The sequence below is a fragment of the Periplaneta americana genome, chromosome 11, assembly GCF_040183065.1.
Source record: "Periplaneta americana isolate PAMFEO1 chromosome 11, P.americana_PAMFEO1_priV1, whole genome shotgun sequence".
In the NCBI taxonomy this organism is placed as follows: domain Eukaryota; kingdom Metazoa; phylum Arthropoda; class Insecta; order Blattodea; family Blattidae; genus Periplaneta; species Periplaneta americana.
The window spans coordinates 57,504,461-57,576,549 of record NC_091127.1 but is presented as its reverse complement, the minus strand read 5'-3'; the positions used below and the strand labels follow the sequence as shown (position 1 = coordinate 57,576,549).

Sequence of the window (72,089 nt, the reverse complement as noted above, 5' to 3'; positions counted from 1 at the left end):
AAGGTGATAGTGCATCTACCTGCTTTAGCCCGCAGTGAATTGGAAAAGCATCAGATAGAAAATCTGATAGCGAGAAAAAAATTCAGTTAGTGACAATCGAAAGTGATCAGCTTGGCGGATATTTGTTAGACTAACCTTTATACGACATTCTCTGTCTGCGTGCGTAGAACTGGGCTGCATAGAGAGTAAAAGGTATGGGCTGTAGACATCTCACTCCGTTTTTTTCTAACATAATGTTTCTATTTAACGGAAGCCTACCTTAAACTGAAATTTATTCGAATGCTGTACCCAAGAAAAAAAAATGGAATCGTTTTACCGACAATTATTTAGCTAGAATTAAAGGGTTATGTATAGCGGAACGGTGAAGTTGTATTAATTTTAACCGGAACGGTAAAGTCCATCTAAAATTCTAAACGGAACTGAGTTCCGGTCCGTTCCGCCCAACTACAGCACTGCTTAAGCCTTGGTTTTTTTGAAGCGACGCATGCAACTGGATGACTACGCGAGAAATAGTGAGTGGTTTCTATAACTACGAAATGCGAGGTCTGCGCACCTCGCAGCTATAGAAACCACTCACTATCTCTCGTGTAGTCCAGATTTGTACGAGGCGGGCCTCGCACCTCGCACGTCGCATGCTTGGGTTCAGAAAAATCAAGGCTTTACGTGTATACAATAACGAAGTTGCGTCATGTAAATAGAGTTTAAGTACACCTCTTCAAAAGTGATGTTTCACTCCTGTCTTATACTTAGGTGAAACCTCTGATGTTTATACAAGGGCCAAATGCCTGTGAAGAATGAAGTTTTTTTTACTGCAATCCCAATTTCTCTACCTTCCAAACTGTGGATTATATAATTATTTTGTTATGAAAACTTATTAAAATGTAACATTTTTTGTAGGAAAAAACTAATTAGACCTACTCCACAATGGTTTATTTTAGTGTTGTGGGATTTAATCGATATCGATTAATCGATCAATTTATGTTGTAAGATTAATCGATTAAAAATATTTAATCGAATAATGGAGTCGATTAAAATTAATCGATTGTAGTTGATATTAATTATTATTTTGTCAATACAAATTCATACTAAAAATTCCGACAATATTTCTCTCTCGGAAATTGCTTACTTAAAAGCACAATAGTACTGTTATTTTCTAACTGTAAACCAGGTAGCGTAGGGAAAATCTTTGTACAAACACTTCAGAAACAGATGGAGATATGAGGACAGTGACCTAGTCTACCTCTATTGAAAGTTGAAACACAATGCGAAACCCTTATTAAGTTTTATGGTTTTCCAAGAAAACTTCCACCTTTAAGTCAGCTCATCTTACTAGCACATGAAATACATACTTTTCTGGAATTCGTCCCACTCATCGCTTATAAAACAGCCATGTCAACACTGTGTGCAAGTGACAGCGTAACTACCTTCTTCTCTTTCTGAAATCTGGTAATTCGATTGCAATAGGAGCCAGTCTTCTGTTTCGACCGCTGTACTTTTGCAGTTGCAATTTCTGTACTGAGTTTATATATGAAGGTTGTGCGTTTAGTTTGATAAAGAAAAAATCAGTTTTATGTGGTTTGTGAAAGATGTAAACTCCATTATGTCATATGAGAATTTGAGAGGTAAACTCGGTGAAATGTTTGGGTTTAAATTGAACGATCGTGGAGAAGTGCTTGACAGAAAAAAAGTTTTTTCGTGTTTAGTGATGCAGGAAACATTGTTACTAAACGTAGAGCGCCACTTAATTCGGAGCATGTGAATGCACTCACATGTTTAAAATCATGGATGAAGCAGTATTAACTAAGTGAGTCTTCATACTTTTTGTTATTTACGTTTGTCTCAAAAGTTCCCGGAGAAATTGACACAATAAATTACAAGCTTAATAATAAATATGTTAGTAAGTAATTAAAAATAGTTGTTTTGTAATATATCCATACAATATATACAGATATACAACATTTAATACTTATGCTTATCCCCGAACACAAGTTAAATTTAACAATAATTGTGTATTACAGTATATTAAAACATTTTTTCAACTCGATAAAAACTCGATTAATCTATCAATTAATCGATTAAATTCAAATAGTTTATCGATTAAATATTTTGATCGATCAACAGCACTAGTTTATTTAGATCAGTGAATTCTGAGATAAAGTTAGATATTACCTCTGATCATTCTTCCACATCTCAATAATCTGTCACTTCACATCCACACTCACTAAATTTCGATTCATTTTCAGCTTTTCAAGGAAGGAATCTATGTAAAAGCTGTAGCGTGTTGTGTGTAAAGATTAAGTGAAACTTTTTTGCAGTAGTGTAATTTTTTAAGTAGTGCAACAAAAAGTTGCAAATTCCTTGTCATTATAGAACCATTGTTGTTTAGTCAACTGTCCGAAGATAGCTCTGGACCTCACAAGTGATATCAAGAAGGCACCACTTATGAGGCTACTAGGAAAGGAGATAATGGGGTAGGATAGTCAGTTCCTTTCCCCCTCCATTGCCTACATCCCCGACTAGCTGCATAATATACTAGTCAAACTTCAGATGCATACATAAAATTGAGTCGTTCATAGCAGAAGTGGTGTAAGTCAAAAATGGGTAATGAGTGTTAAAGTAAACATTCTGTAAAATACAGCGCAATGTAGCAATTGATATTCAATTTATTTGAACTATTAGTAGTCAGCGGATAGCAATAAGGACATATTAATTGCTATCTTGAGCTGTATTTTACAGAATTTTTACTTTAAACCTCATCACCCAATTTTGACTTACAGCACTTTTGCTCTGAACGGCTCAATTGTTCTCCCTCTGACACGTCATATCATCAAGTGAGTTGTACTACCTGATAATAGATGTACATATCAGATAGAACTTCAATCAGAGGACTATAGACTTATGTGTAAAGAAATTGTGCAACTAAAAATTGCACTCAATTTAAGTTACATTGTGAACGAGTACCTTCCATATGAATGAAGGACTGTATTTATAAAAATAGTCAATAACGTTATTAAAACAAATTTAACAAGCAGTGTATTAGTCAATTTCACATGAAACGCTCTATTTCCACCCAAATGCTTCAGTTTCAAACTCAAGCGAGTTGATTATGTAGTCGTAAAAGGACATTGGACGGTCAACTTCGATACCTCTAGCGACGAAAGGTAACATTTCCGAAAATGGATTTATTATTAAAAATTGCTTGCCTTGATCTCATCTATTATCTTACGAAACTTGTCGATCGAAATTTTATGCACCTTACTGCTATAGAACTGAAGTTTCTACGCTCAGTATAGTCATTTAGGATAACTTTGTACTACTTTTATCACATTTTTATACTAGCCTAAAATTGTGTGCATTTAAATTGATGTTTAAAAATAAGTTATTTAAGAAAACTAGCCTACTTATTCTATGGGTTGAGACATAATAAACATAAAAAATCGTATTTTAAATACGTAAAATTTCATATTTAATGGTGGTACAAAGTTACACAGTTATAATCTTTTCGCTGTTAGAATAATTCTACAGTAAACAATAGCACGTGACTGAAATGAGGTTTGATTGGCCGCAGCTTGGCGCCACCTATTCTCAATGCATGTTCCCGCCCACTGCTGTACAACATGTTTCATGTTAAATATTTCCCGTTACTCGTCAAAGCTGGCCTAACCTCATTACTACGCATTCGTATGGTAGTCGTGCCGGACTAACGTTAGTAGAGATTCATTGGTGATGTACAACACACTTGAATTGAAGCGGTGAGATCAATAACCATTCAACTCCACTTCAGGCCATTCATTTTTTGCAAATTTGAAATTAAATTTAGGATATTTCCACAAGTGTTACGACTTTAAAAGTTGGTATACTACTTTGTCCTGATATCTAAAACAACCAGAAATATTACGTGCAAAAAATAATAATTAGTTAAGAAATAAAAAAGTTTTTTGCATTTTTCTCGAAACTTGTGTAAATGGACTTGAATGACTATTGATATGACCGCTTCAATTCTTTCGTGGAACAAAAAAGATACAACCCCATAAATTACAACATCTTTCATCAGTAATTTGTAGTGTACAACACCATACCTTTGTGGAAGAGGCCCCAGCTGTGTTTTCTTGCAGCTCAGCATCTGTGCTGATAACGAATAGAAACTGCATCTCTATTCCTTCTTTCAGTTAAGTAGCACACCAAATTTAGTGGTTCAAGCAAATTGAATACTTTTACTTGCAGATCAGCGTCGGTGTTCATAAACAATGGAACCTGAATATTGATTCTCTCACTCTTTTCCTTTTTTCTTTGTTTATTCCATATCGATGATGATGATGATGATGATGATGATGATGATAGTGAAACAAAGCATCCCTATGAGTAGGAATACAGCATCATCTCTTAACACAAACACTCTCAACATTCTCATCACAACCACGATTGGCATGCATTGAAACAGTACTTACCGTCAATGGAAGAAAACCATCTGGAACAACTGGATAATGCGGACGGTACAACAGCGACGCTCATTATGCTTGCCACTAGTGTCCAGAACGTAACGAGCTATGTGGAACAAAAGAGAATCGAAATATTGCTATTAAAATTCGAGAGTATATCCTTTAAGAATTCACTACAGTAGTCAAATGCAAGGTTTACGGAGTGTAACACAGGTTTTCTGAATGCACTAAGATAAAATGCACGTTTTAGAACATATAACATGTTATCGCAGCGCAATGAAGGAGAAATATGATATGGTCCAGGGAATATCTTTGAAATCGACGAAGGTAAATTTGAGGAACGAAAGTATTATATAAAAGGGTTAATGGACCTGACATTCATAATTGACAGTGGTGCTGCTTGTCACTAATGCATCCCTTTTCATTCATTCATTCATTCATTCATTCATTCATTCATTCATTCATTCATTCATTCATTCATTCATTCATTCATTCATTTTATTCCATAGATCTTACATGAGCAATGCAGCTTTAAGATGTGGAACAAGTCAAAATTTTACAATATTACAATAACAATTTTTACAAATTTTTACAGTTTTACAATTTAGTAATTTTCTACAATTTTTTTAATTTTGTGCAATTTTTTACAATATTTTGGCGAGATGTAGTGAGATGAGGTGATGTCCGAGGATTCGCCAAAATATTACACGGCATTTGCCTTTTGGTTGGGGAAAACCTCGGAAAAACCCAATCATCAAACCCTATCTAATCTTATTACTAACAGTACCTACGTCAAATTGACACTAACATAATCTCCTCACCAAACCCCACTTAACCTTTTACTGTCAGTGCGTCTAATTTTCACCAATATATCTCATCAAACCCTACCTAACCATGTTGCTTAGAGAGGTGTTACTTCTCAGTAATGTTGAGAACGAGGGAGGGGGAAGAAACCAAATTTCTCTTGGTGATTACATAATGCTATATGTTGGCGACATTGTGTACTTGGTTACCATCGTAACGGCGCAGCTAAAAGCTGCCGTACCTATTTCTCCAGTTTTGCGAATCATTTTAATTGTTCTGTCTATTCTTCACTCTATAATCTAGGCGAATACCTGAATAATGATAACAGTCCACGTTTCTTCTCACTCTGTTCATATTTAACCTTACACTCTTCAACATATTCCAGGAAGATATTTACATAGCTATACGAGTATATTTTGTTAATCATGGAATCTATCATTAAGTCAGTTATAATATAGCGGTACTTACTTTTTCCCATTTTGTAGAACGATACACATTTTCCTCCTCCATGAGAACTTCATTACAGAAATTTCTATTCCATCAGATAATTACTGTTGTCACGTAGACATGTAATAAGTTGGTAATAATGTTTTGGGAACCCTGGAACAGAAAAAGAAAATAAACATGTTTGGTATACATACAAAGGAACACTAAACACTCTCTAACATTACTCCCTTGTGACGTTCGTTTTTTGGGAAAGTGTATGGGTTAAGAAGTAAGATGTCATTGTCGTAAGTAGGGACCGTACTTCGTTCCAGGAGGCTACAAGGTTAAGTGTTACTGGAGTTTTTTTACTATAGCCCAGACGTCTCAATAGGGCCTTCTCGGAGCACTTCCTCCTCTCTCTCTCTCTTTTTTAATGTAAGAGTGGAACAAGATGCGGGACCAGTTTGTGTATCTCCGGATGACGTCATTGATCGCGACGTTTGAATAGACATCTGCAACCGCTACGATGTTGTGTCCATCTCCGAGGAAAGAATGTCCTTATTACGGCAAATGTATGAAGAAATAAAAACTTTCATAGAGAAAGTGAAATTGTGGGAGTCACTTTACCACTTCATTAATCTAATTGTTACCTAATTTGAATCAAGACCAGTAACAAATATAATGAAGTACTGAAGGACACGAGAAAAGAATTTGAGACCAGATTTAAGATTTGAATAGTTCTAAATTAAAATAATTGTGAATTTCTAAGATGTTTTGGTTATTGTTAATTATTGAAAACATTACGAAACATATTATTTAACTATTATTGTAATTATTATATTAATATTGATGTATCGTAAGAATACGTACCTTAACAACCAACATGTTTAATTATAATTTTATTATTACCATTTAATTGAATTTTATTTTATTAAATATAGTATAAACTTAAAAAAAGACATACCAAAAACAATTTACTAGAAATGAAGTATTGTTGTTGTTTAGTCAACTGTCCGAAGCAAGGTCTGCACCTCACAAGTGATACCAACAAGACACTACTTATGAGGCAACTAGGCCAGGAGATAATGGGATAGGGTTGCCAGTTCCTTGTGTTTAAATAATTACGTAACATGTATGGTTGTTAATGCTTCAGATTTCGTTTTACTCATTAATATGTAATTAGAAAATAAAATTATTATTAGTATTATTATTATCATTATTATTATTATTACTACAAACTACTTAAGAAAATTTATTCCTTCCGAAAACAACCGTCTATTGTGACAGTACAACTCAAAAGTGCAGTTTTGTGGAATTTCTCCCGCGACAGTTACAACTTAGCTCGCTCATGCGTGTAACATGAATCAACGATCGGCTATCTTCGGGTATTGCGCTTATCTCTTCAGCTGACTACACTATCTACACTTGCTCTCTGTAACAATTTTTATGCGATGGCCTTGAGACGCCTGCTGTAGCCGATGATGTGCGTCTAGCAAGAAACTTCTGCCTACTAACACAACTCCTGTTTGGTCAAGTTGGGCAGAACAGAACATAGACCACTTTAACATTACACAAATATTTACAATTTATATTATTTACACCATATACACTAGAATACGCTATTCTTACTATTTACACTGTGATAAAGAATGTAGGCCTACATTGATCAAGCATTGTATACACTATTACGTACAGTGTTGTGTATTGTAATGCAAGGTAGTATTATTTCATAATACTAGCTTGCTTCTTTTGTAAATAGTGTGTATAAAGGGGCTTCACACATTGACTACTTTCAAAAGCCGATTGTCAAAAAGACTGCTTTTCACCTCTAGAACATAGCTTTTCTTTAAATATAACGTTTGTAGAATATAACCGAGCGAGTTGCCTCATGCATATCCTTGAATTCGGGAGGTCTGTGGTTCGATTCCCGGACCGACCAACCCATCTGTGGTTTTTCCGTGGTTTTGCACAGTTTCTTAGGCAAAAACGGGTTGGAATTTTCATTGCCACTCTCCATATTCCCTTTCCCTCCCGTGTAGAAAAATAATTTAGATTTTCATATCATATCATTCATCTTTCTCATCTCATTCAATAGCCATATTCAGATCAAGGCGCATGTCTTCATCCGTTTACGAGAGGGGGCGTTCTCTCTGCAACCGTTCCTGGGTTCCCAGCCTTCCGCAATATCTCTGCCAGCATTCATTCCTTAAGAGCACTTCCAAGGGCGCTTCGACACCTTGGAAAGGCCGTTGGAATGGATCCTGTGCTGCTTGGTCACCTTGGCGGTATGAATTTAGGGTACGAACACGTGGACGCCTAAGCTAGCAGACTCCGCTATCTGCGATATGAAAGACAAGGAAGCTTGGTGTGCATACAGTGGAGCTTGTTTACAGATCTCACAGCTGATTAGGTCACCTCCTTGGAATCTCTGTGTACTGTTCTCCAACCAGGAGATCAACCGTGAAAGGAATGTGCTTACTATTGCGACATGTATTGGAGCGAAGTAGATATATAATATTATCGTTATAACGTCTGTTTAAAAACCATGCTCTCTTCTGCATTTGTTATTTCCTGTATGGAGAGGTTAAAAGACCAGGACATTAACAATGATCTAATTTTGTAACTAGGGTAGTATAAATATGTGTATCAATGTTATTGTTTGTGCTGTGAGAGCGAGCCAATAGAGATATGAGTACCCACGTGTGTGACCTTATGACATCTTATGACATCAACATTCATTCACAGCATTACTCCCTTTCGTCTCATCCGGCAGAGACTTTCTCGTGATTGAAGCACAGTACTTAGACTTGATATCTCAATGGATTCAAATAGTGAGGACGAGTTTGAGTTATTAGACAGTGCAGGATCAAAGTGGTTAATATTACAAGAATCCTTTTCTCGAGAGAGTTCCGTTCACCCTATAAATAATGAAAGGGTTGCGTTTGGTGAATACCTCTTCTTAAAAATCTGTGGAACTTCCCAGAAAAATTCATTAGCTGCCTGAGAATGGAAATCGAAACTTTCGATTATCTTCTCTATTTAACTAAAGATTCCATACAGAAGACTTGGAAAATTGCCACGGGAATCCTATTTTGCAGGAAGAACGTCTTATACTCACACTGAGGTAAATACTGTACAATTCTTACAAAATATTGCCTAGTGAACATTCTCAATAATTTGATTGATATTAGTTATTATTTATTTGTTTTTTTTTTTTTCGTGGTATTAAGGTACATACAGAAGAAAGCGATTAAACTCTTGAAATGGGATCGAAGACTCCCATTACATCAATTATGCCTATTGGTGAACACGTTACACGTGTTTGACGATGTCCACTTGTCCGAATTCACTACCAGTTTGTAATTTAAAAATTAATTAGATTCCACCTCCAGTTTTGAATCTATACGAAATGTTAATGTCATGGCAGGCAGCAATCATTTTTTCCACATCCATTGTGTACAGTGTTTAAAACTTTACAACCACAGACACAGGATTCTCGCCACGCGTGAAGCAAGAGGTATACTCAAGGCGGAGCTTGATAGGCCGCTAGCTGATAGTCGGAGTAGCCAAGAATGATATTTCGCGCTCAGTTTAACATTATCACGTCGTAGCATCTATGATATTCAAACAATCGCGCTGCAATTTTTTCATTGATAGGTCAATGCCCAAGGGAAGCACAGAAAAAAATTCGAAACCAAAATATTGTTTTTAAAAATGAGAAAAAAAATACTAACTTTGAGGTGATCTGCTCTAACCAAAAAATTTACGGTAAGCGGCAAACCTTTTTGTTTTTCACCTTAGATGGGTGGGGGGGGGGTCAAAGCGAGAAAAATATTGAGTAAGAATGTAAATTCGTTTAAAAAGTTACCGCTGCTCAAAATCTTTACTGGTTACCGAGTTACGGCCAATTAACGTCAAAACTAAATCATACGCGCGTAGTTTAAAATAGAATACAAATGTGTGTAAATTAAAAAGCACGAATTACACAAATAATTGATAAAAGTCGTCTCTACTAATTACACAAGTCACCATTGACATCTGGTCCACAGAACACCTCTCCAATATCTCTGTAACTCCACGCCGAGACTTGCGCTGCAAGCTTGAAAGAATGACTGAAACCATTCTTGGAGCTTACAGCGTGCTGGAAAGCTAGCAGTAAAGCGACCATCCATGAGTCAACGTGTGCGGTGTCATATGATTCTAGCGATTCATTTCCCCCACTACCGCTATCAGCTACTCCATCGTCAACGTGTTCGTACTCTTAGAGCGGGGGAGGGTAGGAGGTCCCCATTGGGTGAGCGGATGAGGATCACATGCGGCCAGTGGGCTGGTACACCCTTATCCTCATTCATCCCACACACTTCGGAGTGCACAATAGGCCTCAGTATGGCCGACGTGCAAAGTGTCGTCCTAACCCGCCCGTAGCCACCGTGACCTGACATAACCCAACCTAACTTTTGTGGAATATGATTTTTATTTTCAATTGTCCTCCATTATCAAATATCATTTCTTTGTCTTATTTAACACTAAATTGTATTTGTTTAACTATTGGAATTACATGTAACTAAACACATCTAATTTTTTTTAGAGTTTGCTATTATTATTATTATTATCATTATTATTATTATTATTATTATTATTATTATTATTATTATTATTGAGTTTTTTACGAGCTGTATCAACATCTAGGTTATTTAGCGCCTGAATAATATGAAGGTGATAATGCCGATGAAATGAGTCCGGGGTCCAGCACCGAAAGTTACCCAGCATTTGCTCGTATTGGGTTGAGGGAAAACCCAGGAAAAAACCTCAACCAGGTAACTTGCCCCGACCGAGATTCGAACCCGGGCCACCTGGTTTCGCGGCCAGATGCGCTGACCGTTACTCCACAGGTGTGGACATTATTATTATTATTATTATTATTATTATTATTATTATCATTATTATCAGTATGATTACATTTTTCTGTAGTGCTGTTATTTATATTTGCTATGCATTTTCATACTGGTTGAGTGGAAGTGAAGGCCTTATGGTGTTAACTCTGCTAGTAAAAATAAATGAATTAAATAAATGAACAAATAATTTAAATTGTTAGAATGATGATCGTAGTATCAGTCTTTATCACTATAATGCATTGTAAACTAGTCTATGAGGTGTAGTTTTGAATCATGAATAGAACGTCAACTACAGCACAAACAAGATGCAAGTGTTTCATGATACTAGCTGTGGCACGTGTCAAATATGACGTCACGTCAATATATTCTATGAATAGCTAACGTTATCTCCATACTTTTGGAACAGAATACGGTCCATAGTGGTAAGTTCTGACGTGAAACAATGGCAGTGTAATCAGAAGATAGTGATAATGGTCCTAGTAGGCCCACTTCCTAAAAACTACATCTACTTAAATATAAAAGACGGAAAAAATATATACAGAAAATTATGGTAAACTACCCTTAAATTTACGTAAAGATTGGTTGTGCGGTGATGAAACGAACTGTGAAAGGACTAGATGTAGGTTCTGGTCCTTCTGTTGCTGTTCCTCCTGAGTAAGAAGATTATGTCTTCCAGACATGTTAACCGTTACTCCACAGCGATGGACGGTACGAAGTTACGTAGTGATAGTTAAAACCGTAAAGAAATAGTGTGGTGCAAGGATTTAAAGCGAATAATCAGGTACTTAGGAGTAATTATATTTTGTGAATATAGTTTGAGCAAAGGGCCGCTCCCGAGTTCGATTTAATTAATTAAGTAGGTTATTTTACGACGCTTTATCAACATCTTTGGTTATTTAGCGACTGAATGATATGAAGGTGATAATGCCGATGAAATGAGTCCGGGGTCCAGCACCGAAAGTTACCCAGCATTTGCTCACATTTGGTTGAGGGAAAATCCCGGAAAAAACCTCAACCAGGTAACTTGTCCCGACCGGGAATCGAACCCGGGCCACCTGGTTTCGCGGCTAGACGCGCTAGCCGTTACTCTACAGGTGTGGACCCGGGTTCGATCCTTGGCGTGGTAGTGATGGAATTTGTGGTGGACAAAGATCAAGATGCTTCAGTTTGCTTCTTTCGTTCCACCAACAGTCTTCACCTCTTGCTCAGTTCATTTATCACCTCCAATAGTTAAAGAAAAAAGGCTGGGCTGAAGTCTTGAGAGTGCTACGGATTTCCGATGAAGATGAAGGTTCTACAGGGTCGGGAGCTCCAGATCCTGGAGTTTTATGAGGTCTTGTCCTGACTATCAGGCCTGAGGTAGGATAATCCGCCTGTAAGCATCGGATTCAAGAATTCCACCATCGCACTTGCAAAATTTTCGCACAGAAAGAGCGCAAAACAAGCCACTGTAAACCTAGTTGTCCACCGTTGTGGCTGAGGGGTTAGCGAGTCTAAGTCCGAACCCAGCGGACCCGGATGAGGTTTCTTCGGGGTTTATCCCTCACTCCTATGAATGAATATGAGGTAACTTTATCAGGCGATTGGAACCCCACTCATCTTCGTCACTTCCTTTGCTCCCCTATCATCCTTTCATTCATCATCCCATTACTTCTGGTTTTCAGATCGCTCTACAGGCGGCCCTCCGAAGCTGCTGGCTCCCTCGACCGGCCTCCGTGGATTGTATTCAAGTGATGATGGATAGATTCTGCAACGGAACACGGGGCAGACCTTCTCGGGGGAGGACTTCCTCCACGGACCGTTAAAGGAGCTTCGGGGTGGGGGAGTTGCTGAAGCAGGAGTGGTGGAGTGGTACATGGACTCTGTTGGCTGAAGGGACCGGTCGTTAAGGGAGTCAAGTGGTTAGGTCAGTGCGCGTAGAGGATCAGTGGGCACCCAACTCATCACATATGGAAGGGGGTGTACAATAGACCTCAAGTCGTAGTGCGTGGGATGTTCCCTCCCTCGTAACAAGAAAAAAAGAACCTAAGTTCATTGATACGAGACGGATCCAGCCTTCGGAAGCCAAGCCCAGCTGTCTGTCAGATTTATTATACTGTAGCTGTCAAACCCATTCCAAACTCAATCCCACTTCTTAGCGAAAATACTTCCTAATAACATAGCTTAAAGATTAGCTGATTTCAATTTATTTTCTCTTTAATTTCAATTCTCTTTACTTGATCAGTGCAGAAACTAGGAAATATTGTAACGTCTGTAATTAAGTTTTCTAAACGATATAGCAAACACTTATTTCTAAGATCTGAGTGGAAAGGCACTAAATATATAATCGTTCCTTCTAAATACCGTCTCCTACGACCATTTAAACTAAATTAAAGTAAAACACACAATACCGTTTTAGTTCACACTAAGATCAACGGTCTTGTTCGTGATTTTTGTATTCCTTAAAATAAAGTCATAACAAATTAAGAGGTATTGTTTGCATGTAAGGAAAAATGATTTTTTCAGAGAAACTAATTACAATAATAGTGCACTGAATTATTTTTTCTTATAATTTTATATGTTCTTTCTTTTTTATTCGCTTCAGACACAGAAGAATCATAACGAAAGACTACATAGTACACAGGAACGGGTCTCTATTTCTTAATAGATTAGCGGTCACTAGTTCAAAACTATTATTACTATAACTACTATTACTATTATTATTATTATTATTATTATTATTATTATTATTATTATTATGAGAGAACTTAGCCACCGGCGTAGCTCGGTCGGCTAAGGCGCTTACCTGCCGATTCCGAGTTTGGGCTCGGGCGTAGGTTCGATTCCTACTTGTGCTCATTACCTGATTGGGATTTTTTAGCGAAATTTTCCGCAACAATAATGCAAATGTCAGGTAATCTATGGCGAATCCTCAGCCATCTCACTATCACTAATCTCATCTACGTTAAATAACAAAGTAGTTGATGCGGCGTCGTTAAATAACTACTAAAAATTGAATGACCTAATGTTCATAGAAACAATAGCTTCACAATTTCCTCTTTAATGCACAGTGTGAAAAAACGCAAATCTAGCTTGACAGAATTAATAACTCCTGTGAATTCTAACGGACTGTTATGAAACTTTGTACAGACCTTATAGGTAGCCCATATTTTTGTATGCAAACTCTGATTACGTTTTTCAGTAAAGGAACTACCCCTTTATATACGTGAATTAAGGCAAAATTAATAACTTCTCTCCTATCTAACAAATTTTTATGAAACATTACTTACTTACAAATGGCTTTTATGGGCGATTCTAAAGGAAAACCTTATATAAACATATGACGTCTTAATGTCAACTCTTTTGAAGAAAACCAGTCGAAAACATGATGAACAGGAACAGTGCAGTTGATAATAAATTAAGAGATCGTTACCTGCATGTTGTGTTGAGTTGTCCCTTTGTCTGTACATAACACATTAAAAAATTCCACCGTCAACCTCGATACACTTTGCAGCTCATAGCCAGATGCGTCTTGCTAATTTGATCTCATTCGAATATTCCTTAATGTGATCACAAACATTTAAAACGCGACCAAGCAATTTACTTCCTTGTTTCCACTTTTCGCTGTAGACTTCGCTCTTTAGCCAACAATCTAATGGTGTGAGGTCGGGTGATTCCGGTGGCCAAGAAGTGACACTATCGCGACTGATCCGTAGATTTCTTTGAGATAATGAATTACTCGCCGGCTGGCATGTGTAGAAGATTCATCCTGTTCAAAGTACAAACTAGTCTCTGTTGCCGAGAAACATCCTCCAAGTATTTTGGTAACATATGCGCACATTTGTGTTAAAGTAACAAGACTTCTTTACTAAATTGAATTGAATTCTCTAACGCGTTCAATCAATGATGTCTTGTGAATTGTGTACAATAATCTGAGTAACTGATAGATATTGCAGAAACCAAGGAACATGGTGATGTTTATATCGTATGGACAATAGGTATCTTATTAAAAAAAATTATCTTTATTTCAGTTAAAATTTTCCAGTCTTACAAACTGAGAAGGTACGAACAGAGATGATGATAAATGTAAAATATGATAATAAACCAAATAATAATATGATAATGATTATGAATATAATAAACATAATAATAGTTTCTTTATTATATGTTCGGAACTTATTTTTCAATTTTTTGAATCGGACAGTTGTCTTAAGAAAGTAGAAACTCGTATTATATCTTCGAACTCATAGCATTACGGAGAGAGGACGTGTCAGTTCTTCTGGAACATTCTCTTGATTACATTTCCTGTAACAATTTTAAGCTATGTTATTTAAGAGCTTCGTGCTAAAATTAAAATAATTTTGTAATTTGATGTGTAGCAATTAAGAAATAATGAACACATTAACACAGCAACGAAGAGCATTTGTGTTTTGTTATTGCTTTACTATGCTCTTTCCTCTTTGTCACAAAGATAAATTAATATTGGTATATACACTCTGATAATCGGATTCCGTTAAACTCTGAATTACACGAATTTTGTAAGGTTTTTAATTTTAATTGTTTCGTACCTCTTATCACTGAAGACTGTGACACCCCTACCTGCTGAGCTACACGGCGGGATGATGTCGTAGGACTTGTCTCTAGTCGGTGGCCAATTTCATCTAACATCTCCTCAGTAAGAACATGCTTCACACATGTTCGTTTCTTATCCAATACTGATCAAGTTGTACGAAATTTCTTCACAAAATTGTAAATCATTGTTTTAGAAGGCTCTGGCGAATCAGGAAATAATTGACGGAAGTTTGTTACAACTGTTCTCCAAGATTCATATTTCACAAAGTTGTAAATAAACTCTCTTGTTCAAGGCTTTATTTCATAATGGACACACTACTACATCTAAATGTACGGTTTACAGCTGCACCCTCACTGTGTGAACGTGTTTCCGTAAACTAAACACGAAACGTACGCGAGCAAGAGGTCTGATCACTGCGATGGCGCATACGACTTTCCGCTGACGCCGGTCTAGCCCTGGCTGACTCGCTCTGTATATAGTAAGTCATATTGTAGAGAGATATGAGAAAATAGGGTGTAATATGTCTCTCAAAATGCACTGTTACATTGCCATTTGAATTTCTTTCCTCCTAATCTTGGAGCGGTAAGCGACGAGCATGGGGAAAGATTTAATAAAAAAAACATCTGAAATGGTAAGCTGATATAAAGGAAGATCATTATCCAGCATGCTTGCAGACTATTGTTGGTTCCTTGTAAAAGACAGTCCCGGATCTAGTTATAAACGGAATTCCGATATTTTTCTCATCATACGCATGAAATATTTTTATTGTTGTCGTATTTTAAACTATGTAACATCATTTTTGTATTCAGTATGAAGCATTTTGAATCTCTAGTGAGTTGTAATTTTATCAGTAGCAGTGGAAAATAAATAAATAAATAAATAAATAAATAAATAAATAAATAAATAAATAAATACATAAATAAATACATAAGTAAATAAATACATAAATTAATAAGTACATAAATAAATACATAAATAAATAAATAAATAAATAAGTAAATAAATAAATAATTACATAACTAAATACATAACTAAATAAATAATACATAAATAAATAGATAAATAAGTAAATAAGTAAGTAAGCAGATAAGTAAATAAATAAATAAATAAATAAATAAATAAATAAATAAATAAATAAATAAATAAATAAATAAATAAATAAATAAATAAATTTTTCATTAAAAAATTCAATTCACTTTCCCAGGAAAATGGTATATGATGGTGCAATTTAGATTTTAAATTCAGATTTAGGGCACACATATTAATAATATTCACCTATTTTTATTTCGGAGCAAAACAAAAAGTAAACATTTTTTGTTCAGTGCAATTATAAACAAAAATGACTGCAATTTAATGTGAATGACACAAGAAAAGGTGAAATTACTTAATTCTCTATTTTTTTTTGTAAAAAAGGTAAAGGTAAAGGTATCCCCGTAACATACCATGAAGGCACTTGGGGGGCATGGAGATAGAGGCCCATGCTTTCCATGACCTCGGCACCAGAATGAGATGGTGTGGTCGGCACCACGCTCTGACCGCCTTTTACCCCCGGGAAAGACCCGGTACTCAATTTTATGGGAGGCTGAGTGAACCTCGGGGCCGTTCTGAAAGTTTGGCAACGAGAAAAAATCCTGTCACCACCTGGGATCGAACCCACCTAAAAAGTGTGTTGCCATATTTAGTGTAATTTAGTGTAGGATTTTAGTAATGCCTGATTTCACTGAATTACAGCCTAATTTATTACATATTGAGACTATTTTAGGCGCTCAAAATTGGAGTTTTTGTGCCTAAAATCCCATGTCTTGTCATACCAATGTCATCATCGTGACCGTGTTACTATTATCGTGGCCCTCTCATCACCATCGTCATCTTCGTTGTTGTCATTTACGTCGTCGTCATCATCATCATCATCATCATCATCATCATCATCATAAATTAATTATCGTCCTTATCGTCGTGGCAAGAGAATTTCCGTCGCCATCGCCTAGTTCATTGTTACCTGTTCTTTCTCTTCCTGCAAGAAGCTAGGCGTTTCGTAAGTTGTGACCATACTGACAGCAGGATCAGGAGGAGGCCCAGCGCTATGAGTCCGATGGATAGGAAGATGCACACGACGGGGAAACTCAACAGAATTCCTAGATAAACGGCGTACTTGTGAGGCAGCCGTCCTCTGGAATCCACCCAAATAATTGGGAACACGATTGTAGGGACATTTCGATACAAGCTGGAATGAAAAACAATACATTGCTGAACTAACCACTTATTATTGCAATTAAAGTCCACAGCGAGACTGACTGCGAAACTAGAAGCCCAGGATCAAATCTAATTGTAAAATACCTACTTAACTGTGGTATCAATTTCAAAATGAATCCCACTCTCTGTAACTGAAAACTGACAAAGAAAACCATAATGCTGAAACATCCTTCAGTAAATATTTATCTAAGAGAATGCAAAACAAAATTCAGAGAAATGGGAAAAGGAAAAATTAAAAATGTGTGTTTAAACACTAGTACACCAGCACACAAATTAGTTTAAATTTTAGTAAAGAAATAAGTTCAGGATGATTAGAATTAAAAGTAAGTACGTAGTTTGTTTCAGTCAAACGAATGCTTACAGAAGGATTTAATTTTGATTAACTCACAACTAAAAAATAAGGAAAACGTTCACTTTCACATAGTTATTGTTTGGAGCTTAACATAAAATATTGCTGAAAGGTATACCTCAGTGTCTTCACCCACATTCATTCATTCATTCATTCATTCATTCATTCATAGTGTTCTGCCCAAGGGCAGGTCTTTCACTGCAAACCCAACCTTCTCCAGTCTTTCCTATTTTCTGCCTTTCTCTTAGTCTCCGCATATGATCCATATATCTTAATGTCTTCTATTATCTGATATCTTCTTCTACCCCGAACTCTTCTCCCGTTCATCATTCCTTCCAGAGCATCTTTCAGTAGGCAGTTTCTTCTCAGCCAGTCACCCACCAACTCCTTAACCTCTTCCTGATCAGTTTCAGCATCATTCTTTCTTCATCCACTATTTCCAACACAGATTCATTTATTATTCTGTCTGTCCACTTCACACGTTCCATTCTTCTCCATATGCATATTTCAAATGCTTCTATTCGCTTCTCTTCACTTCGTCGTAATGTTCATGTTTCTCCCTCATACAATGCCACACTCCATACAAAGCACTTCACTAGTCTCTTCCTAGTTTTTTTTTTTTTCCAGAGGCCCGCAGAAGATTCTCCTTTTTCTATTAAAAGCTTCCTTTGCCGTTGCTATCCTCCTTTTGACTTCCTGGCAGCAGCTCATGTTACTGCTTATAGCAGACCCCAAGTATTTGAAGCTGTCCACTTGCTCTACTGCCTCATTTAGAATTCGCAATTTCATATTCTGCATTTTTTTTCCTATGACCGTGCTCTTCGTCTTATGTGCATTTATCTTCATCCCATACCGCTCACAGCTGTCATTTATTCTTCTGCTGACAACGCCATGTCATCAGCAAATCATATGCACTTTATTCTTCTTCCTCCTACTATCACTCCTAAGTAGAGTCAATAAAGTTTGTAATCGAGGCTTTGGAAGCGGCAAACAAAAATATTTCTAAATTTAAACATTAGTTTTTGTACATAAATATATAACATATCATATCATATCATATCATATCATATCATATCATATCATATCATATCATATCATATCATATCATATCATATCACATCATATCATATCACCTCATATATCATAATATCATATGTCATATTTCATGTCATGTCATATCATATCATATCATATCATATCATATCATATCATATCATATCATATCATATCATATCATATCATATCATATCATATCATATCATATCATATCATATCATATATCATATCATATCATATCATATATCATATCATATCATATCATATCATATCATATCATATCATATCATATCATATCATAGTTACTGATTACTCTAAAAATTATATTACATAGAATTATTGCAGTCAATAAAATATTTACACAGCAGGTTTCATAAAGTCTTGTTTTGATTCATTTTTGGCTATCGGTTGCTGGCTTGCTTTTTGGTTTCTTACGTAGCTCTTACATTTCTCATGTGTATTATAGCCCTGCCTGCCGCATCTGTGACTTGTTTCACACATCTCTCTACTGCACCACCAACAGGAATTAAAATTTTCGGTTGATTAGCCACTGTATATGGATCCCAATATAATAATTGTTTTAATTAGTAATACAAGTCCTACTGCTAATGGATTATTTATTTGTGTCTGGCAAGCCAAGGCCATTGTGGAACGTGTATGGGCTTATACACCCCCTCAGACCAGTCTATAAACTCCAACAGTGAAGAAGCACTAGGGTTGAAAGAACACTTGTACTTAAAAAAAATGTAAGTAATCACTTTATACACTGCTATTCATTTTACGCACTGCCGAAGAAAATGTAATATTCAATGTACAAACTTCATTCAGTAAGAAATTACTACATTACCTCGAATTACTTAAATATTATGAGTAACACAAATAAGTAACAAACTTAACATTCATATCTAGATTTTAGCCCTTACATATAACCACAGTCTAGTATATACAGTCACGAAGCTCAATATGTAATAAATATGCATCCATAGACAGTTGCTAACCACTAGGATCGCTACTATCGTCTTATTACATACAATGCGAAATAATACCTGCACAGTGTACTGTTTCTAGCAACCTTATCAACTCAAGCTTCGTGACTGTATATATACTAGACTGTGATATAACATTCATTGCAACAAGTAGCAGCATTCAACATTTTTCTAATCGCTTTGTTGGTTACAGACGGCCATGAAATCGTGATCATGAATAAAACAGGCTGTCATTCCATGGATACTTATTTCTTAAGGGTTCTGAATTTAAACGGCCATGAATCGTGATCTTATAACCTCTCCAACTTGAAATATTTGTTTAATGTAAATTTATATTATCACAGAAAAAACAATGTATGAAACACATTCGAAAAGTTATCTTTCTGGCCTCGTGTGTTTGTGAAAAAGGAGACCTTCACGAAATTGTCTCATAAATATTATATTCCTCTAATTGACTCCAGACACAAACGGTTTCTCCTTTTGGTCCATTGAGAATTGAGGGAAGAGAGTAAAGCAGGACATTTTCTGACTTTCTAAACTACCTGGCCGGATTCAGGATACATACGTAAAAAGCAGTACATGTCTGACGAAGTCTGGATGTCTGGTAGGCCCCTAACCCTTTCCGCCGCACTATAGCCCTGAGGTTCACTCAGCCTCTTGCGGAAATAATAGTAATGATTATTTCCTTAGGGGTGAAGCGGCAAGTATGTAAGACTGACATCCCTACTGCTACTAATAGGCCTACCGATTGTTCACGAAAATGGTGGCCCTAACTTCCCGCTATCCTGTGGGCCTTCATGGCTTGTAATATTGATAACTTCACTTTTACTTCTCGATTATGTTAATCAGCGTATTTTCGCATAGTTAACTATAGCAGCTTAGTAAAATCTTGAATATTTGCCAACATTAATATACTTGCATTTTCATGTCAAAAATACGCTAGTACCAATAATTTAAATCTACTAATACTACTTACGAAACTCTTGGATTCCTATGCAGTAACATGTTAATTTGCAATCTTACAGTGATTTCTAGTGGAATCCCTGTTCTCTGAAAATATACAAGCACATAAACATTACCACAATCATACTCATAATCATAGTAAATCATTATTTTCATCAAGACATCATTATCAACAATAATATTACTTCTACCACTATCACCAGCATCTATTTCAAGATTGGACCTATCACCTTCATGATTTTCAGTTTTTACTTTATCATCATGTAAGCTTTAATAAGACAGCATTGTGATGCTTCAAAAAAGGCGCTTTCGAGATTTTCACAGAAATATACGTTTCCAGCATTGCTTATATCGAAAAAGTGGTTTTAGGTGTGCCATCTGTCCGTCCATATATGTAGGTACAGCGATTTCTCTTAAACTACTGGGGATAAATTTGGTTCGTATGTAATAAGTAAAGTCGAACTATCCAGGAAGTATACTAGTGGAATATAATAATTTAGGTAAAATTATAGAAATATTTAGGTAAATTCCTAGGAGACGGGCATCTGGTTGGATCTTGTAACTATTGCCAAATTTATCTTTAGAGTTTATTTTTGTTAGTGAGTCTTATGTTAGTTCTAGGTTTTCATATAAGGTACGTCAGGATTTTTGTTCATTTTGAATGGATAATACCGTTATCATTTATTGCAGTTGGTTTGATATGTGCTGTCGAACATTTTCACTGATGGCTGAAGTGGTTGAAACTTTGTCGTTTTATGATATTTGTAAAATATGTGTAAATATAAAAAAGCATTAAGTTTTATGTCGATTTCAGTTCAATTTCTTCGCTGGAGAATAAGAATTATGTCGATTGTGGAGGAGAAAACTCTGTTTCTGTGATTTCAAGAAATGATTTGCTAAATTTTCCTTATAGGTTAAGGTGTCGTAAGTGTTCGAAGGGGACTTCATTTTGTATAAATGCATGGTTTAATCACAGTGTAGTATATACAGTCACGAATCTTGAGTTGTGAGGGTACTAGGAACAATAGACTGTGCAGGTACTATTTCGCATTGTCTGTAATGATGCGATAGTAGCGATCCTAGTGGTTAGGAACTATCTATGGATGCATATTTACTACGTATTGAGCTTCGTGACTGTGGTTTAATTATGCGAAGCTGACTGTACGCCAGAGTATTGGTTCTTTAACTTTAGAAGCGGCTGCTTCGGAAATCGGTACTAATATCAACTCTGTGATGGATTATTATGGTTTTCATCTGGTTAGTTGAGCAATTACAATGTTTCGTATTGTGTTTTACTGATTTTTGGGAGTAAAAAAATCAGTATGAAATATGAAAAGCCTGAAATCCTATAAGGGCAATGGCCTCCTACAGAAGGGTGGGGTGAGTTGAAGGTCTACTACACTTGGAGATTCAGTCCAAGAGAGCTTACACTATACACTTAGGGCCATATTCATAGACATTCTTAGCGCAGGCTTCCGGTGGATGATCAGCGAACTAACGTTTTTCGTATTCATAAACCAGTGTTAGCGATATGAAATGATATGAATCCTGTACAAGTAATCAATCGATAGCCGGGCTAGTTTAGCACGTTCGTAGCGCGGGCTAGCGAAATGTCTATGAATAGCACCCTTATAAACTAAACACATAAAAAAACTATAAAAACCAAACACGAAAAACTATACAGACTAAACACACAAATTATACAAACTAAACATACACAAAAAACTATACAAATTGAACATATAAATTATACAGTCTAAACACACACACAAACTATATGAACTGAAAACATAAATTATACAGTCTAAACACACAAAAAACTATGCAAACTAAAAATACAAAAAACTATACTAACTAAACACACAAATTGTGCCAACTAAACACACAAACTATCCTAACTAAAACACAAACAAACTATCCGGACTAAACACACAAAAAGTATACAATTAAACACATAAATTATACCAAATAAATACATAAATTATACCAACTAAACATGGACACAAACTATCCAAACTAGCACATACAAAAAGAACTATATAAACAATACACAACTATACACAGTTTACATAGTGTTCGTAATTTCCACATAAATGCTGACATATAGTAACCCTAAATTATGTAAAATTAAATTTGTAAAAAAAAAAAAAAATGCAAACCCTTTGTGCCTCTTACGTAATGGTACTTAGTTTCAAGAATATAAACGAAGAAAGAAGTTGTCCAATCGTTAGCTAACAAATGAAGCGTTCGGCTGAATAACGGTCTATGTTACAATCTGCTAACTGTGCAGAAGGAACAAAAATGTTACATCGTAATTCCGCTCATAAATTTACTATCGGACGGACAACATAGACCGTTATTCCATCAATATGTTTTGTACACTAAGCGAAGAATATGATTATATGTTATTGAAAGCCATATTACACATCATAGAAGTTTGTAACATTTTTAACTCCACAGAAATGCTACTGGGAAATACAGGCAACAAACAGTTTTATACAATCAAAAAGCCACCGGCGTGGCTCAGTCGGTTAAGGCGCTTGCCTGCCGGTCTGAAGTTGCGTTCGGGAGCGGGTTCGATCCCCGCTTGGGCTGATTACCTGGTTGGGTTTTTTCCGAGGTTTTCCTCAACCGTAATGTGAATACAAGGTAATCTCTGGCGAATCCTCGGCCTCATCTCGCCAAATATCATCTCGCTATCACCAATCTCATCGACGCTAAATAACCTAGTAGTTGATACAGCGTCGTTAAAGAACCAACTAAAATAAAAAAAATATATACAATCAGAATATTTATAAATTACACAAAATCAATAAAAAGATCAAATTATGAAAAAAATGATGACATTTATTTTTAAATGAATATGTTAATATGAATTAACGCCATGTAATTTATTACAGTTACATTCAATGTTATATTACGAATAAACATACAATATTGATCAAATAATAACACTACGCTTCAAATCTATGTGCCCATGAATTACATACAAATGCTTAAGCGACATCTACCGGACTTCAGTTATTGCTTCATTAGTCCTTAACTCTGTAATCCGAGCGAGAAAACGACGCCGGTTAGTATCTAGATATAACTCCACCAAAGATGGCACTGCTGTATACATCAATGACTATGTCGACGTAACAAATTAATATTTACATGTTTTTCAGTCACATTAAATTTGTAACGAAATTTGTGTGATCTCGACATATTTCCTAAAATGTTTGAGATAACATCTTCACGCATCGACATGTCTGCACTGTATATTACGTAGATATTATATCATTTTTGGCAAACATGTTACTATACAGGTACACGTGTCCGATAACGTTAACATACAGCAATTCAAGTTGATTTTTAACTTGGAACATTTAAGTGCGCACCTATTCGGGAAAAATGTTCGTTACTATTTCAATAATATTCTACGCAGCGATTCTCAATCTTTGGTCCGCGAGTGATACGAAAGGAGCCCGTGAAAACAAGGTATATTTTCAAATGATATTTTAATTTAACTTAATTTTGTCACGTTCTCTGATTTTTCTCAACTTATTGGAATATTTCTTAAAGTGTTAGACATTTTTAGACACAGAGTTTAATGGGAATGAAATCGGCTAAGGGACTTTTTATGGTTTACAAATCTTGTCTACGTATCTGATAGGCCCTCATTTTTTGTTTAAATTCTCTAAATTCAATTTTCAAAGACCATTTTTAACATTGTTCAGGATAAGACTGAACCAACGATAAACAAATGAGACTTGTTGTCTCGCTGAGTCATCAATCGAGATTTTGATTAATTTCCCACTCTAAGTGACTTTCTAGCAACAATTTATGATGAACGCTTGTCTAATATCGTTGGAAATATAAATAACATCTTGATTCCTGAGATTAAAATTAAAGGAATATTTTACTTACTGCAACTGGAGAAATAATTGGATGAAAACCCTTCTTAGGACAAAGAACTCTTTGTACGTCAATGAAGAAGAGAAGTTGTTAGAATTATTTTTTGAATCGACCTTAAAAATCGTTTTTCCTACAATGGCACTATTACTATTTCGACCATGTTTTTCGAGATGCAACACGATAATTCAAATATAATTTGCATGAATATACTTGTGTCCAGTGTTTATTTTCTGCTTTGGTCTTCTTGAAGAACAAAATATATAGTAGTGAGTTAAATGTTGAGCTAAACTTGCGATTTTAGAGTATCTGCAACTGAACCAGAGTTTTTAGGGTGAAAGGATAGTGAAATATCGCAAAACGTTTAATTAAAAAAATGCCTCAAATTGTTCTTTGATATGTTCTACACATATTATTTTATTGGCCATCTTGCACTATTGGAGGTCACTAGGCCATTTGTGTAGCCATTTTTAATTGGTCTGCGCGCTGGAATTTTCAATGACACGTTGTTTGTTGAATTTCTCGCAAGTTTAATTTTCTGACACGGTACTACAAAAATGGATATAACTCAGGAAACACTAAAGAGAAGTTCAAGAAATTTTGAACACATCTTTAGAAGACTATAAGTTAACTTTTGTCTAGATTATAATTTTGATATTAATTATATATGTGAAAATAATATCCAATATGCAAATCACTGACCGTAAAATAATAATTAATCACAAACTTTTAGGCTATTATTGTACCCAAGTTAAATATTAGAAATATAATCTAAACAATTTCTACATTGTTTTTTTGTAAGTAAAATAGTGAAAGAAAATTGTGAATATCTTAAAAGCTGACTGAGATATAAATATCTATTTTACTAAATTTGGGCTCTCCTTTAATTTTCAAACACTTTTGGAAATGTATTTAATATTTAACTTACTTAACTGGGACGTCCAAAAATTTTTAAAGTACTAAACTATTAAAAAAGAAATTAGAAATTTCACCATCCTCTCCTCTTAACACTAATAACTGCAAGGAAATATCAACCATCCCGTTAGATTACCCAATGATAAGTTTAAAATACTAATCTCGTATTTTTTCAGACAAACTTAAGAGAGCGTAAAATAGTTATATTTGTTTTTATGTAGGTTTGTTTTATATTTTAAGAGCTAAAACTATCGTTACTAATTTATTACAGATGTTTAATTCACTACTTTATGCGTATAACAAGTTTGTATGTTTAGTCAGCAGTTCGAAGACAGATTGGGATCTCATAAGTGACACCACTATGTCACCACTCATGAGGTAACTAAGCCAGGAAATAATGGATTAGGGTTTATTTACTTACACATAGTTTTTAAAGAACCCTAAGTTTTATTGCGCCCGCCAAAGATTCCTATCCTGAACAAGATTAATTCAGTCCCTACCATCATATCCCACCTTCCTCAAATCAATTTAATATTATCCTTCCATCTACGTCTCGGCCTCCCCAAAGACCTTTTTCCTTCAGATCTTCCAACTAACATAGCCTACACTCCTGGATTCGCCCATACGTGCTACAAAACTCGCGCATCTAAAACGTCTGGATTTGATGTTCCTAGTTAATGAAGAATACAATGCTTGCAGTTCTGCGTTGTGTAACTCTGCGACTTCATCCCTCTTAGCACCAAATATTTTCCTAAGCACTTCATTCTCAAACGTCCTTAACCTCTCAAAGTGAGAGTCCAAGTTTCACAACCATACAGAACAGCCGGTAACATAACTGTTTTATAAATTCTAAATTTCAGCTTTTTTGAAAGCAGCCTTGATGACAAAAGCTTCTTAACCGAATAATAGCACGCATTTCCCAAATTTAGTCTGCGTTTAATTTCCTCTCATTGTCATTTATATTTGTTACTGTTGCGCCAGGATATTTGAATTTTCCCGCCTTTTCAAAGGATAAATTTCCAATTTTTGTATTTCCATTTTATACTATGTTCTGGTCACGAGACATATTAATATAGCCACTTTGTTTTTTCGGGATTTACTTCCAAACCTATTCCATTACTTGCTTCAAATAAAATTTCCGTGCTTTCCCTAACAGTTTGTGAATTTTCTCCTAGCATATTCACGTTATTCGCAATAACAAGCAGCTGATGTAACCCGTTGAATTTCAAATCCTCTCTGATTTCCTGGATTTTCCTAATGACATATTCTAGAACAAAGTTAAAAACTAAAGGTGATAGTGCATCTCCTTGCTTTAGCCCGCAGTGAATTGGAAAAGCATAAAACAGAAGCTGGTATATACGGATTCTGTTGTACGTTTCACTGACAGTGAGACACATTTTAATTAATCGAAGTAGTTTTTTGGAAACACCAAATTCAATAAGAATATTGTATAAAACGTCTCTCTTAACCGAGTCATATGCCTTTTTAAATATATGAAATATACTGTGTCTTGTATTTCCGTTTTTTCTCCAATATCTGTCGAATACAAATAATCTGATCCATAGTCGATTTATTACGCCTAAAACCACATTGATGATCCCTAATAATTTCATCTACATATGGAATTAATTTTCTCAAAAGAATATTGGACAAAATTTTGTACGACGTCAACAATAGTAATATGCGTTACAAGAGCGGTATGTTGAAGTTTTCATGTTCGAGGAAAAGTTTGAAAAAGCGAAACATAGTTGAGCTTTTTTAATTTCCGAGAATTGAAAGAAAACATACCGCTCGTGTATCGTACATTATTTTGTGCGAAGATCGTTTATTACATATCTGAAAGAGGAATTTCTAATTAGTTGCAATGAAATCTCCATCTTGGTTTCTGTTAAATGACGGCAATTTTGGAAAACAAAAATATCTATCTTCAACATTGCTTTCTGTGTTTACTATACTCCAGCAGGCCGTGATATACGTCTGTTTCCCCCCCCCCCCAGTCTATAAATGCGAACTTAAAACAAACGGCTTCCTTAATGTTACATGCATCACGAATGCAGTAACTTTAGTGGAGTTGTAGAATTTACTTAATTTTTGCAAATATATAAAAACAATAATTAACAGTGCAATTTAGGTGAAATTGCAGTGGTAAGTTTCCAATTTATAATTATTACTATATTGAACGTCTCTAAAAATCATATGTTAAAAGCCTAAAGCAGTAAAATGAATATGTCACTTAAGCGGTAAGAAGAGGGAAATTGTTATGTGTGTTAGGTTGGGAATACTGAATGTGGAATTTTAGACTTACCGCGGATTGGTTTTGTGCGGAAACCAAGCAAATACGCACGATCTCGCACAAAAGTAATAGGCCTATTCCTCGAAAGTTGCTACAGTTAGACTTTTCCCCTTTTTAAAGATAGATACAATTATGGACTCCTTCCATTGTTCTGACACAATTTCCTTTTACAAAATAGCATGTACAAGAGTATAAATTTCACTAGATAATGCGTTTCCACCCTTTTGTATGAATTCTGTTGGAATTTGATCGATATAGGCCTAAATTATGCACATTATTTTATGGGGACTGCCAAAATAAAGTTTGAACTTTGTGGGTTCGTTTTTCTATATCTACAACATAGGACGCTTGATTACCCACCGGTTCCAAGGTTATGTGCATGCCATGAAGATCAAGATTTGGATGTAGTCCCTTGACTTGCTGTAAAAGATAAGGGTCTCCGTGTAGGAAGTGTGGGAAGGATAAAAAGACTGGACCATCGTAGACGCATTTAGAGATGTTCTGGATCCCGGGAAGCGGACACTTATCTTCACAGTAGCACCAATTATCAGTGTCCGTGTGGCCATTGTCGAACATGGTGTGGATCGCATTGTAACGGAAGCAGGGAATCCCATGCACCTCGGTGTCCTCCGCATAGCTGTACTTCAACGTCCTGTAACCAGACGTGATAAAATTATTTATTACAGAAGTTTATTTCCAGTAGTAACATTACGAAACCTAATTTTTATACCAGTATTTTGTACTATGAAAATCTTTATTTATTTGGTTTGATTTAGCATACTATAAGTTAGGTACCTGTATATTCACCGCACATTCAATATTGGTTAATTATACACCAATTGCTCTGCAGTTTCCTAATTACGAGAGACAATCAATAAGTTTCCGGACTGCCCTGGATATAGGCGATACACAGAACATAGGAAACGGAGAAGTTATCTAGAACCAGGGAAACGTCTGGATCTATATAGTAGTACAGACGTGGACAAATTATTAGCAAAATTGGAGAGTTTTATTATATATTTTTACAAACTATGATTCTTCAATTTAGACTACAGTTGACATCTTTGGGTATTTCCAAATTATTAGAAAAATCGAAGATCTTTATTTTATATTTTCACAAAATTTCACTCTTCAATTTAGAATATAATTGTTATTTTCGCATATTTACAAATTATTAGCAAAAGTGAAGATTTTTTTATATATATTCTTTACAAAATTCGACTCTTCAATTTGGACTACAGGTGACATTTTGGATATTTCCAAATTATTAGCAAAACTGAAGATTTTTATTATACATTTTTACAAAATTTTACTCTTCACTTTAGACTGCAGTTGACACTTTTGCACAATATTGACAAATTATTAGCAAAATTGAAGATTTTATTATATATATATATATATATATATATATATATATATTCTTTTAATTTAACTCTTCAATTTAGAATAGCCTACATTGAAAATTTTGCATATTTCTATCTACTGTAATGATAGAAATGTGCAAAATTGTCAACTGTATTCTAAATTGAAAAGTCAAATTTTGTAAATAGAATTACTCATAAAAATCGTCAATTTTGTTAATAATTTGTCCACGTCTGTATGCATCACTTGAAAGGAAGAGAAGAAGACTAGCTATAAGGCGTATATGGAGCGACTCCAGGAAAAATCACATTAGGTCCTTGACATGTTTACACTAAATGAGAAGCCAGTTCTTAAAGACAATTTGACGTTGTTTGATAGATTGAACCAACTGGCATGGAAGCAATGATCTTCAGTGGTACGCACATAAATACAAATGCAGTTCGGAAATATATTGATTGTACCTTATATATTAGTTCGTAGGTACCATAAGTGATGTCCTTTTTAGAAGTTTTGTGTATCTTTTAAGACTTTATTAACGATTTTCTTTAGTTGGGCAATGCAATATACAGGACACTATAGTCATTACCAGGGAGCGAATTTTGATGACATGTGTGTCTTTTTTTTTTACATCCTTTGCAGCGCCCATAAGTTTATAAATCTTGGTTACGTGCTGCTGGTTACAGAAATGTAGAGTTTTTTTTATAGTGGGTCATTTTTTAGCATTTTTCACTGTTTTAATCCTTGAGGTCATTTTATGTTTTAAGGCCATTTTTGGTCAATTTTTAAATTTTAAGGTGATTTTTTTAGTCATTTAATTTCAAGACTTCAATGACGAACTAAGATTTCCCAATTTAGGAAAACTCTCAAAATTAGTAACGCTAGAGATGAACAACAATCGAGAAAGCAAGACTAACAGCGCCCGCAAAGCCGAAAACCCGCACGACATTGTTGTATACGTCGCGTCGTTGACGTAAAGACTGCTTGTGAGTGTTTCGAGACGCCGATATTGACACTCCCGAAGTCTCGAACGTCAAGCAGCCTTGAATCGCCACAGTTGTTTATACCTGACTGAACTTTTATCTACTTTGGCAACTGTTATATATGTATAATCAATCAAGTAGCCTATTTGAAACATCATCTCTACCTTTCAGTGTATGATAATCCTTTTCCCAGTCTTTATTTAATTACTAGGCCCTTATTAAAAGGCTAGGAATTTTTGTTCATATGTTTGAGATCAAGTGTGCAGTCTCAAGTAAAAAGATATTAACGTTATGTTTCATGTTTCTTAGAAATGCAAATTTATTTGAGAATTGTTTTTTTATATTTATATAACCATAGGTAATATCATAATATAATAGAACCAGAACATTTTGATAACTAAGATAATATTTTGTTTTATCGTTTTTAAATATTTATAATGTTATTTATTTCAATAACGTATGTTATTCAAAGTTACGAAATTTTTCCACGCCGACCAAATGCTATTTCGAGAATGATGAGCGAGACTCGAAGCTCACGAGAATGACGAGACGAGATGAGACGAGACAAATGTAACGAACACAGCGAGCGAGAGCGGCAGTTAGTTTTGTTAATCTTTAGTACCAACACTATCTCATTTGAATACGGAATCTGAAAGGATCTTCTCGATAGTAAGTGATGACAAATGGAAAAAAGGAGAGAATAGGAGATGAAGCTTGAGTTGTTATACGCTTTGCCTTCCAAACAAAAATCCAGAATACAAAACTTTGTGCACAATCATTAAAGTACTCTCAGGAGAAAGCTTTAAAACAGCGCAGATAGAGAAAAATTAACACCTAGTGGTCTGCCAGTTTTCAAGTAGCCTATGCTCCTGAGGTCAGCGCGGACGTGGAAAAAAGCTTATCAATGTGTGACAACGTCCTCGTCGACAACCGCCGCGCCGATCGTTCACATTCCAGAATCTTCGAATTTACACTGTCGTCTATTGCAATGGATAGAAGAGCTTTTAATTTGAGACAGGATTTTTACTACTTATGTATAGGATTGTTTCTCTTTATATCTTTTTTTTCTTCAGAATTTTAGGACATTTGCTGACATTTTTGGCTTAATATATAGGTTATTTTAGTGTTTTTCTTTAGGTAATCAAAATCCGCGCCCTGGTCATTACTGTTAGCAGAAGAAGAGATGATACTGGAGCTAAATAACAGCTGTGAGCAGTATGGGATGAAGATAAATGCAAACAAGACGAAGATCATGGTCATAGGAAGAAAATTGAACAAGGTAAACTTGCGAAATCTAAATGAAGCAGTAGAGCAAGAGGACAGCTCCAAATACTTGGGGTATACTATAAACAATAACATGAGCTCCTGCCAGAAAGTCAAAGGGAGTACAGCAATGGCAAAGGAAGCTTTTAATAGAAAAAGGAGCATCTTTATCTCTGGAAAAAGAACTAAAGAAGAGACCAGTGAAGTGCTTTGTGCGCAGTGTACCAATGCATGAGGTAGAAGCATGGACATTACGATGAAGTGAAGAGAAACGAATAGAATCAGTTGAAATGAGGATATGGAGAAGAATGGAACGTGGGCAGACAGAATAAAAAATGAAGCTGTGTAGGAAAGAGTGGGTGAAGAAAGAACGACGCTGAAACTGATTAGGAAGGGAAAAAGGAATTGGTTGAGTCACTGGCTGAGGAGAAACTGTCTACTGAAGGAGCACTGGAAGAAATGGTAAATAGGAAAAGAGTTCGTGGCAGAAGAAGGTATAGAATAATAGACGACATTAAGATATATGGATCATATGCAGAGACTAAGAGGAAGGCAGAAAATAAGAAAGATTGGAGAATGGTGGGTTTGCAGTGAAAGGCCTGCCCTTTAACACTATGAATGAATGAATGCTCATTACACTATACTGTGAGCATTTGAGAGTCGTCAATTATTATTACTAGGCTACTGGTAACAAGATTATAAATCTGCTTGAAAAGTGTGTGAAGTCGAGAATGGAGGTCGTTAGATTTTCAATAATGGAGGAGAAAATTAAAATTTATAACACGAAGAGTTTTGGAAGAAAATCCACAACAAAATTACACGTAGGTTGTCAGAAGAACTTTGTGCTTCAACGGTACAACACATCGTCAAATTACTACGCTTGAAAATTCATACGGAATTTTTAAATCTGTCCCCCATAAATTGACACCTGGATTGGCTCAACGCAGAGTGAATATCTGTTATCAGTTTATCGTTAGTGCCATGGATGATAGATTTATTAGGAGAACTGTCAAATGCGATGAAAATCGGTATATTGGTGCAACCCTGACATCTCAAATCCGTCGCTCGATCCTCATCAGCCTGCCAAAGTCGCCGTTAAACAGAATAGGTTCGGTCTCAAAATAACGATTTGTGTCTGGTAGAATTTTGAAGGTGTGATTGCGTGGGAGTTTTTTTTTCCAAACGTTTGAGAGTTATAACTTTCCAAACGAATATGTTTTTCTCGTTTTCTTTCTTACAATATTACAGTTAACTGGAGTAGCAAATTTTAATGGTCAAAACAAATATAATACCTAACTTATTACTAATCTCCACCTAATGTCGTAAGTCAACAGATAATTTAATTCAAAACTCCATGTCAAGATGTATTTTCAGCATTGAGGCGAGTATAAAATAATTTTCTGTTGAATGACATACAGCTCGTCCAAGTCAAGTCTGCGAGTGGGGATATCGGGATGGAATGTAGAGGCAAAACACAGTTGCCACATAGGTCACTTGACGCTCAGATTTCAACGTGTGCACATCGTTTAAAATACACTACGGAGCGCACGCATTTGTTGTCCTTTTCTTCAGACAAAGGCAACAGTTACGCTGCCTCCCCCCTCATGCATCTTTCTCTGCTACGCCCACGCTTGCCAATCAGAACGCCAAACCTCACTATCAAACAGAAGTAGAAGTACAGTCTATTTCAAAGCGTCTTAAATTGTTACCGCTCTATGAACTGAAGCGCAAAAGGAAAAGTTTGCTGTCATATGAGACTGCACTGATCTCCTCTCGTTACCGCCTCATTTCCCTACAGAACTGTCTTCAACTTCCCCTCTCGGCTCGCAGACTTAACTTGGTCGAGCTGTAGATATATCCTTACCTGCATATTGGAGGCACGAACAGCTGTACTGTTGAGTTTCTAGCCTGTCTTGGAGGAAAGAAATCTCCGGCAGAGCCCCCAACCTGAGCGCATTCAGCCTCAAAAGCGTCGTAATTTGTCTTGTAATTCAAACTGCGGACGATGCCGATCTTGGAAGGATCTTCAGCCCCCGTTTCCATGTTTATGATGCCGTCCAGAGAGGGGGAGTTGTTTCTCCCATACAATATCCCGACCCTGTCGTAAGGGAGGTCCACGGGCAAAAAAGAGGAGAATGTAGTCAGCATACTCAGAAATGGCTCCAAGTGCCCGTCAAATATCAACTGGCCTGCTGTTTCCGTTGTCAGCACAGCGCTCCCGGATGCTCGCAGCAGCGAGGAGAGCGTTATCGCTGAGAGCGCACCCCAGTCTCTCGTTATGTAACTGACTGACTGCAACAAGAAGTTCGAACACCGATGAAGACAAGGAATTCACATTCTTTTGCTCCTTTATTGTTATTCATTATTCACACTTCGATTCAGAAATGTGTCTGTACCAATCTCTCTTGAGGTAACATTCAATTTATTTCAATTTTTGAATGTTTTTTTTTCTACCAGTGAAATGAAAGTAGAAGAATAATTTTATTATTTTCGTAAAAATGTTGTTTGGCTTAAGCCACATCAAATTAACGCGTATCTGTACCTATCCGATGTTGAGCGGTTTATCAGTGAATGCAAGACAAATTTGACCGTCTTGTATTTCCACGTGCTCTACTATATAGTGCGACAGAAAAAAGTTAAGTGAACAACACCAAAACAGTGCAGAATGTGAACTAAGTGAACAATTCCAAGCATGCAAACATTTCTTACGCGGAGTAGCTCACCGCGTGAGACAAATAGAGCTCTCTCTCTATAGGAGGAGGCCTTTGCCCTCAACGGAACATTTTTAGGCTAGTCATTTCATCATTTCATACTTGTGTAACAAAACTTTGGGTAAGCTGGGTTGAAGGCATAGTGATCTAGGCCGTGTTTTACGTCGCTAAAAGGTAAACGAAACGCGGAAACGCTCCTGTCCCTTCTTCGAAAATGTTTGGAAAAGCTCAGCTTACCCTGCCTACCCTGACGCACCACACCTACGGTGAACCAAGGGTAACTAATATAATATCAAATTTCATTCTGTAGTTAAGATGGGAATGGCCACCAAGATCGTCAGACCTCATACCAGAGAAGAAATTCTGTGATGAACTTTTTTGCTGCTGCAGGCCATGAGTATAACGTTCGCGCCATTATTTCAATTAGGCCTAATCAATCTTTGGTGCACCAGAGTAGGAATATGACATGAAGGGTCATCTTCTGTGGAACACCTCATGTATGGCGACTCCTAACAACTGGTTCAAAAGTTTAATTCTGAACGTGTCCTCCAGTATTGAATTCAGATGTTTTATCCGGGGGGGGGGGAGTTATACTACACCGGAAGGGGAGGATGAGACAAAAAAAAACAGGGTAGGGCTAGGATTTTGATGAAATTGCATCTTTTTTCTAGTAAGTCAGAAACATAGCTGCTAGTATTTATATGTTATGTGATAAACTAAGTGTTTTAAGACATATTTGTTAGGGCATTTTTTGCATTTTTTTTGCCTGTTTCAACTCATAAGAGCATTTTTTTGTTTTATTCGGTCATTTTTTAGGCATTTTCATTTAATATTAGCCATAAACCCCATTATTAATGTAAAATTATGTTTATTACCTTTGATATTTTCTCTACATATTTTGTCCATTAATACCCATTATTTTTTATGATATTTTAATAGTTTTTCTACACAAATATTGCCATTTTAACGTAGTACACCCCATGTAATGGATCAGTTCAACCACCCCTTCATTCTCTATACCTGCTAGTTCCGGATAAGAATGGCCTTGTGGTGGACTACATGGAAACTATATCAGGTACAATAATTAATTAAAGTATACTACTTATAAAAATTATGTAAAATTAAATAAACTTAAATGTTGGTACTAGAATTTAATTTAATTACTAGTCTAAATATTAAGTAGTATAAAACCTCTTTTCCTACTAAGCCATGTAAGATCAATTTTAGGCATTTAAGGGCATTTTTGAAAGATTTTTAGGTCTTAAATGCATTGTTTTAGGACATTTTTTCATGAATTATAGATCATCAAAGTCCTAGCCCTAGTTATTACCTAACAACACAGACAGTCTACGTAAAATGAAAAAGAAAAATTAGTTCCATTGAAGAAATAAAGCCTTCATTCATTTATATTTTGTTTCGAGTGTTACTGAATGTTAATATAGGCATTAACTTAGAAATGTGAACATTTGTATGTGGGTTTAAAACATGGTGAATATGAACTATCCGTCTATGTAAAATTGTCACACAAACCAGGTCTTAAGTGTCCTTTTTATATAAACGTCCTAAATTTAGTAGAAGTAGTAATTGAAAGGTATATTTCCAAACTAAAATATTTTCAGTTTAATTTTTTTTAGTTTAGCATAGCAATACATTGAGAGTGCCTCCCTTGAAAGTACTAAACAGAAATTATTTCCAAAATGACGTTAATCTCGGTTTTAAAAGCTCACCTCATTTCATAAACTTCGCACTCGTAACAAAAAGAAAACCTTTACGAACTTGTATCATAAATGACTCTTCTTTGCAGTCATACATTTTCTTCTGTGGCTATGATGACGACTGTTACTGCGAATATGATTTCGATTGTGACTATTATAAGGAAAACCATCGCAATTATTAATTTGGCAATAACAAGTATAAGGACGATAGATTTTTGATGAGTAAGAGATGAATTTAGTAATGATAACGATGGTTGAAATATATAAACTTACTTCTTTTATGAGACGTGCAAGAAACTAACCAGAGGAAAAATATTGAGAGTCGTCACGTTGTCTTCCCAAGTTCCATTGGAGTTCCCAACGTCGAAGAACCAACGTCTTAGCTGCTGGTACGTGACAGTGTGATTGCTGTTCCAAGTAATGTTAACTTTTTCATGTAATTCTCTGCAATGAAATATTGAAGAAATCATACAATACAATGAGATTAATATGGGACGTCTTACAAAAATAGTTCTGCGAAATATGTGTATAAAAAAGAAGACATGGAAAGAACTAACTTAAAATACACAGACAATATAAATAAGGAAAGTAAGGTATATATTTTAGATAAAATCATATGGGATGTCCACAGGTTAAGTTGATCTGAAACAGAAGAAACTGGGCGAACTGTGTTCGCGGTAAAGTCAAGGTCATGAGAAATGATGCCTGAAAACCGGGTTAAATGCAAACCGTATGATCATGTCTCTTTCTTAAGGTACCACTAATACAGAGTTTTCACAGGTTAGGTTGATCTGAAACAGAAGAAACTCGACGAATTGTGTTCGCGGTAAAGTCAAGGTCATGAGAAATGATGGCTGAAAACCGGTGTTAAATGTAAACCGTATGATCATGCCTCTTTCTTAAGGTACCACTAATACAGAGTTTTCACAGGTTAGGTTGATCTGAAACAGAAGAAATTCGACAAACTGTGTTCGCGGTAAAGTCAAGGTCATGAGACATGATGGCTGATAACCGGTGTTAAATGCAAACCGTATGACTGTGCCTCTTTCTTAAGGTACCACTAATACAGAGTTTTCACAGGTTAGGTTGATCTGAAACAGAAGAAACTGGACGAACTGTGTTCGCGATAAAGTCAAGGTCATGGGACATGATGGCTGATAACCGGTGTCAAATGCAAACCGTATCATTGTGCCTCGTTCTTAAGGTACCACTAATACAGTGTGTTCACAGGTTAGGTTGATCTGAAACAGAAGAAATTCGACGAACTGTGTTCGCGGTAAAGTCAAGGTCATGAGACATGATGGCTGATAACCGGTGTTAAATGCAAACCGTATGACTGTGCCTCTTTCTTAAGGTACCACTAATATAGAGTGTTTACAGGTTAGGTTGATCTGAAACAGAAGAAACTGGACGAACTGTGTTCGCGGTAAAGTCAAGGTCATGAGACATGATGCTGATAACCGGTGTTAAATGCAAACCGTATGATCATGCCTCTTTCTTAAGGTACCACTAATACAGAGTGTTCACATGTTAGGATGATCTGAAACAGAAGAAATTCGACAAACTGTGTTCGCGGTAAAGTCAAGGTCATGAGACATGATGCTGATAACCGGTGTTAAATGCAAACCGTATGATCATGCCTCTTTTTGAAGGTGCCACTAATACAGAGTGTTCACAGGTTAGGTTGATCTGAAACAGAAGAAACTGGACGAACTGTGTTCGCGATAAAGTCAAGGTCATGAGACATGATGGCTGATAACAGGTGTTAAATGCAAACCGTATCATTGTGCCTCGTTCTTAAGGTACCACTAATACAGAGTGTTCACAGGTTAGGTTGATCTGAAACAGAAGAAACTCGACGAACTGTGTTCCCGTCATAGTCAAAGTCGACCGTCGTGAGACATGATGGCTGATAACCGGTGTTAATACATACCATATCATTGTACATATTTTTTATGGTGCCATTAATACAGAATGTTTTGTAAGTAAAATACAGTATTCAATCCATTTTTTGTTAATTTGAATTTTCATACAGGATAATGCGACTCTTCATACATCTGAACTTTCTATGCGTGCATTATGCACAATGTCTGACGACAGATTATCATCAAGGATTTGTTGCTTCCTTGATTCTCGGACTTAAATTTCAGTAACTTTAATAACTATAATTAATTGAATCGTCGGTTTCCAGACGGATGGGTTGGCATTTCATGGCCTTAAGAAGTCCACATCTGACCCTAATAGATTTCTTTCTCTGGAATTATGTGGAAAATAAGGTTTACAATGAAAACATGCTGAATCTTGTAATCCTAAAAAAATAGTACAACTGTAAGTGTTCTTGCCAAAGTGTGGACTGAAATAATTGAATATCATTACGACGTGTGTCCTGTATTAATGGGGCACATATTGATACTTACTAATATTGTTCGGAATCTTTTTGAGTTAATGAATTAAACCTAAGTTACATAAAACACTTTCAAGCAACTATACGCAATAAATATTTCACAATAACTTCATGGAACCCGATCATTAATTTATTCCCGCACTTTCGGAGACCCCGAGAAAATAGGGCATTGCAGAGGAAAATGCAAACAACGTGTAGAAAGAGTGAGAAATGAAAGACTAAAAGAAAAGATGCAATTAACTGTAAAAAAGATGGAGGAAGTACAGGAACATCATTTTATTTTTACTTCAATTTTTATTGTACCTGAGTTTTTAAATGTACTTCACTCCCACCCCTCTACTAGCAAACTTCCAACCGTTCTCCACACAGAACCGAGGCCGCGTATGCAGTACTGAGTTAGTGAGTATAGTACGTTCCAGAAATATGTTCGCGTTTTCTACTGACAAAAGAGCTTTCAATATTGAATCATATTTCCGCAAAGGTACTGTCGTCCGTTTGCCTACGTCGCATCCCGGTTTCCTCCACCTGCTTCAGTTCGCCCCTCTGTAAAGTCTAGTAGCTGGGCTGTCTTAGCTCCTCTCTGAAAACATTAATTTCTGTTAGGAATTGGACGTCTACGTAATATTATACAACTGTTTAAAATAACTTGAATAGAAGGGCCTCGTTAAGTAATTAACTGTCACTTAATTTCCCCTCCCCCTTTCTACGACCCTGCGACAAAACCACTTGAACGGACAGTAGATAGCATTTCTGAGCAATTTTATCTTTTCGGATCGGGCAGAAGTGAAGATTGAATTTACAATACGTAAGGTTATAGAGTAGGTATAGAATTATTTCAACATGAGTTACTAGTACGAAGGACGAAACTGGTAATTGTAATTAGGTACAATAGTCTATAGTGCGATAATATGCACAAAAGAACTGAAACCTGTATCGAAATGAACGGCCACCATTTTCAAAAATGTGTTTAAATATCCATATTATGATTATTTTTCAATTTAACTTAATTCTCTATATTGTACGCTAATGTGCTGTACATAGTATAATATACAGTGCATAATGAATACGTCCGAATGGATAGCTCAATTCGTGAGTAAAAACCCTAAGTGTTAATACGGTACTGTAATTTGATTAAACAAAAACCTAATGAAAATTATCAAACAAAATTGCGATATTTCCTACTTTACATAAATGGATGAATTACCTTTCTTTCCTCCTATACCTAGTAAAGTGATTTGTATTTTACCCCAGTATCATCGAACTCCAGTCTTGAAAGGGGGAGCAAGCGGTGTTTCCGGTTCTAGACCTTTAATCCAAAGATATAGCCAGGTTAATATTAAAAATGTCCCTGTATATGTAGACTACGCCGTGCGCAGGTGGAAAGACGAAGTCGGAACAGTGTAAACAAGAATTAATTTCTACAAATAAAATGCTTTCCACTTATAGGTTATATCATTTATCACGTTCGATGTAAAAATATTGAAAACAATTTTAGAACCTTTCCGAGTAAATCGTCATAATATAGACCCATTACGTTTCTGGTAAACCGATAGCATTTCTTGTGTATTAGTTTCCGTTGAATCGACTTCTGGTAAATGTACAGTAGACTACAAGAACAATATCCTTTAACAGTAGAGTAGAAATCGCTGTATGCAAACAGACGGCTAAATGACATGCCGAGGACCAATCTTCTATTATCAATACTAAAAACTTGTATTTTCATAAAACATGTTTTCATAGCATCACAATACTTCGTATAATGAGAAAGTAAGAGAGGAAAGTATGGATTAACAATCATGAAAGAATAATAATTTAATAGTTTGAAGTAATAAAAAGACATAAAGCTAAAAGAACACAATTATTACAACTAAAATTAATAAGGAAATAAGGCTGTACCTAACACCAGTAGAAAGGGATTATTATAAAAATAGGTGCCAAAATGAAAATTATGTTTTTTTCTTAAATATAGATCTATCGTTTTTACAGACTTACTCGAAATGATAAGGTCCGAGCTGAACGAACTCTGGCGTGAAGTCCTTCTCAATCTCTGAATCACAATTTGTGCAGTTGAACAGATAAAAATCAAATTCCATTGGAAAAGGAGTCTTCTTCCATAACTCGAGGAGTATTGAACTAGGTGACAATGACACCACCTGCAAAATAAATGGATCAAACCCTATTACTTATGTCACAAGTTCAATCTAGACTTATCAACACTTTTGTATTGATTTGTATGTCCTCTTCTATTAAACTGAAAGTCAGAATTTATAAAAACAGTTACATTACCGGTTGTTGTATATGGTTGTAAGGCTTTGACTCTCACTTTATGAGTTGTTCTGTATGGCTGTAAGACTTTGACTCTCACTTTATGAGTTGTTCTGTATGGTTGTAAGACTTTGACTCTCACTTTATGAGTTGTTCTGTATGGTTGTAAGATTTTGACTCTCACTTTATGAGTTCTGAATGGTTGTAAGACTTTGACTCTCACTTTATGAGTTGTTCTGTATGTTTGTAAGACTTTGACTCTCACTTTATGAGTTGTTCTGTATGGCTGTAAGACTTTGACTCTCACTTTATGAGTTGTTCTGTATGGTTGTAAGACTTTGACTCTCACTTTATGAGAGAAACAGAGGTTGTGTTCGAGAATAAGGAGCTTAGGAAAATATTTGGGGCTGAGAGGGATGAAGTTACACGAGAATGGAGAAAATTACACAACGAAGAACTGTGTTTCATTGCATTCTTCACCTAACATAATTATAAATATTAAATCTAGACCTTTGAGATGGGCAGCGCATGTAGCACGTAAAGGTCAATCCAGTAATGCGTATAGTGTGTTAGTTGGAAGATCTGAGTGAAAAAGACCTTTGGGAAGGCCGAGTTGTAGATGGGAGAATAATATTAAAATGGATTTGAGGGAGGTGGGATATGATGTTAGGGATTGGATTAATCTTGCTCAGGATAGGGACCTATGCACAGTGGGCCGGATTGCAAATCTAGCGGGAAAGAATTATAGATATAATATTTTCGAATCTAAAGTGCATCAAACCTACTATAAGTGAATGTTATGTGATTCTGAACTTATATTGGGGTAAATATTGCATTGCAAGATAGTTTTACAACTCTGTGGATTGAATCACTAAGTTTAAGCATTACAAACAATAGGGCCCGGTTTCTTCAACCTTTGTTAAATTATAACAGTGTGTTATTCCATTTTAACTGTAAACTTAACAGTTGAAGCATTTTTTCAACTACTGTTAGTACTAACAGGCTGTTAAAACCTATGTTAATTTAACTGCCCAATTTCATGCAGTTAAATCATTTAACTCTCTGTTAACATAGAAGTATCCAATATGGCTGGTGCGTGAGATGCTGAACTTATATATCTGCATTATTTAGAAAATGATATCCATGAATGCATAAACAGAGCGGATGATTTCTGTGATTTGACAGACCAGAAGTTCATACAAAGGAATAGGCTATGTTCTGTCAAGCCTCACTTTTCGCTTTCAACTTAGATACATTTGTTTGTTTATTCTCATTAATTGGTTTATACTGGGAAATAATTTCCAGCAGAAGGTTTCTTTCGAAAGAAGAGAAATTAGTCCCAAGATTTCTTTTTGTTCCAGTGTTTGCCATTTCATAATAGCAATACCAATACGCCGCTCCACGCTATTGTGATACAGACGAGGAAAGAAGCAGAAATCAAACCTGAGAGAATAGAAAGACTTCTATTCTCTCTGAATCAAACAACGGAAACAAGCGAGAATCGCAATTGTCAGAGTTCAGAAAACAGAAGTGAGCCTATACTTGGTTATAGGTTATGGTTAAACTCTAGAATCTCTGTTCCTAACAGAGAGTTAACAAACAGAATGTTAAAATGTGAAATGTAAAGTCGAAGAAACGCAATATTTTTAACAGCAATTCTTACTCTTAACTTACAGTTAATTAACGCTATGTTAGGTGCATTATAACAAAGGTTGAAGAAACCGGGCCTAGATCTAGTAGAAAAATGATTATTCTTTGCTGTCATTGCCTCAACGATGTTTTCTTCAAGTTTCTAGTCCTTCTTCTCATTTTGATCATTATCTATCTCTCCTCCTCCTCCTTCTTCTTTTTCTTATTTTGGGTGTCCTTTATTTAGTATTTCTGTTTCATGTTCATTCAAGAGATTTTTCACCTCTTGAGGTAGAGATTCTTGCTTATTGTTGAGAAAGGCAGCAACGATATTTTATATTTTATCTATTTTAATTTTTAACAGTGTTAACCAACATATATAACAAATATTGTAACATGAGTTCTATGTACACATATACCAAGTCACGTAAAATTTTAGCAAATTAGGAAATCAAATGCAAATTAATTAAATCAACATATTCCCTATAAATATATACACTATTACTACATATAACTCATGACTTCGTCTTTTAATGTTATACAATATACAGATCAATATTTCATTACAAGTGAATACATTCTACAATGTACTTATGTTAGATATTGTTAAACAATTATATATCTAATGATGCCGTATAGGCGAAAAAATTTATACTTTTCTTTTAGTAACATGTTGTAGCAAATGTTAATTTACAGTAAGAATGATGCCATATTTTTTATTGGGTTATTTTACGACGCTGTTTTAACATCTAGGTTTTTTAGCGTCTGAATGAAATGAAGGTGATAATGCCGGTGAAATGAGTCCGGGGTCCAGCACCGAAAGTTACCCAGCATTTGCTCATATTGGGTTGAGGGAAAACCCCGGAAAAAACCTCAACCAGGTAACTTGCCCCGACCGGGATTCTAACCCGGGCCACCTGGTTTCACCGCCAGACGCGCTGACCGTTACTCCACAGGTGTGGACATGATGCCATATGATTCAAAATTTTAAATAAATATATTTCATATAGATGTTTATTCAGATTATAAACATAGAACTGGTCGATTTTGTGAGGTCGGTAAATTGAGTTTTTTCCTGCTAGATTGAGCATCTGGCCCTCTGTGCGATGGCGAGCCAATGTGAGGGCGGCAGTGAACCTTCGGGTTTTGTAAGTAGGTCTCCTTCTACTTCGCAGTTACAGTTTTTACTTTTCGAACACATAAGGTAGGGTTTCAACGGTATAAGGTTAACACAACATCAGATGTCCACACAACTAGGGAACATTCCATGTCATCAGGTTAAACCTCTTTAGAAAGTTAGTAAACAGGGTTAAAGTGATCGATAAATCTTAGTTGTCAGTATAAACTGCTAAACAAAAATAACTGAATCGGTCATTTGTAAAACCACATGAGTCCACATTTTTACGAAGAAGAGTTACCGGCACCATAGGAAGGACTATGTGTAGACGCATCATTTCCAGTCAAAACAACACGAGTCCGATCATTACTAAGCAATCTATAAAATCTTAAAATATTGACTTCTTTCAAAAGCACATCAGTCCCGGACTCATGTGGCTTTAACGCTTAATGTCATGATCCTTCCATGACGCATTTGCTGTCATGCACTTCTTTGTCAAGGTGTTGGACAGTGAGTGTAGTTCCAAGAGTTCTGTAGAAGAAAAAAATACGCAAAAAGGTATCTTTAACAGATATGTTTATAAAAGATAGAGGATAAAGCATTGCAAAGAGCTATGTACTATTCACTTAGGAATCTAGCTGAAAGGGAACAAGGAGATCCATGCATGTAAGTAAAATATTGTTAATTTTGTATTATCGGTATGAATTTTTGGTGGGAATATGTTATATTGTCACAATGATCTCGTTGTTAGCCCAATCAACGAGAAGCATTAAGAAGTGAAATTAAGTAGGGTCATGATCAAAAACATGGCATAAATATTAATATTGACATTTTGATGTTTTTAGGTGCAAGGTTCTATGAAAGTACCTGCACCAGACAGAATATACATTTTTAATAAAACTGCGTCATTTGAAAGCAAAAATGAACAAGATGTGTACCTTCAAGAACTTCAGCATCAGTAATGCAGAAGATTTTAAAAACATAAATGGGTTTGTAAAAATAGGTAAGAAAATGTAAAGGTACCCATTGATGCTGTACTGCGCGGTAGAGCTCTCATGGCATAAGTTATAGGTGATGTTCTCAGCACCATACTCCGGTTGCCTGCCCTTCAAGCCAGGTTTATTCAACGCGGGCATTTCTAGCCTTCAAATGAGTTGCATGTAGAATATCTTTTAAGTGTGTACTTTCATGTGGTTCTGAGATTCTACATCACTGTTGCACCTCGTTTAAAGGCTACAAATGCCCGCACTGAGCATGCCTGCTTTAAACCGTGTCATTTATTTCACATTGATATGTACTGTACACTAAATGCATAGTGAAATATAACAAAATATAGCCTACAGATTCTGCTACAACGAAGCACCTTTTTGTAACTGATAGGAGTATAATACATTTACTTACCTTTCTAACAACATAGTTGAATAATGTGTCTGAGCATAGAGCGAGGATGACGCCTAAGATTATCATAGCTATACCCGAAACCTTCAGGAAAATTCTATGTTCCATCGGGCGGTGGTTACGCACTCAAAAACCCTGCAAAAGAAAATGAAATTGAAATGAATCCTTTCTATTCTACTTGACGGTGTACTTATAAATAACGAAACAAAAATTTCAACATGCAGTTTTGTTTCAGTATATGTTTGTCCACTACATATGACCCGAAGTCACCTGAATATTTGAAGCACCGACTTTTTCGTACAATTTTCCCTGTACCACCGAACATGAATTATGAAGTGAAAATATGAGTATTAGCAGAAGAAAATAAAATAATGAAATTGATTTCTAGAGAAAATCATCAGTGGGATCGACAATATTGTGTGTGAATGTACACCTATGAAACAGATAAACTTTAAGTATCTAGATTGTGAATTAAGTACGAACACTACTCTGCTGACTCGTGCCTTACCCAAAACATAATAAATCATACAGTGCATGCCTGTTAGTTATGCAGCGTTGTCACATTATGACTCTGAATTAGCCCAGCCGCTGGGCCGAAGCAAGTACGATGTTTTTTTTTTTTTTTAACACAGAAGTTAGTAGTTATCGCTTTCGGTAAGATAAGCTGATCTCTCTACTCGGACTGAGGCCGTCTATGTTTGGCAACGCTGTTATAAAGCAATTCTGTTATCGGACGCGGCCAACTGCATAACATAAACATCAAGAGCATGTTGGTGTGACTTCTTTGACTTCTTGCCTTTGAGCTGGGGTCGTCTAAGTTTGGCAGGTACGATATTGTATGTCACTGTATGACGATTTTACGGAACAACACCAAGCAGCAATAATAAAAGCGGTACGAAACCAATTTTACTCTCGCAGTGCCATTCCACCCCATTGGTCATGACGTCATTTATACTCTGTGCATTTCAAAGTTTGTTTGGTGACTCGGTGGCCTTAGCTCTGGATAATAAAATTAACAAAATTTAATAACCAGAACCACAATCAGAGGTTGTTCAGGGTAGAAGGAACTGTATTGCATTACCAACTGCATTCTCGCGACAAGGCGCCAAGGTCGAATGCAAAAAGCAGTCTACCTTGGCTGCTAAAAGTCGCTCGTGTGTAAGGACCTTAATAATTAAGTAGGTCCTCGTTATTACTGTATAAGTGGCTGTTAGTAGTACATTATTTGAAATATCAGTTATTTCTAACTGCAGTTCTCAAGGCAATTTTTTTATTTTATGCAATGTGGACGAAATAAAGAGCCTTAATTTGAATTGATTCACTTTCACTTAGCGTCTCTGATAAAGCTTTTCTTGTTCTCCACATATTAAGTACGGTATATTTCCCTCTTGTGCCATACATAGAACATGATGCGCCCATTTGGACTGAAACTCAGTGCGCGCTGTCTTACGTATCTCCTTGGTAAATGCTAAATGTACACCAATTTCTTATAACTAGGGACCGTACCTTGTTCCAGAAGGCTACAAGATTAAGTATTACTGTAATTTTTAAGTGGACGACGCACGTGCAAGCGAAGAACTTGACTGACGACTCACGTGATTCTTCTTTGGTAAAGTGGGGCAGAACAAAACATGGACCACTCTAACAATTACACTAAAAATTACAGTGTACAGTAGAATACGCTGCTTTTACTATGTACACTATAATAAAGACTGTAGACCAACACTGGTCAAACATTATTTACACTAATAAGCTTATGTACAGTGTTGTGTAGGTATTGTAATGCAAGGTATTTTATTTCATAATACTAGGCCTATGGTCTATTTATTTTGTAACTTGTGCACAATAATGTAAATAATGTTTGACCAATGTAAGCCTTCATTATTTATGATAGTGTAAATAGTGAAAATAACGTATTTTAGTGTAGGCCTACATATAGTAGTGTAAAGGGTTGTCAGAGCTACTTTCAAAAACCAATTGTGAGAAAGAATGCTTTTCGTCTCTAGAGTAGGCCTACGATCTTTCTTCAGATATTACAGTACTTTTGTAGAATATTTTTTTTATTATATCAATTTTCGTTCATTATGTCAATCATTCCTTGGACCCAAATTGTCTTATTTAACACTAAATTGTTTAACTTTTAGAAGTACATGTAACTATACACATCTATATTTTCCTGTTATTATTAGGCCTATTATTATTATTATTATTACTATTATTATTATTATTATTATTATTATTATTATTATTATTACATTTTTCTGTACTGATTTTATTTATATTTCCTATGGCGCGTCCTCAGGTTGCGGATCGAGGAGACGGCCTCCAGATATGGAGGGTAGCTGTGAATATATTGAATAAGCAGTCGCGGACAGCAGATGAGGGGTGGTCCTCCAGCTTGGGGGTTGGGCGAAGGGCTAACAACTCATCACCGTAAAAAACAGCTTGTTACGAAACCAAATAAGCCTCCGAATGGGACTGATTCCCAGGCACGATAACAGCAAAGGAACATAGGTTAAAGGTGTTTGAGAATACGGTGCTTAGGAAAATATTTGGTGCTAAGAGGGATGAAGTTACAGGAGAATGGAGAAAGTTACACAACACAGAACTGCGCGCATTGTATTCTTCACCTGACATAATTAGGAACATTAAAACCAGACGTTTGAGATGGGCAGGGCATGTAGCACGTGTGGGCGAATCCAGAAATGCATATAGAGTGTTAGTTGGGAGGCCGGAGGGAAAAAGACCTTTGGAGAGGCCAAGACGTAGATGGGAAGATAATATTAAAATGGATTTGAGGGAGGTGGGATATGATGATAGAGACTGAATTGATCTTGCTCAGGATAGGGACCTATGGCGGGCTTATGTGAGGGCGGCAATGAACCTCCGGGTTCCTTAAAAACCAGTAAGTAAGCAAGCAAGTAAGTAAGTATATATTTTTATACTGGTTGAGTGGAAGAGTAGGCCTTATGCCTTATCTCTACCAGTACCAGTAAAATAAACGAAATAAATAATTCAACATACGATTCAAATTGCCGGAAAGGTCACTGCAGTATCAATCTTTATCAGTAGAATGAAGTCTTAGAGGCCCAGTTCTGAATCGTGCATACAACGTCAACTGCATCACAAACAAGATGCAAGTAGTCCCTGACAGTCCCTGTGCTACGCGCCAAATAATGTCACACCTATTTTGTATACATAGTGTAAGGGATATAAGTGTCGTCCTTCTCACAGTCGTCGGGGACGGTTTACGAGAACAAAAAATGTCCACACAACAAAGGGTCAAAACTCGACAGTTTTCCCAGAAAAAAAATTGTTTTATTTGCGTTATGCTGCTTATATCGTTAGTAAAATTACGAAAACAATTACATCAGTAGGTATATCTAGCAAAGTGTTAATATTAGTTTAGATAAATATTTGTGTGTTCTATTACGTTTTCGTGAAGTTAAATAAAAATACATGCTTAAATTTGTTAATATTCTGGCTTGAGAGACGTGGTAACGTGTTCAGTAGGCAGTACTCTTTATAGACATACTGTAAGTTTGAGTTAGTTGAGTTGAAGCTCCCTGTCCATAGGTATACTGCCGAGCGGATGACAGTTCAGTACAGGGTATTCGATAAAGAACTTACAATGTCATTTACAGTTTAGGAATATCATATATTATTAATTTATGGAGAAAGTCGTCGTAATTCAAGTGAGACAAGAAGAATGTGCCGTCAACGTTTTCCTCAAAGAAGGTTACCTAATCGGCGAACTTTTGTAGCAGTTTCTCAACGATTTTTAGAAATTAGGAGTCTCTTACCCCGTTTCGAAAATCACAAATCAGAAATTTGTTAAAAAATGATACTGCTTTACGGAAACAGGAGAGATTAAAATTTTGCATTAGAAAAACGTTCGTGTGATTTTGTGCAGAAAACCATTATTGTTTATTTTTTAGACATACAATAAAAATGGAGCAATATTGTTACATAAAATGTAAATTTACCATGATGTTCTATTAATGAGACTGAAAGTTTGTATTTGCTACACGTTTTATGTAAACAACAATATTAACATGGTCCGCTGCTAAATTGGAACAGAGCATCTGTACCGGTATGTCTGTATCCGCTTGAGCTGTACTGTATACTTATAAATCCACTTCTCCCTATCCAGCAACGTTGCAAAACGTCTAATATTGTAAACTTTAATAATAATTAGTTAAATATTGCAATTAGAAAAAAATTATAAAGACATTTTTTCTTCTTTATGACATGAATAATCATCAGTTAAAATAATGGCACTTATACCCCTTACACCCTGTATAATACTTACTGTTTAGTATAGCCATTCAAAACGAACATACTGACGATCGGTGGAACTACATAGTGAAATGTATTATGTAACCATTATGTTGATGATAATTTAATTTATGGATCACAACTTGGTCATTTTAACATATTCATCTACTTTAATCTAACATAATAATTTAAACAATCCAATACATACAAACCAACTGATGTTGAATATGGCCACAAAGTCATTTAAATATGCGCTCCTGCGTATATGACTTGTATCGTCTCAAATGCAGGTAGTAAGGCTGTAAAAGCATTACGAGAGGGGTTCGGCCGGCGCCGTGGATCGTGTCCCGGCATAGCTCAGTTGAAAAGAGCGCTCAGTGCGAAGAGCTGAGAGGTCCTGGGTTCGATTCCCGGTGCCGGTACGAATTTTTCTCGTATTAAATAGTAATAATACATATTGGCTATTTCATAATAGCCGTGTAGTATTCAATGAGGTGGGCGAGACCTCATACAAAATGAATATGTGATGTATTAACAGTTAGCACTTGTCACGAACTGATGTTGAATATGGCCACAAAGTCATTTAAATATGCGCTCCTGCATATATTACTTGTATCGTCTCAAATGCAGGTAGTAAGGCCGTAAAAACATTACGAGAGGGGTTCGGCCGGCGCCGTGGATCGTGTCCCGGCATAGCTCAGTTGGAAAGAGCGCTCAGCGCGCAGAGCTGAGAGGTCCTGGGTTCGATTCCCGTTGCCGGTACGAATATTTCTCGTATTAAATAGTAATAAACCATAATAGTTGGTGACGATACATTTTGCATTTTAGTAAGATTTTTTAAATATGTTCTGGATGTCAATATTGATTATTCAAACAATCTTAACTTCCACTAACAATCCCAGAACATTATGACCGTGCCTGCCGACCCGAAGTTGCGTTCGGGCATGGTTTCGATTCCTGATTGGGCTGATTACCTGGTTGAGTGTTTTTCGAAGGTTTCCCTAACCTTAAGGCGAATGTCAGGTAATCTGTGGCGAATCCTCGGGCTCATCTCGCTATCACAAAACCAATCGATGCTAAATAACCGAGTAGTTGATACGGCGTCGTTAAATAACCAACTAAAAATCTTATCTTAAAGTTCACTGTACTGGTATTCCGACAAGTCTGCTGTAATATTTGATTAATTACAGAATAAACAAATTTCAACTATAGTACATTCCGATTTAATGGATAGGCCTACGATTCAACGTAAATTATGTAAGTAAAACAGTAATATTTATAGACGTTTGTAACATTTACGTCAAATATTCATAACTAGGGCTAAGAATTGTATGCAGTTACATTACGCTTCATGCCCCTCAGACTTTAGGTGCCAGTACGTAATTGCATTGGGGTGGAGGATTTCAATCTGTTTCGTTCAGCAGTGAACATTAGTTGATCGCTTACATTACGACCGAATACTGCTATTCGTAACAGGCTACATTCAACGTCCTGTAAAGAAGAATAATAGCAAGATGCCGAGGACGAAATTTGTGACTTAATTTCAAATGAGGAAATTTGTAATAATGATACAGATTTTGAGTTCAATAATGCTTGTGTAAAATATTTAAAATATTCCCCATTGTTTCTGCAGAAGTGGAACGAAGTTTCTCTAGATATAAGGCTGTGTTTTCTAGCAAAAGGGAATCATTCTCCTTCGAAAATTTGGAAATGTGGTTTGTTATTCCTGTAGTGCTCGGAAAAAGTGACACAAGTCAGTTTCCACAAACCTTTTTTGATAATTTATTGACAACTTACGGAACATCTGTTCGCTTGGAAAAAATACATAGCTATTCGTCCCATTACAATAATTCATACTGAAAAAAATAAAATCGACATAAACCAGTGTAAGTTGTCAATAAATTATCAAAAAAGGTTTGTGAAAACTGACTTATGTCACTTTTCCCAAGCACTGCAGATTCACTACAATAATAGGCTATGTGAAATGAAAAATTATGTAAAAAAACGTAATACACTATAATATTAACATAGTAAAATAATAAGGCTGATACTTGTCAATGTCATATTAGGTGTATTTTTTACAGACATAAAGTAGCATGTAGTCAATGATATTGTGACGAACCGAATAGTTGGAACACGAAATAGGAAAACATATTGCAGACAATATGAAAAAATACTGGATAAACATTATGGATATTTAGCTCTATGTAAAATTTGTTACAATTTCAAATGAGGAAATTTATAATAATGATACAGATTTTGAGATATATGATGCTTGTGTAAAATATTTCAAATATGTCCTCATTGTTTCTGAAGAAGTGGAACGAGGTTTTTCTAGATGTAAGGCTGTGTTTTCTAGTAACAGGTAGTCATTCTCCTTTGAAAATTTGAAAATGTAAGCTGTTATTCACTGCAACAATATCAGCGTATTCCGAATCTCACCGGTCCGGTGGCATCAATGACGTCACGTTGCAACGAAAATAAGGAACAAAACTGCTGGAAGAATCGATGCTGTCATGGCGACTGTGTAAGTGGTTATCTGTGCTACGCTAGCAAAATTTTGCGAAATTTCCGTACTGCCCATCTCGTTCAAATAAAAGAGATGATAAACAACTTATTTTTTGAACCGGTAGTAATAACTAGTCGGTTGACATGTTCGCTCATAAGCCATTAACATATTGTTTTTACGTTGTGCTCATTACAAACAATACAGCAGAACACACCGCCATGACACAACAGTGCACGATTTCATTCGTCTGCTAATTCCCGCCCTATACAAGAACCAATCAGATTCACTGATGACGGCTGATGGAGACTGCCACCACCTCTGCAAGTTGATGGCACCGGTGCGACACCGGTGGAGCATCAATGACGTCATCGGTGGAATTCGGAACACCGTGATGCCATCGGATTGCTCACCGGTGAGATTCGGAATACGCTCTATATGAAATGAAAAATTATGTAAAACAAAAACGTAATACACGATACTAACATAGTGAAATAATAAGGCTGATACTTGTCAATGTTCTATTAGGTGCATTTTCTACAGACAGAAAATAAAATGTATTTGAAACAGTGCAGTTTTTCTTTAACAAAGAAATTAATGTCTTTAAATTTTCCTTTAGCAGATAGTTGTGTTTCAAAGTCAAAGGAGTGGCTTTCAACCACCAAATGTTGAGGACTAACTTACCGTGATGATAAGCATGAGTTCAAACGAACGAAAGACACTGCATTAATTCACCCCAACTCTGAGACGTACTCAAAGTCAGAGGCGCACGAAGCGTAATGGTGGCATAACGGCATATATTTCTTAGGCCTATTCATAACAAAAATTTAACTGCAGAAAATTTGGATGACCCATTTGAAACATTACTATAAAGTCGTCAATGTTCCACAATGTATAATCACAGTCTACTATATAAAGTCGCGAAGCTCAATATGTAGTAAAAATGCAAACATGGGTAGTTGCCCACCACTAGGATCGCTACTATCGCCTCATCATCGCAGATCTCTCTCCTAGCAGACGACAAAGTATGTTACACTTTCGTTGTCGTGTTCTTTTGGAAAAATTAACACCTTCCTTCCATTATTGAAATATTAAATGCATAAAGTTAATTTATTATTTTAATGAAGTATATTAAATTCCACCATAAACTCGAAGATACCTGCAAGAAATAGGTTAATATTATTTTTGTTTGTGCAAAACGAACTGAAATTTACTATAATCGCTTCACTCATTCAAGATTATAGCGATAATTAACTATGAAACCAATAAATATTAATTTGCATTTCCCTTTACAGCAATAATAATGGAAATATGAATTAATGAAGTAACTTACGTGTACCGGTACTTGTAGTGTAGGCTTACGTAGTTAACAAAGTGGGATGAGGTTAAGCAATAATAATCACACCAGAATTGGAAATAAAACGTGATCAATAAATTTTATTGTAACAGACTTTTTCTACGCCTCTAGTAAAGTAACAAATAAAAATAACAACAAAATTAACAGCTATAATTAAAAACATATCCTTTGAAAAAAAAAAGTAGGCCTAAACAATAATAATCCCACCAGAATTGAAAATAAAACGTGATCAATAAATTTCATTAAAACAAACTTAATTTTTCTATATCTCTAGTAAAATATTAGGCAATGGTAAACTTTAGCGGTCCCTGCTTAGGTCGTTCTTGCATGCATGAAAGTACAACGGGATTCAACAACCAATAACGAACATTTCACAAGCATCAATGTGAAATACGCAACGAGCTAGCACTCGATGGAAATACGACACAGTCCAAAGTCGACCGCGGACAGTCTATTGTTTCTAGTTGCTAACCGCTTGGAGCGCTTTATCACGAGATTTGCAAAAAATCACCTCAAACTTCGCGACTGTATATAGTAGACTGTGGTATAACATTTACATTTACACGCAATTCTGATATTTAAAGAAGTTTAATAATCAGTTCTCTCATGTGTACCTATATGTTAAACATACACTTTGTATGTCCATGGTAATTGCAAATATTACCTAGAAATAATTTAACAACCGGTTCGTCTGAACCGGCCGAATATCACCACTACACGAAACCTGAATTTTAAAATAACGACATTAAGACACGTATGATCCTTCAACAACACATCTACGTCTTCAAAATTAAATGATTGAACAACAGATATTTGACATAATACTGTATGATGAATTAGTATATTACTATATAGTTAATAAATTATAAATAGAACTATAACAACACATTACAATAATAATAATAATAATAATAATAATAATAAAAATATACTTAGAACTGTAGTAAATCATGGTCTGAAGTACATAAAAAAAACAAACTACTTAAATGAATAGTGTATTAGAAAATGCAACAAATATCATTTACATAATTTATGCAATACAGATTATCTAACTGAAGCTAAACGAGCTTAATAAATCTACATTGATGGGACAAGTCATTTTGAATAACATATGTTTAAATTATGTACAATAGTAGATGTTTTTATGATTTTAAATTAATTATAACTATGTATTTTACTATTTTAATAATTGAGGGTAGCACAATAATTAAGTGTACTATAATTATAATACGTTTTACTTTAGATTCTCGTTTGATTTAATTGTTAATCATTCATTTGTATTCGCTAAATATCATTACACATGTTCAATATGTACTACATTTAGATATTTTAAATCATGCCTGATGATGCCAAGTGGCGAAAACGTTCGCAATATATGATACAGAATACAATAACAAATTATTATATGCCATAATATTTGTTTTATAAAACTTTAATAAATCATTTTCACGGAAATATATATTTAATTAATCAAGTAAAAACCTTATGACTAGGGACCGCATTCTGTTCCAGAGCGTACGGAGATAGGGTTAATTCTTCAAAAAAGCAATAGTTTAACCTTTAGAATTAGATGTAACTATACACATCTACATTTTGATCTTACTATTATTATCATTTTCATTATTATTATTATTATTATTATTATTATTATTATTACATTGTTTTCTGTACTAATGTTATTTATATATTGCTATGTATTTTTATATTGGTTGAATGGAAGAGAAAGCCTTATGGACTTATGTTAATATGTTAAAATAACCAACTTGTGATCCATAAATTACATTATCATCAACATAATGGTTATATAATACATTTCATTTTGTAGTTCTGCTTTTATCTGTGTTTTCATTGTGTAATGTAGGCCTATAACAGCTTGTGTTGTCTGGTTGAGGGAACGTATGGGACGAAATATTACTGTAGATGTTATTTAGATTAAATTCGTCATGAGTCAAAATTGTATATCAATTGTACATCTGTAATTTAATTGTATATGCAATAATTGTGACCCGGTGAGCGAAAAGGAACCTAAAGCCGTAAAAGAAAATTTTACAGGAGAACAAAATAACGAATTTGTGGTGTAAAAACTGAATTTCTATGTTTTGACATCTTGCGCTACCTGTAGCTTTTTTTTACATACTAAACTACGACATAGTTTTACACAGTGCTTCTTAAACACCGAAATCTTTCTTAAAGTTGCTAATAAAACAAATGAAAACTTTAATTGCATTTTTCTCGAGAAGTACATAACGTAATATCAATATTCAATAAGTAATATATTAAAAACTATAGCACCTAGAACCATGAATTTTTTTAATGCTCCGTATTTCATCCTCTTCTTGAAACAGCAAAAGAAAAATCCGACTTTACGTCCCATTTCCTGCAACTAGTCACAATTAGTCTATACATTAAATGTTAAATTGTGTTTGGTTATAAAGATGGTGTGTTATTGGTACTTACTTTGATGTTTACGTGTTCCTCCGTTTATCGTTCAACTCTGACTATTTTGTTGGTTGGTTAGCGAGTCTATTTACGTTGACGTCCTTGAAGAAACTGACATTTACTAAAGCTCCTTCGTTTTTTAAACTGACACAGTCAGCGTATATAGATGACGCAATATTGCACTGGATTATTAAATTTTCATTTTACATCTAGAGATGTACCTGAATAATGCATATATAATCGACGGGTATGAAGAAGTGGTGATACTATATTTGCAGACCTAGAAAAGACATTTGACAGAGTGGATTGGAATAAACTGATAAGGCTCCTAAAGAAAATTGGCGTGAATTGGAAGGAGAGGAGACTGTTCAGTAACCTTTACATGTAACAACGAGTCAAAGTCAGGATAGGAGAAGAAATGTCACAAGGAAGCGAAGTAGGAGTACGTCAAGGATGCACTACCCTGTTAAACATCTACTTGGAGGATTTAGTAAAGAACTGTTTTCAGAACATGGGAGAAGTGATAGTAGAGGGAAGCAGAATAAGGTGCATGAGATTTTCTGATAATATGGCGTTGTTAACAGAAGAGAAAATAATACTAAGGGATATGCTACTGGAGCTATGTAAATGACAGCTGTGAGCAGTATGGAATGAAGATAAATGCCAACAAGACGAAGACCATGGCTATAGGAAGAAAAGTAAAGAAAGTAAACTTACGAATTCTAAATCAGGCAGTAGAGCAAGAGGACAGCTTCAAATACCTGGGGTGTACTATAAGCAGTTACATGAACTGCTGCCAGCAAGTCAAACGGAGAATAGCAATGGCAAAAGAAGCTTTTCATAGAAAAAAGGAGCATCTTCTGCGGACCTCTGGAGAAAGAAAGGAAGAGACTAGGAAGTATTTTGTGTGGAGTGTAGCATTATATGGGGCAGAAAATGGATATTACGACTAGAAGCATTTGAAATGTGGCTATGGAGAAGGATGGAGCGTGTGAAATGGACAGACAGAATAAGAAACGAAGCTGTTTTAGAAAGAGTGGATGAAGAGAAAATGATGTTGAAACTGATCGGAAAGAGGAAAAGAAATTTGCCTGGTCACTGGTTGAGAAGAAACTGTCTTCTGAAGGATGCAGTGGAAGGAATGGTGAACGGAAGAAGAGTTCGGGGCAGAAGAAGATATCAGATGTTAGATGACATTAAGATTAATGGATCATATGCCAAGACAGGAATGAGAAAAATTTGTATCTGTTCCCAATGTTCTGGGATAACGTTATGGTATATAAAATAATTAAAACAAGTAATGCCTATTTCAGGAAGCGAGACTATCATATTGAACGAAATGCCATTTAAATCCGCCGCCGATATAAAATGTTATTTTCTTGACTATTACACTCTTACTACGTCATACTACTTTTGACAAATAAAACGGTAAGAAAGGACGTATTTCAACCAATCATGGCTGCTTATCGCACAATTTTATCGCGTCCCTAGCATTTGTTTAATTTTATCGCGTCCCTAGCATTTGTTTCTTTGTTTGCCAACATTTGAAACTGCGCTGGTCTGGACATCAAATATATGTATAATTACAAACCACTCCAGTCGATGCACAGCAGTTTCAAATATGACTCGCATTGGCATTCAAGAACAAGAATTAATAAAAATCACTGATCATACCTATGCATCTTCTGAAATCCGATTTACAAATAAATGAAGAGCACCATTCGGAAATCCTGAATAAGTTGAATACACCATGTAGGCCTAAATCAACGAGTTCCACTTCTATTACGCACACGTCCAATATAACATCAATTGAACCACCAACCACATTCAAATTTGAAAATTGTACACTCAATAATTATTCCTTTTAAAATTATTCATTCGGAAATTCTGAATAAGTTGAATACACCACGTACGCCTAAATCAACGAGTTCCACTTCTATTACGCACATGTCCAATATAACATCAATTGAACCACCAACCACATTCAAATTTGAAAATTGTACATTCAATAATTATTCCTTTTAAAATTATTCACGTTTATTTTTTATGTCATCGTCGTTAATTAAAACTTTTCTAACACTTGTGTATATTAGTTAGGTTATGTTATAGCTTCTGCTATATGATATTATGGATAGTCACGTATCAGAGATTGTTTAATATTAAGATTTATTGAAAATCATCTGTCAAGTGACGTTGATTACTGGGATTCGGATAATTGAAGTGGAATGAAACTGTCTTAATAAAAATGAAACTGAATCAACAAATCCTTCTTGACTAGTAACATTGCCATCGTGTATAGATCTCGACGAGAAGGCATTGTTCACTACTGCCATCTAGCATGCATCTTGCATAATATCTGTAATGTTGAGATGGTATAAAAAACATTTGAAGACAGTCGTATTTTCGTAAGTCAATTAATATTTTATAGTATTGGAGTACTTCGTTACTTCTAATCTTTATATACTTTCTTCTAATCGTGTAATAGTCAATTAAATCCCACTCGAGTTTTGATTTTCTCTAGATAAATCAAAACGTCTAGTGAGAGTACTGTTGATAAAACTAACTGTACTTCCGAAATTCGCTGGGAAAATTCTCCAACTTGATTATATTTTTAAAGCCAATATCTATCTCATTTTCTGCTAAATCAGAAGTCAAGGGTTTAAAAAAAAATCATATTTCAACTTTTGGGGAATTCGAGACGTTTCTATCTGCTTTGCTACTGAACCGTCTAATTTTGTTCCAAAATTGTTTGTTAGAAGTAGAAGGGTTTAGGGATCTGCACATTTCATTCCATGCTCTCTTTTGAACTTCTGTAAAATACGCTTCGTATCTGCAATTTGCCGTTTTTTCGGCCCAAGAAAAATTAACTAAACAATTCATTTGTTTATATTTCTTCAGAGCCAATTAACGTTTTGCAACTGCTTCAAAACAAATAGCTGTCCACCAAGAAGGTTTATTGCCAATACACGGTGATCTAGTTATAACTCTAAACGGATGAAAAATATCTAAATACAAATTAATTGAACTATAAAAGTCTAGATAGGAATTGATTCCATTGTGAATGTCTAATCCCATCATCCTATCACTGATAAAATTCCGAAAGAACACCGTATTAAAGTGTGAAATATTACATCTATATTTTTTTGACGACTTTTCCACTTGGATGCGAATGGATAGTGTTAAAGTGATGAGAAAATGATCACTACCAAGAATATCCGGAAATGTTTTTTTTATTGGGTTATTTTACGACGCTGTATCAACATATAGGTTATTTAGCGTCTGAATAATATGAAGGTGATAATGCCGGTGAAATGAGTCCGGGGTCCAGCACCGAAAGTTACCAAGCATTTGCTCGTATTGGGTTGAGGGAAAACCCCGGAAAAAAACCTCAACCAGGTAATTTGCCCCGACCGGGATTCGAACCCGGGCCACCTGGTTTCGCGGCCAGACGCGCTGACCGTTACTCCACAGGTGTGAACAGGAAATGTTTGCCGACAAAAGTCCGATAATAAGGGTGGAGAGGTAAAAGTTAAATCGGGAGTCGTATTCTGTTGGTGGAATTGACCTTACCGAGTAGAGTAGCTTACCTGGATCATTGACGCATATAAAATCTGTCAAATCGAAAATGGGATTATAGAAATTAATCACATTTAAATTAGTGTCCCTAGGAGGAGCGATATTGAAGTCTCCTCACATTACTTTTCTAGTATATTTATGGAGTTGAAAAATGGATTGATATATTTGTAAATTTTGAAAACGGCCATCTGGGTCAGGGATGCAGGACTGGGGAAGAGAGGGGTGGAAGCATGGGGAAAGAGTTTGTTCTCCCGTCCACAATCCTCGGCTTGCAATGACGTATCTGTGACGTTTCGTTAGCACACTGAATTCTTATCTCTTCTCCTCTACCATGTCCAATTTCGCGAGGGTTGAAAGGAAGGGATGTGTTACGTGTTCCGGTTTGTGACGTATGCCATAATTATAGCAGAGTTTTGCATCCCTGATCTGGGTTATATATAGCAGCCAAAGATACTGTAAATTATTAAGATTCCAAAGGATATATTGTAAATTATGCCGGGTATTATCGTCAGAATAAAATACATTTTCGACTGTGATGTCATTGCGAATCCAACTTCTAATTCCCTCTCTATGGTCAGATCGGTTTTTTTTTTGTATGTTTTAAAGCCAGAAAGTTTGTGAAATGAAGATAACGAAGACCTCGATTCAAGAATTACTATAATATTATGACATTAAATAGGCTAGTTACTGGGTCATACCACGAAAATATCAATCTCAGTGTCCATTTTCGAAACTATTCAAACTGCATCATGTGATATATCTATGAAATCCTCAAACTCTCTACTTTTCGGGTATGAATATCGTTTTTGCATGGGAAAATAGATATTGAAGTAAATTTTAAGAGTTGTAGTGGAAGTAATGTATATTGAGAAAGTTAATAGGCCTAAGGTTATTTGATCATATAATAGTTACGAATTATAATTTAATAACGGGAACAAGTTTATAAGGAACTTAAAAACTGTCCTTGTCATTAGAGCGCCAGTTTGATTCGAAAATCTTATGCACTTCAATTTCAGTCGTTGATATCTAAGGGTTAGGCTACTCTACTGTGTCATGTCCGGAACGAAATTGACGTTTTTTTCTCTATAGAAAGTTAACCGTTGGATTTTTTCTTTAAGCTTCATTTCTTCTTAGAAAATGTAATGTGTCATCAAAAACTATATATGCGATCTTTTCGACTTTTTTTTTTTTCATTTAAGAGTACTTTTTGTGAATTCAAAGTGCGTCATATTCGAGACGAAAATTCTACATTGATTTTCGAGATAGAGTAATTATGTCGTACTTCCGTATTTATTTAAATGAAATAATATAAATAGGATCATGTTAATGCTCTAATAATAGCACACTTCTCACCTTCCCTTACCCACCGCATGTTCATTCAAGGTATGCAGTGTTCAAGTAAATAAAGCAGGGTCAATAGTGGACTGGCTTGCTTCCAGAAACGAATAAACAGATTAAAAGAAACTTGCATTTAAACAGGAATGGGAGGAGAAATATTTTGTTGGGAGTCAATTACACATCCAAATGCGTAATATTTAAACTGGGTACCTACCAAATAGCGGAAAAATAAATCAAATTAAAGGAAACTGGAAAACAAACGAACCAATATACGGTATATTAAAATAAATTAAACTGAACTTTGTCTTATTTTAGTCCACTGTCCGTCTTCAAGCACTGAAACATTGAACATTTTTAGCCTAATTATGGCCGTGTCGATACATATGTTAATTCGAAAGAATAGCTCTTTAAAGATGAAAAACAGTAAAGGTAGCAAGAACTGGTATATTTATGCAAGGCCATAAAATATTGAAAAAGTTGCTGCTCGAGTTTATTACTCACCGGTTTGTAACAAAATAACAGTCATTACATTTAAGGAAAATTCGTAAGTCTGCTGATGGTGGAAACCCACGTAGATACAAGTAGATTTCGCGGAAAACTACACAATACAATACCAAAATGAGGTGCAAAGTGCGCACTAGTGTCAGGATCAAATTTGAATTTTCAAAGTCGTGGTGTGGCTAAATGATAGACAGTAAATTATGCCATACTGTCGGATTATTTATCTTATGACAAGCTTGCAGTTCTTTGTTCACTGACTATACAATCACAGACCTTGAATTCAAAATAATAAACAGACATTAAAACATTTAATGTCTTCTCACATGCAAACATTCTCACGAGGGCAGGTAAAATAGTTATTTTTTTTTCTTTCATCATGCTAATAATGCCAAAACAAGTGCCTGTACAAATTTTGGCAACTCAATCGCAACTACGAGGCCGTCCAGAAAATAATTGAGAAAATTACTTTCTGGGGCCATTTACAGAAGGAAAACACAATTACATGGAAAGATTTATTGGGACATACAGCAATTGTGGCACTATTTTTTCAACATATTCCCAACAAGAATCTACCCATAGACATCTACAGTACAGAGAGGTGCAGATAGCTGCCACACATTGGTTCCGATCCCATGCGGCAGACTCCAACACAAGGATACAAAAATTGATCCCATAGTACAGTCATGTCAATTGATGTCCATAGGAGCAAGCGCGCGCTTTAGAGCTCAGGAGAACCTGAGCGCTTTACAGCGGAAAGGAAAGAGACAGACGAAAGAGGTAGTATATACCGCTTGGTCGAGCTATATACAGGGATGGCCAGCACTGATTTAATAGATAAAAGGAAGAGAACTTATTAAACTGTATCCATGTTAATTTTTAGATTTGTCTGAGAAGTATAAGTACATTATAAGAATCTAAGTTTTAATTTTAATGTTCATTTTTCACAAGTTTGATTTTTTTGTTCAAAAGAAATATTTTCTCAACTTTTGTTTATAGAAAAGCGAAATTTTCAGGTATAGGCCTATTTATTTAGTAGCCTTGCAGAATGTTTTCGTAAATCTAATATACCGTAAATACGTATTATTGAAGGTAGTGTATTGAAAATTTTGAAAATATTCGCATGGAAATTGTTTGTAAGGAAATGAATTAACAAAGCAACTATTGTTACATCATAAGCAAAAGATACGTGCCCATGTGTTGTAAAAATGTCAGCTGTATAGCTTCAGCACATTTCGAGAAAATAATTAAATATTCTGGTGATAGGAAGTTGCTCACCAATATCACCTTAAAACCATAATGTGATAAGATTTTTGTTATGGAATATTAGTTACACTTAAAACATATACAGCACCTCGGTAACTTTGCTTTGTACTGTAATATTGTTTTGATTAGTTTACTGATTAATTTTATAGGGTTAAAGATACCATCAATATCAATTCCAACTTATCATGTCATACTCAATCTCTTTTTTTTATATATATATTTTTTTTTTTTTGAGATATCACTTTCTTTATGAATGGTGTGCTTCATCCATTTAGTAGAGTATAGTTGTACTGCTACGGAATTTATGTGAATATTCCTTCTTAACTCTTTATTATGTTATTAACATTTAAAACATAACTGCAATATTAAGAAACTGGTATTAGTACTTTTGTTTTACAGACAATATATATAATATCAAACAGAAAGAAGCCATATAAAAATAACAACATAAAATTTCATGTTCCGTTTGAAGTTTGTGCACTACTGTTTTCTTAATCCAACAGGCTGCTTATTCATATACACAACCCTTCCTCTTTCCATACTTAGCGCTTGATGCCCGCGCACGACATCAAGGTCAGAAAAATGCTTTTGCTTTGACATCACTGCCATAGTAACTTATGACAAATATCTCAATTCCAATGGGGAACGTACATGGTGAAAAATAGCGTAATTAATGTATCTGTTTTAATAAATCTTTCCATGAAATTGTGCTTTCTTTCTGTAAACGACCCCAGGGAAAATCACTTTCTGGACAGCCTTGTAATTGCGTTCCAGTGGCAAACATTTGTATAAGCACTTGTTTTGACATTATTAACATGGTGGAAGAAAAAATTCAACTTTTTTATGTACCCCCACGAGAATGTTTGCTTGGCAGATGGAGCTGCCTCGCAATATTAAAACAGCGCGGTTCAATTTCATGTACGAATATTTGAAAACCATAAACTATACGCACATTATTGACTATACATGGAGCTTTTTAGTGGTCATCGTAAGGGTGCTGTAGACGGATTGGGAGAACGGCGAAGAGGCTTACAAACTACCTTTGTTTTGAAGACGCATGCGCTAGACATGCGTCATCAGAAACCAAAGGGATAAATATTACTCTTATCACCGAGGGAGACGACAACGGCAATGCAACTGACACTTTACTCGCTGTGGGAAAGAGTGAGACGAATACTGTTCTCCAACCAGGAGATTAACCGTGAAAGGAATGTGCTTACTATTGCGTCATCTATTGGAGCGAAGTAGATGAATGATATTACCGTTATAACGTCAGTTTAAAAAACATGCGCTCTCCTGCATATGTTATTTCCTGTATGGAGGGATTAAAAGACCAGGAGATTAACAGTGATATAATTTTGTAACTAGGGTAGTATAAGTATGTGTGTATCAGTGTTAGCGTTTGTGCTGTGAGAGATAGTCAATGGAGATGCATGTACCCACGTGTGTGACATCAATATTCTTTCACAACATTGCCCCGCTGCGTCTCATTCCCCTGAGACTTTCTCGTGGTTGGAGTACAGTACCTTACACATATGAACTACATCATATTGAGTCTATAGGAATAAGTCATAAGAGGTGTTGTACTGTATAAACCAATCTCTCAATGCAAAAACGTGAATATCTAATATTTGAAGTAATGTTAAGTAGCAATGATTACTAGAGGAAAAAAATTCGCTCTGGCGATATGTTACCGTAACAGATATATTCTGTAGGACCAAAAATTAATCTCTACGTAGAATGTTAAGTAGGTTAATATTTATAAAATGAACTTAAAACAATTCGCGTTATATCTTAATATATAAAGACAAAGGAGAGAGAGAGAGAGAGAGTGCATGTGTGTGTCTATACAAATCTACACGCTTTGACCGATATTTGCCAAAGTTTGTACATTTAACCTTCATAACCAGAAGAAAAATATAGGCTACATCAGGGCTGGGCACATTACGTAATTCTGAGAAATGAGCGCTGTGTGCTTTAAAGAGCGGGTCTTGCGAGCGCTGTGACGTATGCATACTGTACGTCATTCAGTGTCGGTGCAGTGGTGACTCTGCAGTATGATGGCGAACTTTGAAGACGGAGCTTCCGCTCATACATTAAAGCGACCCGCTACTCCCAATGCGTTTAATGTATCATGGGAGGAGGAGTTCTTTTTCGTAGAGAGTAGTGGATTAGCAAAGTGTTTAATTTGGCATAAAACACTCCAACTGATTAAGAAGTTCAATATCCAACGGCATTATTCTTTACAACATGCTACTGAATATGACAAATATGTTGGTAATGAACGCCAAAAATGAATACAACTTAAAGAAAATGTTTCTCAGGTACATTATATTAGATAATCTATTTGATATTTACATTGCATTATAAGTTATTATACATTTAGTAATATATAATTTTAAATTATACAAGTATTTTGATACATCATATATCATATTATATATCATGAACTGTAATATACTATACTATGATATATCATAATATTTGTATAATTTAAAATTATATATTACTAAATGTACTATAATAACTTATAATGCAATATAAATATCGAATAAATACTCTAATATAATGTACCTGAGAAACATTTTCTTTAAGTTGTATTAATTTATGATCATATCATATCATATCATATCATATCATATCATATATCATATCATATCATATCATATCATATCATATCATATCATATCATATCATATCATATCATATCATATCATATCATATCATATCATACCATATCATATCATATCATATCATATCATATCATATCATATCATATCATATCATCATATATTATATTAAATTACATTATATTATATTATATTATATTATATTATATTATATTATATTATATTATATTATATTATATTATATTATATTATATTATATATTTTGTATTAACAGGATGACAATAATGCACTTAGTGAATCGGCTATGAAAATTAGCTACAAAATTTTCCACGAAATTGCAAAGGAATTGAAAACATTCAACGAAGGTGAATTCATCAAGCGATGTTTAATTATATTGGTGGATGAACTCTGTCCACAGCAAGTAGGGGAAGTGGAAGCCATACGCCTGTCTCGTAGAACCGTGGTGAGGAGATTGCAGTATGTGCGTATGGGTTATGTAAATAAGCCTAATGATTTGTATGTGCATAGGACGAAGTTTATTCCATTAAATTAATAAGAGAGTTATAAAGTCTGTACTGTACAATGGATTGATGTAATATCCTTATAAACTATTATGTACTGACAGACTGAATGACTAGAACAACCGTGGCTCTTGTTATATTAATGCAGGGAAGGTAGCTGTAATGTGAGTCCGCCACTGCGTGAGCGTTCTGCTCCGGCTTACCTTGCGGAGCGAGAGCAGCTCTGGCCGGATAAATGGAGCTGCTCTCATGCCCGGCCCTGGGCTACATTAAAATTGGACAAATGGACGTTAAATTAATTAAAAATATAAAAAAATAAATACGATCAAACATTCATGTATAATATTAAAATCCAATCTTCTACAGTCAATTGAGCCGTTCAGAGCAAAAGTGGTGTAGGCCTAAGTCAAAAACGGGTAATGAGGGTTGAAGTAAACATTCTGTAAAACACAGCGCAAAGTAGCAATTAATATTAGATTTATTTAAACTATTAATAGTCAGTGGATAGCACGAAGGACATATTAATTGTTACTTTGCGCTGTATTTTACAGAATTTTTACTTTAAATCTCATTATCCAATTTTGACTTACACCACTTCTGCTCTGAACGGCTCAATTATTGTTCTTTATTATTGTCTGTTGTATTGAACATCGACTTTCACGAGGCCGTGAAAAAATAACATGAAATTAACCTATAGCAAGAAGGCCAAAATCTAGTCAATTATTCATGCAATAAGTATCTTTATGCTCGACCATGCCGAAATGTAGTAATTATACACCTGGTAGCAGTTCTTCAATGCATGTCATTAAAGTACACCTACTCATTAAAGTACAGGTGTTCAGTCAATAACAAGTCAGCTTACAGGTGTTCAGCCAATGACAAGTTAGCTTTGTACCGTTATAAAACCGCAAAGTATCGATTATTCTCGGATATACAATCGAAAGAGAATTAGCGAAAAGTCACGGAGGCTGGAAATCCAATACTGTAGCAGAAGGTTATGTTCTGTTACTATAATAATTAGAGTTAATTGTAAATAATATTCAAATAAATTCAATTTGTCATCTCGTTTTTCAATTCTAAATCAATTTTCAGGTTAAATCAGAGTAATGTTCATCTTATTCTGTGCCAAGGTCAATGAAATTCGGCCTCGGAAAAATCAATACTTTCGCGTCTGCGCACATCTCACAATTCAGGTCAGTTCGCACATAACCATAATTTTGAATACTGTAAATTTTATTTAACTCAACAATGTAATTTTATTCTTCCAACAGTAGCTCTTCACTTTTTATACAGCAACACAGTGTTCGTTATTGCACTTCACTGACGACAATGACAATTTACTTGGACTATTACGAACAACAATGAACTGTTAATCTTAACTAATATTTACAAAGCACTATTTACAAATCAGAACTGTCAGTTCTCAGTTCACAGTTCCTCTAGCTCAGTCACTCGAGTTCACAGTATCTCGAACCACAGACCTTCAGAGACAGTCCACTGTACTCGAACTCAGGTCCCTCCAACTGCGGTCCACTGCACTCGAACTCAGGTCCCTCCAACTGCGCTCCACTGCACTCGAACTCAGGCCTTCGGACGCTGACACAGTTGCGGACGCACACTCGAGTCGAACTCCGGTACACAAGACTGGCTTGCTTGCTCTAGCTTACTCACTGAATGGCTGAATAAACTGAAAAAAAAACTACTCAAGTTCGCTCGCGTTTCTTCTTTTATAGCAAAATCATAGTTGCGAGAAATTTCTACGGGTGTGTAGAGATAGCTCTCTCGAATTATCTCGACGCTGCTGCTTCGACGGACTCCTCTAGAAGATTCGGGAGGGTCCGTCCCCCCTTCACTCCGCAAGCAGCTGCGCGCGCGATCTCCCTCGCCGCGTAGGCCCTTTCCCCTCTCTTCTCTCCGCCGCGCGCCGTCCCTCAGTGCTCCGTGGAGCCCGCGCGATCTGCTCTCTTGCGGGACGCTGGTCGTGAGTTCGAATCTCACGTCGCTGTCACAATACTTTCAAGTTAGAAATATGGTCGAGCATAAAAAGTCGTATGAAACTTGCCTATAATAGTAATTAAGACGCTCGTATGAAAATTATGAAACTCGCTTGCGCTCGTTTCATAAACAATCATACTTGCGTCTTAATTACTACCGTTATAGGCTCGTTGCATAATGTACTATTATGCAGTCCAGGACCGTATTATGAGTTTCTCGATACAGTTGTACATAATGAGAAGGCTGTGTTATATCCAACTGAATTCTTTAATTCTTTGAAACCACAAGGATTGCCACTACTTAATTTAATACTTAATATTGAATCACCCATAGTACTATTGCGAAATATTGACCCAACAAGTCAGCATTGGCAGCGTAGTTGGTATAGCGCTGGCCTGCTATATTCGAGATTGCGGGTTCGATCCCGGCCCAGGTCGATGGCATTTAAGTGTGTTTAAATGCGACAGGCTCATGTCAGTAGATTTACTGGCATGTCCTGCGGGACAAAATTCCGGCACACCGGCAACGCTGATATAACCTCTGTAGTTGCGAGAGTCGTTAAATAAAAACCAATATTTAATTTTTGACCCAATAAAATTATCCACTGGAACAAAATTGAGTGTGAAAAAACTCATGCAAGACGCATTAGAAGTGACAATATTAACTGGAAAAACTAAAGGAGAAGATGTTTTTATCCCACATATTCCTATGATACTAATTAACACGCCTTTCGGTTTTAAGCAACTGCAATTCCAGTGCATTTATATTGCAAGATTTTTTACCTCTCGTGTGCTCCACGTATGCTTATATCATAACTAGCATTTATAATGACCATATATTAAAGTAAGGCTCAAGGACAGTCGCTCAAAGTTGCAGACATTTGCGTGTTTTTCACATTCTGAATTATGAAGCTTGCACGTGTACATATTTTTATGCAAGAGGGCAAGACGAAGAATTTTACACGATAAATATAAAAAAGAATTTAAATTATAATTTTGGCACGTTTCTAATGTAGGGAGAGGGAGAGGACAACGGCAATGCAACTGACACCTCGCTCGCTGTGGAAAAAGTGAGACGAATACCTTCCACACATAAACTACATCATATTGGGCCTATAAGAATAAGTCATAGGAGATGTTGTACTGTATGAACCTATCTCTCAATGCAAAAACGAGAATGGCGAAAACGTTTGTCGTTTTAATTATTAAATCATAGAATGTGAATAAAACAGTGGTGTGTTTTCATATTTCATTCAAATACGTCATTAAGGGCCGAATTCATAGTCAACACTTATCGTAAGGAAGCACTTAAGCAGTTACTTATAATAATTTCCAATTCATAAATCCCACTGAAGTGAACACTTATTCAAATAAGATAGCTTGTCAGCTTACTCAAGTGTTTCCTCATATGCATTGTAATCAGTTGATTCGGTATACAGTGGATGATGATTATGATTTAATTTAATTTATTGAGTTCTGTAATTGAAATGAAAATGAATTTCGGCAAGCAAAAGATATATCAGAGATATGCAAAACCCTTTAGGGTCGAATTCATAGTCGTCACTTATAAAATGAGGAAACACTTAAGTAATGAGCGTTTCCTTATCACTTATTTCAGATCGTATTGCAGAGACGCTACTCATTCATATGCCCTGAGCATTCCCTTGACATCGAAAGAAATATGGCAACATGGCTAGACGTGAGCGCTTTCCTACATTCAATTCTTTTCCAGCGCCTTCAAATTGTTAGATCGGCATTATTGTCATCTCTATTTCAATTAATCTACTTATATTTGGCTTCACCAATTAACTATCTTTTTTCTTTAATATATCACATCACATTATATTGTACATGTTTATTGTATTCAGGATCCTTGTGGTCACTCAAATTCTTTGAGCTGATGTCTATAAATTTAGAAATTTATCATTATTATAGAGCTAAAAATTATACAAGATGTCCAGAAAGTTGATAATTGTTCTCTCCAGAAGAAGAAATTGACATGGAATAAAATTGCAGTTGGGTTTAATGCAAACTCCGGAAATATTCCTGTAAGTAAATCATTTTAATTTATTTTTCAGTTATTTTTATGCTAAACAAAGTGGAAGTGATATAATTACGCAAATTTTAACAGCTTATTCCTTGGGTAGGATACAAACAAAAATGCAAATAACACTTTGTTGGGACGTGAATACTTTTCGAAAAAAAATGCCGCTTAAATTTACCTAAATGCTGCTGTATCATAAAATTTCAAAGCAACCAGTACTTTCAGCCGTGGCGAAATCGGTAAACCTCATGGTTGTATTGTGAATTGAAATGAGAGACACCAGAATATCCACAACAGTGTTCTTGTCGAAACGGTATCTCCTCTTAAATTGTTGATCATTGTACATCTCTAAAGGGTTTTCCATATCTCTGATACATCTTTTGCTTGCCGAAACTCATTTTCATTTTAATTACAGAACTCAATAAATTAAATTAAATCATAATCATCATCTATTGTATATCGAATCAGCTGATTACAATGCATATGAGGAAACACTTGAGTAAGCTGACAAGCTACCTTATTTGAATGTGTTCACTTGAGTGGGATTTATGAATTGGAAATTATTATAAGCAACTGCTTAAGTGTTTCCTTACGATAAGTGTTGACTATGAATTCGACCCTAAGAGATGTATAATGATCAACAATTCAAGAGGAGATACCGTTTCGACAAGAACACTGTTGTGGATATTTTGGTGTCTCTCATTTCAATTCACAATACAACGATCAGGCTTACCGATTTCGCCACTGCTGAAAGTACTGGTTGCTTTGAGATTGTATGCTCGACCATGCCGAAATGTAGTAATTATACACCTGGTAGCAGTCCTTTTATGCATGTCATTAAAGTACACCTACTCATTAAAGTACAAGTGTTTTCAGCCAATGACAACTCAGCTTACAGGTGTTCAGCCAATGAGTCAGCTTTGTACCGTTATAAAACCGCAAGTATCGATTATTCTCGGATGTGCAATCGAAAGAGAATTAGCGAAAAGTCACGGAGGCTGGAAATCCAATACTGTCGCAGAAGGTTATGTGCTGTTACTATAATAATTAGCGTTATTTGTAAATAATATTCAAATAAATTCAATTTGTCACCTCGTTTTTCAACGTCGAATTCAATAATCAAAGTTATACCAAGTTTAACGGGATTACACAAGGTCAATGACATTATTGTTCCTCGGAAAAAATCAATACTTTCGCGTCTGCGCACATCTCACAATTCACGATCTAGAACAAGGTCACTTCCGATCTTGTCAGATACAAATAAAATGTATACATCTGAATACTGTAATTTGAAGTTAGAAATATGGTCGAGCATAAAAAGTCGTATGAAACTCGCCTATAATGGTAATTAAGAAGCTCGTATGAAAATTATGAAACTCGCTTGCGCTCGTTTCATAAACATGCGTACTCGCTTCTTAATTACTATCATTATAGGCTCGTTGCATAATGTACTATTATAATACAGCAGCATTTCAGGTAGATTTAAGCGGGATTTTTTTTCGAAAAGTATTCACGTCCCAACAAAGTGTCATTTGTATTTTTGTTTGTATTCTACCCAAGGAATAAGATGTTAAAATTTGCGTAATTATATCACTTCCACTTTGTTTAGCATAAAAATAACTGAAAAATAAATTAAAATGATTTACTTACCGGAGTTTGCATTAAACTCAACTGCAATATTATTCCATGTCAATTTCTTCTTTTGGAGAGAACAATTATCTTTTTTTTTTTTTACTTTCGACGATATCTCCATATTTCATAACTAGTTATCTTAGCTCATTTCTTTCTTTTCTGTAAAATGCTTTCTGGACATTTTGTATAATTTTTAGCTCTATAATATTTACTTCTGTATTTGTGTATAACAATAGTGCCGATTTAACAATTTGAAAGCGCTGCAAAACAATTGAATGTAGGAAAGCGCTCACGTCTAGCCATGTTGCCATATTTCTTTCGATGTCAAGGGAATGCTCAGGGCATAATTATGAATGAGTAGCGTCTCTGCAATACGATCTGAAATAAGTGCTAAGGAAACGCTCATTACTTAAGTGTTTCCTCATTTTATAAGTGACGACTATGAATTCGACCCTAAGTTGTAAATTTCCTTCAAAATCATTGATTATTATTTACGTTCGTTTGATCGAAGTATCAAACATTTACACAAAATATTCTTTACCGGTGTGTTATTGCTCTAAAGCTGTAGGGTAACTCTCATCCCATTTTTTTTTTCTTTTTAGTTACTACTGGGTTATTTAGCGTCGATGGAATTGGTGATTGCGAGATGGTATTTGGCGAGATGAGGCCGAGGATTTATCATAGATTATCTGACATTCGCTTTACGGTTGAGGAAAACCTCGGAAAAAACCCCACCAGGTAATCAATGGTACGTTTCGTGTTTGATTCTCTGTCGATTTGTGTATTGTTTTCTTACCTTCGCGTCAACTGTCAATGAATGTTTTAACGTCAGCCATCTTAATGTCAATTGCTAGCTTCCATCAACTGGCAGCATGGTAGTCCATATTGGCAACATAGTACTGTAGTTCCAAGCTCGGCCACTTAACTGTCATGTCCCATCTTTAAAAAAAATCAGGATTCGAACCACGAAAGTCTTAGTTACCAGTGTATCGTACTCTGGAGTGAACAAGGCTCTGAAATCAGCTACAAGGGTCGATCCGGTTTTTTTTTTGCCACTACTGTACATCTATTATTAGACAGTACATCTCATTTGACGATATGTGTCAGAGGAAGAACTGCATCTGAAATCTGATTAGTGTAATATGTAGCTAATCAGCGATGTGTGCAATAGAGGGGGAAAGAAACTGGTCACTCTACCCCATTATCTCCTGGCCTAGTTGCCTTATGAGTGATGCCTTGATGGTGTCACTTGTGGGGTCCAGACCTGACTACATAACAATACCGGAAACTCGCGAAAGACGAGGTAATATAAAAAGAAAGAGGAAATTGTGAGAAAAAAGT

At 35.6% G+C, this 72,089-nt stretch overlaps 1 protein-coding gene across 2 annotated transcripts; it reads right to left on the bottom strand.

The window, feature by feature from the left end:
* Positions 1 to 14,551: 14,551 nt before the first annotated feature.
* On the bottom strand, positions 14,552 to 55,348 carry LOC138709035 (protein peste-like). Of its 2 annotated transcripts, XM_069839513.1 has the most exons (9): positions 55,268 to 55,348; positions 44,673 to 44,804; positions 40,253 to 40,413; positions 36,159 to 36,300; positions 33,295 to 33,722; positions 28,186 to 28,477; positions 20,737 to 20,810; positions 17,116 to 17,340; positions 14,552 to 14,848 (listed from the first exon to the last, which is right to left on the bottom strand). In XM_069839513.1, the coding sequence occupies exons 2-9, from the start codon at positions 44,775 to 44,777 to the stop codon at positions 14,788 to 14,790; spliced, it is 1,488 nt and encodes a 495-aa protein (XP_069695614.1). In that variant the 5' UTR covers positions 44,778 to 44,804; positions 55,268 to 55,348; the 3' UTR covers positions 14,552 to 14,787. The 2 variants fall into 2 exon arrangements, with proteins under 2 accessions (XP_069695614.1, XP_069695615.1); XM_069839514.1 differs by lacking the exon at positions 20,737 to 20,810.
* Positions 55,349 to 72,089: the final 16,741 nt, after the last annotated feature.

Coding starts and splice junctions, on each gene's coding strand:
- LOC138709035 (XM_069839513.1), bottom strand. CDS start 44,777: ATGGAACATAGAATTTTCCTGAAGGTTTCGGGTATAGCTATGATAATC. Junction 33,723..36,158: donor CTCTCAATATTTTTCCTCTG/GTTAGTTTCTTG, acceptor TTCTTGTTGCAG/TCAGTCAGTTACATAACGAG. Junction 17,341..20,736: donor CATAGGAATCCAAGAGTTTC/GTAAGTAGTATT, acceptor TTTTCATTCCAG/CTTGTATCGAAATGTCCCTA.